The 67,607-nt window shown below is 43.4% G+C and overlaps 2 protein-coding genes across 9 annotated transcripts; one reads left to right on the top strand and one right to left on the bottom strand.

Annotated features, from left to right (window-relative positions):
- The first annotated feature begins 33,484 nt into the window (after positions 1 to 33,484).
- Positions 33,485 to 36,477, top strand: LOC136538606 (uncharacterized). Of its 7 annotated transcripts, XR_010779397.1 has the most exons (5): positions 33,485 to 33,703; positions 33,787 to 33,884; positions 34,891 to 34,959; positions 35,710 to 35,761; positions 36,321 to 36,477. XR_010779397.1 is itself a non-coding variant. In XM_066530559.1 (4 exons), exons 1-3 carry the CDS (start codon positions 33,546 to 33,548, stop codon positions 34,911 to 34,913), a joined length of 279 nt encoding a protein of 92 aa, XP_066386656.1. In that variant the 5' UTR covers positions 33,485 to 33,545; the 3' UTR covers positions 34,914 to 34,959; positions 36,321 to 36,477. The 7 variants fall into 7 exon arrangements, 4 of the variants coding, with proteins under 4 accessions (XP_066386656.1, XP_066386657.1, XP_066386655.1 ...); XR_010779396.1 differs by lacking the exon at positions 35,710 to 35,761 and having other exon boundaries at positions 33,787 to 33,922; XR_010779395.1 differs by lacking the exon at positions 34,891 to 34,959 and having other exon boundaries at positions 33,787 to 33,922.
- Positions 36,478 to 36,797: 320 nt separating this feature from the next.
- LOC136538605 (B3 domain-containing protein Os03g0622200-like) lies at positions 36,798 to 38,833 on the bottom strand. Of its 2 annotated transcripts, XM_066530556.1 has the most exons (5): positions 38,795 to 38,833; positions 38,566 to 38,694; positions 37,766 to 38,267; positions 37,431 to 37,681; positions 36,798 to 37,343 (listed from the first exon to the last, which is right to left on the bottom strand). In XM_066530556.1, the coding sequence occupies exons 2-5, from the start codon at positions 38,689 to 38,691 to the stop codon at positions 37,065 to 37,067; spliced, it is 1,158 nt and encodes a 385-aa protein (XP_066386653.1). In that variant the 5' UTR covers positions 38,692 to 38,694; positions 38,795 to 38,833; the 3' UTR covers positions 36,798 to 37,064. The 2 variants fall into 2 exon arrangements, with proteins under 2 accessions (XP_066386653.1, XP_066386654.1); XM_066530557.1 differs by having other exon boundaries at positions 37,137 to 37,343; positions 37,427 to 37,681; positions 38,566 to 38,830.
- Positions 38,834 to 67,607: the final 28,774 nt, after the last annotated feature.

Genomic DNA, 67,607 nt, shown 5'->3' on the forward strand with positions numbered 1-67,607 from the left:
TCATCCACCACTTCGGTATACCCAACAGCATCATCACTGATCTGGGTACTCAGTTCACCGAGAACGCTTTCTAGGACTTCTGCGATGAAAGGAGCATAGTAGTAAAATACGTCTTGGTGGCGCACCCTAGAGCTAATGGACAGGTCGAGCGGGCAAATGGTATGATCTTGGACGCACTTAAGAAGAGGATGTATAGAGAAAATGACAAAGCTCTCGGAAGATGGCTCAAAGAGTTACTAGCCATGGTCTAGGGCCTCAGAACCCAACCCAGTCGCAATACTGGCATATCACCATACTTCATGGTTTATGGCGCCGAGGCAGTGCTCCCAGCAGATATAGCCTTCAGATCGGCACGGGTAGAGAACTTCGACGAAGACAAGGCCAATGAAGTATGGGAGCTAGAAGTGAATAGTGCAGAAGAGAAGTGGCTCGATTCTTGTGTACGTACAGCCAAATATCTTGCTGTTTTGCATAGGTACTACAACAAGAACGTCAAGGAGTGGTTCTTTGTTGTTGGGGACCTAGTCCTGAAGTGGAAAATGAATCAAGCTGGTGTCCACAAACTCGCAACCCCATGGGAAGGGCCCTTCATGATCAAGGAAGTTACACGACCAACGTCTTATAGGTTAGCACACCTGGACGGTACAGACGTACCCAATTCATGGCACATCGACAAGCTTAGGCGTTTCTATGCTTAACTACTAAGATATGTACTCCTCTTGTATTTTCAATTTAATTCAATAAAGCTATTATGATTTCTCCAACCACTCTAATGTGTCACTTCGAAGTCTATTGTTATTCTAACTCAACCAGTCAAAACCAACCACCATTCCTTTCTGGGTTTTCGGAGTAGGCCCTATCTCCGGTTCCTCCCAACGCGTGCATGGGATCTGCTCTCTACGCTACGAGTGATCGGCAGGTCCACTCTGGTTTGACTTGTGTGCGTCTATGTGTGCACAGGCTATGCACCTCACACTCTGACCAAAGGACAAACCAGGGCCGTACAAACCTTTCAGGATGACATGTCGACTAAACTGGTACAACTAAACAGAACGCTAACATGTTCTCACTTAGTTACACCAACACAAGATCCAAGCTTAAATACGTTTTATACAAAACAAACAAGCTTATGCAGATATACAGTTACGTTATTACAAGCTTGCCTGAAAAGGTCCAAGTTTACAATAACACAACTACATCTTCTTCTATAGCTATAGCCTATACTATTGGCTGGTCGGGGCACGCAGCACCTGCTGCTCACTGGGCCTGACATTGTGCTCGAGTCTCAGGGACTCTTGTACTGGTTGAGCTGAAGAAGATGGCCCCTCCGATGCTTGGCTGGTCGAGACCACAGGCTTCACCGGTTGGCTAAAAAATGATGGTGTTTCCAGCTAACTTGTTGATGGCGTACCCTGTATAGGTGCTGTCCCGCCTCCACACAGGTTAATGTTGCCAATTATTTTAGTTGACAAGTCCAGCTAGGTCATTCGAAGCTCCTCAGCCTTGTCTGGATCTACCTCCTTTGGGTATCCAGCCTCCAGGCGCTTGAGATCGATCAAGGGGTAGTGAGCACGTACCATGCTTAGCACATGTGCGCCTGTGTACTCACCCGCCTCATTCACGAACTCCTAGAACCATCCCCATGCCTTTCGGCATCTATCGACCAGTCCAAGCTGTGGCGTCCTTGGCACGTCCTCTGTAAGCGCTGGGTCGATGAGGTTAAGGACTGGCAAAATGCCCGTCGCCACCTCCTGGCATCGGTTTTTCCATGTGTCCTGATCCTCGGTGATCTCTTGGCACTGCACCTTCCAGCCGTCACGATCTTTTATCACGGCCTCCAGATGCTTCTTGGCATTGACTTTTAAAACTAGAAACCGCACAAGCTATTAAAATGTCATACCACGACAAGATAAGGTGGGCAACAAAAGTGAGCAAAGGGGTTTGGAAAACTTACTTTTCAGTTCCTCTTTCATCTTGGTCGTATGGTCCCGGAGCTGCGACTGGTCGTGCGCTAGTTTTCTATTGTCCTCCTTCAGGCGATCACACTCCACGACCGCACGACTGTTCTCCTCTCGGAGATGGACCACTTCGGCTTCTAAGCCTACACTACAGCTGTTACTACCAACAACGCAACGACACTTGTCATGCACTCATTGTGATAAAGTGACTACTTACTTGTTCTTTCCTGCTCTTTGTTACTGAGCTAGATGACCAGGTTCTGGTTCTGGGACTCTTGCTCCATCCTCTCATGGTTGGCGGCTTCAAGTCAGTGGCGCAAGCATTCCACTTCCGCCATCAACTCTTTATTGCTTGCAGTGATCCCCTCGATCTGGTCGAAGCATTTCTTATGATACCTTGTGGTCTTCATTAAGTCCTATGTGCAAAAAGCTAAGTAAGAAAGTTTGCCTAGACAGCAAGATCAGGTGGTGAAGCAAAGCTTACCTGGACCTCCATCACCGGTCATTTCACCGCCCGTTCAACTTTTTGGGTCTCTTTGACCTCCAGAATTTCCTCGTGAACAACCCATTGGTCGTTCCGCCAACGCGACACATATACGTGTTGTCGCTTGTCCTGTGGATGGCCCAGGACCTCCTCTACTTCGTCCTCTTCGGGCTCATCTTCAGGTGTCGGTGCTGATCTAGCGTTAGCAGCTTCCGCGCTCACCAAAGCCTTCCCACGGTCTTCAGCGTCGGTGAATGTGGGCTGTGCTCTCACCTCTGGTTGTTGCTCCTCGGTTTGCTTCGTCACCCTCAATGTTGAAGTATTGCCCTCAGCAGGTTGAGTGCTCGGAGCACTCATGCCCGGCTCAATCGGTACCTCGACCACCTGCTCGGGGAATGTTGTTTGACTGCTCCCTTGCTGAGGTAACGATGGATCCTCTGATATGGCTTCCTCGGTGACCGGCTGCTGGGTAGTCTGTTCTGAATTTATTGGTGGAGCCACGAAACTTCTGGCCAGCTGGTCCGAACTTTCGGTGGACGCCGAACTAGTACATCCGAGATAAGTTCAGAAGGTAGTCATATTCAATACAAATTGCTATCTTACAGCAAGGTTACAAAAACTTACATGTTGGAGGTGCGGAATGATGTGGCGAAGGCGTGTCTCTTTGGCCGTGCCTGCTCCACGTGCTGTGCAGGTGACACCTGGTCTCCCTCTACATTCAGCACCATCACTGGGCCTTGGTGTTCGACCCTTCCACCACTTGTCCTTCGCACTACAGTGGTCGGTGATGTAGGTTCCACCGGCACGGAGGAGCCACCCTGCTCCATCGACTCCAATTGCCTTCTCCTCTTTCGAGGGACGAGTCGAAAGATGTCTGCATCCTCTCCCTCCTCTATGTCATCATCCAACAAAGTAAAGATCGCCTGACGACATTTGCTGGCCACCGGCCGCTTACCAGCAACTTTGGCCGCTGCCTCCTCTCCAACTCTGAGCATGGCCCAGTCGACGTCCTTGACCCCAACGCTGGTCTGGGTGGTTGGTTTAGCAACTTGCGGCCAATCTACACCAGGGGGTGGCGATACAAACACTGTTGCCCTATCCTGACCATTAATCTGGGAAACAAATAGGAGATAACACAGTAAGTTTCTACTACAATATAAGACCACAGGTACAAGGCAAGATGAGTTACCTTTGGGGGAGGTCGGGCGAGCTTGAAAGCATGCTCGATGTCGCTCAATCTGACATAATTTGGATCAGCTAAGTTAAATAGCTCTCCAATTCTGGCCCTGACTTCATTCTTGTCAAGTGCCTCCTGCCTCATCCTCGTCGGGTCTACGCTACCTTGGTACTTGTAGCCAGGATGTACCCACCTCTGGCAGGGCTGGATCCACCGGCTGATGAAGCTCCCGACCACACTCGGACCATCTAGTTTCTTCCATGGGATCATCCCAAATATTTTTGGAATCCGTTCCAGGTGCTCGGGCTTCTCTGACCAGCTTGTCCTCTTCTCCGGAATGAACCCCACGTCGCACAATGTGATCGTGTTTGGCTCTTTGTGGATGTAGAACCATTTCTTGTACCAGTCATCAAGCGACGTGTTCCATGGGTAGTGCAGGTACTAGGCCTTCATTCTGTCATGAAGGTTGAGGTACACACCTCCGGCTATCTTCGAGCCACCGCTTCCTTTCTTCCACAGACAGAAAAGATGGCAAAAAATCGAAATGGGGTTGGAAGCCACCATATGCTTCACAAAGATGAATGAAGGTGGAGACAAGGAGGATCGAGTTGGGATGCAGATTGCAAATCCCAATCTCGTAGTACAGACAGAGCCCCTGAAGGAAAGGATGTACCGAAACCCCAAATTCCCGCTTAAAGAAGTCTTCGAATACCATTATCTCACCTAGTTGTGGATCGGGGTACCCTTCGCCCTCCGGCACACGCCATCCTACGAGCTCCTTGTTGTGGAGTACTCCCATGGTGATGAGGTCTTCAATGGTCTGCTTGTTGCTTCTCGATTTCCACCACTCCTTCGCCATGACCCCTACTTTCTTATGTGCGTCACTTTTCGCCATGAATCTGGATTTGCTGATGAACGAAGAAACGGTGGAGGATTGATTGGTGGTGATTTCGGAGGTATTAGGGTTGGCAAGAGGAAGAAGGCTGCGGCTGCGAATGGCAATGAGGTTCAGTAAAAAGTAACTTACCAATTCTATACTGTATTTAACCAAGAGTTCTACCGTTTTGTCTGCTCGAGATTCTTGGGAGACGTGCGCATGCGCCGTGGATGGTTGTTTTCATAGCCTCGAGATCTATGCCAATATATGCGCCTCTTCGTTATCAGTGTATATGCCTCTTCGTTACTAGTGTGAGAGGGCCCACGCTGACGCACCTACTTACAGGTGCCACGTAACTGTTTGCTTGAAAGGACAAGAAGGCAGTATGACGTGCTATACCTATCAACTTTTTTGACCAAACGTGTCAGATTGGACTTGACAGAGCAAGTAAATAAATAAATACACAAAATAATAGTACAAGTGGCATTTGGTTTTTTGCCACACCTCTTGTGCTCGGGGACTGTTCCGACCACTATTGTGCTCGGGGACTGTTCCGACCACTATCGTGCTCAGGAACTGTTCAGACCACTACCATGCTTGGGGACTGTTCCGACCACTATCGTGCTTGGGGACTGTTCCGACCACTATTGTGCTCAGGAACTGTTCCGACCACTATCGTGCTCGGGGACTGTTTCGACCACTATCGTGCTCAGGAACTGTTCCGACCACTGCTCGAAGACCGCTCTCTTCGGCTACATGTGATTTGTACTCACATACAGCCGAGAGGCATTTATTTAGACCTTGCTACAAGGCTTATACTTCGCCTTCCAGCAAGCTCGGGGACTACATCGGTACGATGCACCTGCCGGTGCATCTCGTATTGCTTGTACGATGATTGAATTCTTAACTTTAGTGGAAATTATTTTTAGACCCTAGCACCACGTGCCTACGTCACCTACTACCAGGCTCAGGAACTAAGTGGGCACACTTCACCTTGCGGTGAATGTGCTTATTTTATCGACCCCTACGCTCTGACTGTTTGCTAGAACTACTATTGTCCAAGGGTCACTTACATTTCTTTTCAGAAATACAAGTGGGCACACTTGATAAGGAAAGAAATCTTTTTCTTTTTTCTTTAGAGCACCATGCATTCTTCGGACAACCAGAATCTTTGGCTAAAATCATGGTCTACTGCTCTCTGTTCTGACCAGAATGCTGGCACATTCGATTGGTCCATGTTTCAACCAGTTGGAGATGACATGAAGACGGATCACATTAGTCGAAGGAGATCGAACGGCGTGTCGCAGCATAATACATGGTGCTCAGGGACTAGCTGTGGGGGTATTAACCCCTATACCCTTACGGCTAGGCTTGGGCCGGCCCGGATCAGGGGGTCTGGCCCACTAGAAGACGACACGTGGTCCAGCAAATCTGTTCGGAATCCCGCGCAAGGAATCAAGGCAGATTTGGAGGTCAAGCAAGATCTTGGTTGGTTAGAATAGGAATCCTTATCCGGCCACCTATGGCAATTGTAACTAGCTAGGATTAGTTTCTGGATCTATAACCCTATCCCCTAGACTATATAAGGCGGGCAGGGGACCCCTCTAAAAAACATCTCTCATTGACATACAGCAATACAATCAGACGCAGGACATAGGTATTACGCCTTCACGGTCGCCGAACCTGGATAAAACCTCATGTTTGTCTTGCGTCACCATCTTGTTTGTAGCTTGCGCATCTGTCTGCCGACAATCTACTACCTTGGGCATACCCCTAGGTAGATTACCGACCATATTTCGTCGACAGGGACCGAGATCCCTAAGAGGGGGGGTGAATTAGGCAACTTAAAATTCTAACTCTAAACAATGGCCTCTTTTTCTAACCTTAGCAAAACCTATGCAAAAGATAAACTATCTAAATGAGCAATTACAATTTTGCTAGTGTGTTACTATCTCTACCGCAAAAGGAGTAATACAATCAATGTAAATGTGGAAGCTAAAGAGCAAGGTAGAGATATGCAAACTCCCATCGATGACTCTAATATTTTTATCAAGGTATCGAGAAGCTCGCAAGCTTCCCCCTAGTCCTTGTTGGAGCCCCTCGCAAGGAATCCCTCACAAGGGCCAAGCTCCCGATCGGGTAACTCCGTGGATAGCCTCAGGCCTTCCCCACACGCAAGTGGGTCTCCAACGTGCCTTCCGGTAAGCCTCTCCCGAATGCTCCCTGCTGTCTTAACTATCAAGCTTCCGGTCGAAACGTTGTGGGTCTTGTTCCCTCCGGTACATGGTGGCGGCCACACCACAACTATGGTTGGTGTGATCTCACAAGACTACAAGCCCCTCTGATGTACAACAATGGTGCCCACAAGCACCGTGTGGTAAGAGGTATGCAAACCTCACTAAACAATAGGCCTAAACCTAGAACAAGCGCATAAGCGGTGGTCTAATCAACCTAAGGACTTCACAAAACACCTAAGCTAATCACCTAATGAATCACTAAGCACTATGCAAGTGGAGATCACTAAAATGGTGTATCAACACCCTTGATATGTTTCCTCAGCTCCACACACCTCATTTGGCCGGTTAGGGGTGTATTTATAAGCCTCACTAAGAAAGTAGCCATTAGGGACGAAATCCCGCTTTTCTGCTACTGATCGGATGTTGATCACGTCCTGACCGGACGCGTCCGATCGTCCCGACCATTAGAGCCACGATCAACTGATCGGACGCTGCCATCGTCCGATCACATGCCACCAGACGCGTCCAGTCACAATTTCACCGCTCTGGAACCTTTCTGTACTCGATCGGACGCTGTAGTCCTACGTCTGGTGGATTTGCCGCCAGCGTCCGGTCGCTGCTGCTGATGCCTTCTGTTGTCGAGCCTCTTGATCAGAGCATCCGGTCGCTATACGCCAGCGTTCGGTCACCTTTGTGAGCTCGTTTCTTCACGATCTTGCGTCTGGCTTGGTTCCTATCTTCGTGCTTGGACTTTGCTTTGTATCATGGGTCTTCTCTTGTGCTTCTAAGGTCTTGCTTATGATGTTGATCATCAGATCATCACGTCACCTTCGTCCAAGTCACGTCTTGCACCCTATTGAACTACAAAACAATCACTTGCAAATTCATTAGCCAATTTAGTTATGTTGGTCATCAAACACCAAAATCCAAAGTAAATGGGCCAAGGGTCCATTTTCCTTATAATCTCCCCTTTTTTGGTGATTGATGACAGCACGACCAAAGCAAGCAAATAATAGAAATTTGGAATTTAAAAACTATCTACTTGCTAGGATGCAATGCAAGAGGCAAGGTTATATGATGCTAAAAGATACTACTTGTAAGACTAGAAGATACCACTTGAACACTTATCTTGCCCTTGCAAAAATCCCCATGTGGTATTGTGGATTTAAGCCACAAATTCTCCCCATTACATAAGCTAATCCATAATCCACTATCCTCCCTTTCTCGGACCATTACCACTTGTAGATCATTACTACTTGTAAATTATTATGATCTAGCTTTTGTTCCCTGTAAAATAATGCCTGATTTTGGTCCTCTATGATCTAGCTTTTATTCCCTGCAAAATAATGCTTGCTTTTGGTCCTCTAAATTCTCTCCCTTTGGAATCAAACACCGAAAAGGAAGACATTAGTAGCACAAGAGAGGGTCAAACTTTGTGATCCTTTGTATGTGGAGTGGAGTAGGTCACAAAATTTTACTCTCACATTATATAGATTAAGCTCCCCCTAAATATATGTATACATATGGTAGAAGGCAAAGCACATACATAATTGGTAAATTATCGCTCAAAGGAATTTAATCTATATAATGCATGGAGAAAGTATATAAATATCAAAATGAAATCAACATGATAATATCAGTTTAGAAATACCACATGTGGAAATCAATTTGATTTCTACCACTTGCAATTGGTGGTGGATATTTGAAGTATGATGCTTAACTCCGGGGACTCCATTTTCCTTGCAATGAGACTACTACACACATGATAAGCTTGAAAATGTGTTAGTCTCAAAGCAACCAACTTGTAGAGTAACCTCCCCCTAAATTTGTTCACACAAGTATGGAATACTTGTAGGAAACATGCACATTGATTTTAGAATAAAAAATACCACTTGAAGGATGACATCACATGAATGTGAACGTCATTTTCGAAGGCGATATTCGGGAGAAATTATCTACAATTTGGACTTTGGCACATATTAGATGAACAATCGAAAGACAAGCTATGTGCCATGCTCCTAAACAATTTTAAACCATGTAGGTTTGCTCTAAGGGTTAAGAATGAAACCGAGCAAGCCTACCATAAGGTATACCTTGTGTATGCATGACAAAAGATATAAGCATGCAAATGCAAACCTAGGCATGAAGAGTAACTAGATGCTTAAAGATGCCACTTGTAGGAAATTAAATCTAGTACCATTTGAAGCAAATTGAATCTAGTTATCTAACATGGGAAGGGGAATTTGGGTCCAAAGTATTCACTAACCCACTTGGCAATGATTTGTCCATCATGATGCACCCATGAAATGCACCCATACTTTGCTAAGTCTCCAAATTCCCCGAAGTCCATTGGACCTCTCACTTCCCTTTCGGGATCCAAACCTTCTTGGTGCTCTTCATGTTGGAAATGATTTCCTTTAGCACCCAAAAGCATTTGACCCCATTGTTGGCTTGCTTGTTCACCTTGATGGCCACCACCTTGTCATTTTTCTTCTTCTTCAAGAGATAAGGTGTGGAGGCCTTCTTGTCCACCTTGGTGTAGCTGTTGGAGAGCTTGCTTGTTTCCTTTTTCTCTTTCTTCTTCGCTCCTCCCCCATTCTTTACCTTGCACTCATAGGACTTGTGACCTTCCTTGTGACACATGTAGCAAACCACGGTTTGTCCTTTATCAAGCTTCTTCACTCCCTTGACGGTGTTATCTTGATAAAGTTGGGCTTGCTTTGCCTTGCCTTTCTCTTGAGTCAAGTCCTTAGTGAGGCGAGCTACTTCTTGCTTGAGTTGCTCATTCTCCTCTGCAACCTCTTGTGTGCATATATCTACAACAACTTTCTCAACACAAACTTGGTTGCACAAGGGTGAGTCTAAACATAAATCATTACAAGAAGTAGAAGCATCCTTTTTAGGCATGTTAAAGATATAACTTTTCTTTTTAGATGCCTTGGTGGGGGTTGTACTCACGGCTTCAAGATTAGCAACTTTAATAGTTAGATCATCACAATGTTTGCACATGGTTTCCATTTTAGTAAGCAAACTTTTATAAGCATCTTGTGATCTAACTAACTTTTCTTTTAATTTTTCATTTTTCTTTACAAGTTGCTCATCACTGATTGCGCATGCATTCGTTGTTGCACTAGCCTCAAGTTGCTCAATTTTAGTAGATAGTTCAACATTGAGATTAGCAAAGTTCTCATATTGTTCAAGCAAAGTTTTGTATGCTTCTTGTGAACTATCTAGCTTTTCTTTTAATTTTTCGAGCTTCTTTTGTTGACTAGTGCAAACTTTAGCATAATTAAGATTTTGTTGCACAATTTCATCATAAGAAGGCATTCATCATCACTATCACTCTCACTAGAGAATGAACTTTCGTTATCTCGTGCCATAAGGCACATATGAGAAGAGCTTGATGATGAGTGCTTGCGGCCTCGCCTCTTGTGATGGTGTTCTTCTTCACCTGAAGAATCATCCCATGACCTTATTGATGTGAGGACTTGGTTCTTGCATGCCTTCTTCTTTGTCTTAGGTGTGGGCTTGTTTGGATAAACTTACACAAAGTGTCCCAACTTGCCGCATCCATAGAATCCTCTCTTTTTTTCCTCATTTCTTTGATTGGTGAAAATGAGATCTTGAATTTGGATGGGCACACCCTTGACATTGAGCCTTTGGATCATCTTCTCCACCTTGTTGATTAGTTTGATTGATTCTTCATCAAGGTCAGAGGTGGAGGAGGAAGATTGATCATCATCACTTGAATCTTCATCATCATTATCATCCTCATCTTCTTCTTCACCTTCACTTGAGGAGCTTGAGCTTGTCTCAACTTGCTTGCCCTTCATCTTCTTTTTCTCGCTACATGCGAGAGCTTTGCCTTTGCTTGATGAAGAGGCTCCTTCTTGACCCATCTTGCATGACATTTCAAATACCACTATCTTGCTGATGACTATGGCCAGGGTCATAGTGCTCAAGTCCTCCATGTTGTGAAGGATGGTGATGATGCTTGCATATTTCTTTTGTGGAAGCAAGGAGATGATCTTCCTCATGACGTCCGCATCATCTAGCTTTGTTAATCCTATTGAATGGAGCTCATTGACAATTAGATTCAAACGAGAATACAAATCACGAACAAGCTCATCATCACTCATTGTAAAGGAATCGTAATTTTATTTAGCTAGACAATGTTTCTGCTCACGAACATTAGATGTGCTGTCATGGAGCTCTTGAAGTTTAAACTAAATTTCATGTGCCGTATTTAAAGTGAACACTTGGTTAAACACATCCATGCTAAATGATTCAAACAAGCAATTCTTAGCTCTTGCATTAAAATGCATTTTTTTCTTCACTCTTTGTGGGTTTATTGGGATTCTTAATGGGTTTCGTCCTATCACGAGTGACTCTCCAAACACCCAAATCAACTGCCTCAAGGTGACAATCCATTCTAGCTTTATAGTAAGAGAAGTTAGTGCGGTCAAAGTGTGGAGGCCTAGAGGTATCTATCCCAACCACTCTAAATAGCGTCGGCTCAATGGCGGTTAAGCCAAAGGTCCAAATTGAGCCAACCTGACTCTGGTACCACTTGTAGGGGACCGAGATGCCTAAGAGGGGGGTGAATTAGGCAACTTAAAATTCTAACTCTAAACAATGGCCTCTTTTTCTAACCTTAGCAAAACCTATGCAAAAGATAAATTATCTAAATGTGCAACTACGATTTTGCTAGTGTGTTGATATCTCTACCGCAAAAGGAGTAATACAATCAATGTAAATGTGGAAGCTAAAGAGCAAGGTAAAGATATGCAAACTCCCGTCGACGACTCCGATATTTTTACCGAGGTATCGAGAAGCACGCAAGCTTCCCCCTAGTCCTCGTTGGAGCCCCTCGCAAGGGCCAAGCTCCCGATCGGATAACTCCGTGGATATCCTCGGGCCTTTCCCACGCGCAAGTGGGTCTCCGACGTGTCTTCTGGCAAGCCTCTCCCGGATGCTCCCCGCTGTCTCACAAGACTACAAGCCCCTCCTATGTACAACAATGGTGCGTGCAAGCACCAAGTGGTAAGAGGTATGCAAACCTTACTAAACACTAGGCCTAAACCTAGAGCAAGCACATAAGCGGTGGTCTAATCAACCTAAGCACTTCGCAAAGCACCTACGCTAATCATCTAATGAATTGCTAAGCACTATGCAAGTGGAGATCACTAAAATGGTGTATCAACACCCTTGATATGTTTCCTCAGCTCCACACACCTCATTTGGCCGGTTAGGGGGTGTATTTATAAGCCCCACTGAGAAAGTAGCCGTTGGGGACGAAATCCTGCTTTTCTGCTACTAACCGGACGCTGATCACGTCCTGACTAGACGCATCCGGTCATCCCGACCGTTAGAGTCGTGATCAACTGATCGGACGCTGCCAGCGTCCGGTCACATGCCACCGGACGTGTCCAGTCACAATTTTGCCGCTCTGGAACCTTTCTGTACTCGATCGGACGCTGCAGTACAGCGTTCGGTCGATGCTGCTGACGCCTTCTGTTGTCAAGCCTCTTGATCGGAGCGTCCGGTCGCTATACGCCAGCGTCTGATCCAGCGTCCGGTCACCTTTGTGAGCTCATTTCTTCGTGATCTTGTGTCTGGCTTGGTTCCTATCATCGTGGTTGGACTTTGCTAGATATCTTGGGTCTTCTCTTATGCTTCTAAGGTCTTGCTTATGGTGTTGATCATCGGATCATCACGTCGCCTTCGTCCAAGTCACATCTTGCACCCTATTGAACTACAAAACAATCACTTGCAAATTCATTAGTCCAATTTGGTTATGTTGGTCATCAAACACCAAAATCCAAAGTAAATGGGCCTAGGGTCCATTTTTCTTACGAGGTACTCAATGGGTATCTTGTTATACTTCTTATCAAGTATTCTGTCAATGGTGATGCAAGCGTATCCCAATGGAATTGGGCGGCCATTAATTGACATCCAAATTTGTATTTAAATTTTCAACAAAAAATATAAATGACTTTTTGCTTGTTAATTGCATAATTAATTCTCTAGTGCTTCAAAAATCATGAAACTAGTTAATAGCTTTTTTGGATACCATGTGTTAGTCAATTTGGTCTGTCAGGAATGACAAGATTTTCAGAGATATTCGACCAACAATGTCTCGATACAGGAACATCTTCAAGACAGAATTTGCTCACGTTACGCTGAGAGCAAAGAAGAAACCATCAATTAGTCGATGGCTAGAAGCTTATATGTAATCTTTTTAATCTTCTTTGTTTCCTGACCTGTTGTACTCGTTGTACGTCTTTTAATTTAATTAATCTCCCGTAGGAGGCAACCCCTTCTATTTCATAACAAAATATTAGATGTGTAAAATTTGATTTGAACCGAGTTTTAGTCAAACAAGTTTGCGAGTATATTTTCTAACATGACATTATTATAATCTGAAATAATGGTACAGCCAAGTTATGAAAGACCGACAAAGCACTGGAAGCAACAATAAAACCAACATTATGCCGTAGTGGTATGCATCATGATGCCTTGTTTGAACGCTTTTCTCTGGCACGCATGGTCCATAGCAACGCAGCAGCAGGACCAGCAGCACAAATCGGTCTTCCAGACAGGTTAGTTGTCCAGTTCCTCGCTAGCTTTCTGTATGCCAAACCGCAGTGTTCTACTACTACTCCCTGCCTGTGCAGACCTGCTGGTCGTAGGGCCTGCTGTGGCATGCATGCAACATGCTAGCAACCAAAGGAATTGAAGACGGAAACATTATTCTCGTTACAGGGATCAAGGAACAAAATGCACCTTTCCTAGCCCAAACTAACATGCATCCAGGGACATCATATGCATGCTTCGTACAGTAAAAACACAGTAGTAAAAACATTGCATATCGTGCATGCCTCGGTTGATGGACTACTGCATGGACAAATAGATGAGACAACGATGCATTATATTGGTCCCTATAGCTCAAATGCATTCGTATATACACATATATTTTCACCATCAGTAGTTGCAGGCCTGCTAGTTGACTGACTATACATATATGCACATCATATCTTCCATGCACAGATCTAATGTCTAATCTCCCTTTTTTTAAAAAAAATCTTACGCCAGGAATACTTGAATATTTGGAACATTGTGAGTGAAATCCTACATTGCAATGTAGGCTCAGATTTAAATCTCTGTTGCTCAAAACTGGTTATGTGGTAAAAGAGCTCTTACCAAGAACGTACATCTGTTATACTATATATGGAGTTTGTGGAAACTAAGGAACGCTATTTGTTTTCAGGTTTATGCTGGAAACACTGCCCCAGATTTGGACATCACTGCCGGTTCAAAAACCCAATTCACTGTCGGATTTTGAATCGACAGTGGCATACCAGCAGTGATGGGGGGTTGACATCACTGTCGGTCCTTAAAAACCGATACTGATCTACAGAAAACAGTGTCGGTTCCTGGCTCCACCCGGCAGTGTCCTGTTGAACAACACTGTCGGTTTGTAGTGCCAACCGACAGTGATGGTTGCTTCAAGAGTGTCGGTTCTTGGCTCAAGCCAGCAGTGTTGAGCAAGCCTACACTGTCGGTTCATGGATCAAACCGGCAGTGTTGTAGTAAATATCAGTGTCGGTTCATGGATCAAACCGGCAGTGTTCTCGTAACTATCAGTGTCGGTTCATAGTTCAAGCCGGCAGTATTGAGCAAGCCAACACTATCGGTTCATGGATGAAACCGGCAGTGTTGTAGTAAATATCAGTGTCGGTTCATGGATCAAACCGGCAGTGTTCTCGTAACTATCAGTGTCGGTCCATGGTTCAAGCCAGCAGTGTTGAGCAAGCCAACACTGTCGGTTTCCCTCTAACCGGCAGTGATAGTTACGACAACACTGCCGGTTTGTTGCTAACCGGCGGTGATGGTCCGTTCGTATTTTATTGTTTTATAATTTATTTTAATTTATATTTTTTTCGTGGAATCGTGTTTCACTTTATATACGCTACGTAGACGACAGGTCCATCAATATTAAATATTACAAATGTTATGATTACAATTCAAATGTTCTTATCCACATCTCTATCCCTCAAAATAAAAAAGAAATGTTCTTGACTTCACACATGCTTCTCGGACTTCCTACAATAATCTGGCGAGCTGCTCTGGGCCATACCGGTCCTTGTACTTCACGGATTGTGCAATGGAAAATACTCCATCTTTTTTCAATACCTCGGCTAAGATGAATTTTGCCAGCTCTAATTGTAGTGCGACGATCTCCATGTCTAGCAGCCTTTCGTGCTTAAATTTCTTGCGTTGTCGTTCAAAAAAGATGATATCCAAAGAGAAACAGTAAATCATTTTTGTTGAATTATTAATAGACATAAATGAAATGGAGATTATACACACCAACTTATCGGCTTCTTCTGATTTTCGGCCGATGTAGCGAAGCATTGCCCACATTACATAAAACCCGCATTCATTGTTTCCCGCCGGATGTGATAGGTACTTCCCCTCCATTTCGACAACCTTGAATGGGACCGGCGTCCCACCGATATGTCTTCTTCGGACACTGAGCAACATTAAAACGAGAAACATTAGAAAGCGGTACGTGTGATTAGAAAATAATAGTTATTAGGATCGCTTACTAATTCAGCACTGCCACCGGTGCATCCAGATGATGAAATGGTTTTTTCTTCGAGTCCCACACCTCGAGCAGATTTTTGGCAAGATTAACACAAATGAAGACGAAATTGTTGCTGCAATCATAGAATCCTAATTATCAAATAATCTTAACAAAAAAAGAAGCATAAAATGAAAAGCCGAGAACACATACTCGCAGTTGTAGGCTAGAAGTATGTAGGTTTTCTTCTTCATCTTGAATTCATCGAAAACAGCAATCAATCTCTGTTTCAGGTCTTCCACGTCACATCCATAGAGGCCTAGACATGTCCTCTCATTGACTCGCATGGGGTCCAAGAAGCCTATGTAATCCCATTTGCTTTTTAGAATGCAAAATTTTGTTATACACCTACATAAAATCATGGGAAGTGCTCAAAAGTTAACAATTTGTGTCTCGAGAGAGTAGTTAATTGTAATATCGTGCGTGTAGGGTATTTACATAGTCCATAGTGTCAACATTTGAACATCGAGAGAGCATTTTTAGTATAGCTGGAACAAGCACTCCCACTCGACATCGAACTTCTCTTCTTCAGGATATTGGAAAACATGTGGTGAACAGATAATAACCTCAAAACCAAAGTCGTCCGTCTCTGTTGCTTGAGCCATGTAATATTCATGTAACTGGCGCATATATGTTGTCAGATTTTTATACTCATGATCGGGAACCAAAAGATTGCCCCTTTCATACTTCATTGCCGGTGTTCCCATCCCTTGTACATCATAATAGATGTTCGCGACCTCTTCCATGGTTAAATTAGAGTTGTCTTCGACTAACTTCATAATGTTCCTTAAATCTTTATTGTGTATTTCTTCGTCTCTTGTTGTAGCGTATTTATTCTGTGTTTACCTTTCGAATTCAGACTTCAACAAAAACAGAGGCAGTGAGGCACATAGATTGAAGAAACTAAAACATTCTTCCTTCAAGATGTGTGCTGTAAATTTGTCTTTCATCAAGGTGGTAACGCTGCCGCTGAACGGCCTTTTTCTTTTATGTTGGTCCACTTTGGGAGCATTAGCGACCGAATCCAAGGACCTTTTCTGCGACTGCAAGGATGTCCTTGATCTTGTTTTGGGCTGAGGTGGAGGAGGAGGATGACGACAAGAATTCTATTTTCCCGACGCTGATGAAGATGGAGGAGGAGGAGGAGGAGGAGGAATCCCTTTTCTCGAGGCTAATGAAGATGGAGTCGGACGAGTAGGAATAGAAGAAGACCTCTGTCTTCTCGGGGGTGATGGCTCCGGATGAGGAGGGGAGTGATCTCTGTTGGGAGATGGTGAGTGATCATCATGGGTGGGTGAAGACTCGTAGTCGTCCTCATCATCAGAGGACAATTGATGGTCAAGCTTAACGAAGCGCTTGCGCCAGGCGACTTGAGAGCCCATTTTTCTTACGAGGTACTCAATGGGTATCTTGTTATACTTCTTATCAAGTATTCTGTCAATGGTGATGCAAGCGTATCTCAGTGGAATTGGGTGGCCATTAATTGTCCCATCTCCCACAGGCCAGGCCTGGCCGAGCACCACCTTGTCCTTTGTCCATTCCTGACGGATGTACAACCTGACATTGACGGGTTTAGTGATGTCGTCCACCGAATGAGGCACATTCACCTCTTCTTCATTGAGCGGGGTCGATCCGCAGCTGCTGCGACCCCTAAACTATGGGCTAAAGGCACTAGGAGTAGGGTTTTATAGTACTACTGACCCCTTGGATAGCAAAATTTGCTCGACTCACGCTTCAACGGTCGCCTCAATCCGTGCTTCCATTCTGTCTTCCATCTCTTTTAGTCTCCTCAAATACTCTGCCTCATGTTTCGCTCTACCCCTCGAGCGGCTCTGGTAAGTGTTAGATTCTTGGGAGAATGCTAGTTTCTAAGGAACGACATTGGTTCCTCTAGTGCGACCAGGGTGCTCCTTGGTTCCAAGTGCTTGTGTGAGCACGTCTTTCTCCCTATTAGAAGTGCGAGTCCCTTGCCTCACCTCCTCAGTTACCTAGGAGATCCTCTAGATGAGTTCTCTCATGGGTTGATTTGAGGAGCTAAAGCTCCCGTCCTCGGCGTGCCTTACATTTCTCCCCATACAGTATAATACCGATCTGGGCTCCCAATCGGCAGTCTCAACCTTAACGCCTTCCTCAGCAAGGTGATCCATCTTTTGAAGTTCTGCTTCAAATTCTGGCATCTTTTTAGCATAGCCACAAGAGCCGAGATGATGAGGATTCATTGCTTTATGTGAATTATCCTTATTCTTCCTGCTCAGTTCTAAGTACTCCTCGGATAACCTGTATTCCTTGAAAGCCTGCCAGAAGTCCTTCTGCTTGCTAAACTATCCACCATCGAAATTTGGCTCTTTATTTTTTAGGACAAAATTCTTGTACAATGTCCCCTTGAAATTCTTGAAGCATGTCCCCATGATTTCTTTTGCTTTTTTCTTGACTAACTCCCTGTCATACTCGGTTGGGAAAGTGAAATACTCTGGGATCTTGACATCCCATATGTAATCCTTCTCGCTTTCGGGAACCCTCCACCGGTCATCATCTTTCCCAATCTACTTCCTGTACTTAATCAGGATGAAGTCCCTAACAAGTAACCCGAGGATAGTTTTGTATTTGGTCAAAGCTATAGGCAGTGAGAGTGGATCCCCGAATTCATCGAACTCAGTAATGTGCCAGTGTGCATTCCTACCAATACGAATCTTTGACACACCTCGCTTGGATCTGGCCTTCCTGCTACCCGAACCCTCTGGCTCCTTGGTCATCGGAGGCTCCTGCTAGAGACACCAAGTAAGCTATGACCCTCTCAATTGATTAGCATGTGTGGCTACATAGTGACATGATACCAAAGTTACCTAGCCATCTTGGTCATTTTGACCCAGATCGAGCAGGCCAGACGGGGTCCATGGCTGCTCGTTCTCACCGACCTGATTGACACTATCACCATTTGTCGGATCATGCGGCTCTCCTGTCCCGGCGATATCAGTCGCTTCTTGTTGCCGATCAGTTCTTCGGCGACGAGGTAACAGGCGACGATGAGTCATGGCTGTGACATGATCGTGGTTAGTTTTGGCCATGGACAACTACTAATAACATATGTTCATATATCTATAATATGTTTAATGCAAAGTCTAATAATAAGTCCACATATAACAAAGTCAAATAATAGCATATGTTCACCTAGAACAAATTCATTGTTTGATTGACCACATACAACAAAGTCCACCTACTATTCTATGAAACTAAGCCTACATCAACTTCCAAATAAGAAAAGCGATGACCATAGCCATAAATAAAAGCATGACATTTTTCCAAGACTAAGGAGCAATTCTCCTAATCTTCACATCTCCGGCGGGTGGCTTCTCTTCGATCTCCAGTGCTAGTGGATGGCCATGGTTTGCATTCATTGGACCATAGTAGGCCGGTTGCCCATGGTTTGCAAGGTAGGTCAGATGACTATAGTAGGCCCTCAAAGCTTCAGCTTCTGTGTTGTATTTTTTATGCAAATTACCAGGGTAGCGATTAACTTGAGCATAGCAATCTTCCCAGGTTCGATAAATCCAGGCATGTGACCAACATGCACTACATATCATGCCATGGTTGCCTATACATTTAAGTAAATTAGGCATGTGGTAAGTGGTAATGGTAACTCACTAAACAAGAGTTATTATTCAAGTTATATGGCCAAACTAAATCTATTTAATGTTCTTTATCCTTGACATTCCAAACTAAATCTATTTAAGCAAGAGCAGAAATTCTTATCTAACTCTTACACAAACAGAACACTCCCTACCATCACAAATAAGACATCCACAGTCATTAACGTGTACCTTTAACTGCTAGTTTCCATTGCTTGCAATAATTACAAAGTACAGAGATATCATAACATTATGCAACTACTATTTGAGACAGATATGCTCATATCATTGTCATATATTCAATCTAACTATGTCAAGAGGTGTTGATGATCAATGTTTAAATACTTAGACTGCACACAGTGCAAAAGGTCACTTAGCTGTGACTCGAGGGAATAACTTGTTGCTACAACATGCAAATAACACCAATGGTTCTTAAACAGTTTAGGGCCATGATTACTAGGTCCTCTCTAAATCAGTAGGTAGCATAATCTCTTCAGGGGAAAACTAACTGGTTTATGTAATAGCATGTACATATAAGGATAGCTAAACCAAGGAGTAACAGCATGTAACTCAATCGAATAGGAATCGGCTGCTATTGGGAAGACAACAACCGTGGGGCATTTCATCTAACACTTAATGGGTAGTGAGCCATGCACTCACCGTGGGGGTGGGAAAGCAGCTGTCCACGTGCGCTCCTAAAGGCCTCGGCGGTGCTCCGGCATCGGGTAGTGGACGGCGTGGGGAGTGCTCCGGCGTGGGGCGGTGCACGAGCGTCGGCGTCGAAGAAGAGGAGCACGGGGCTAGGAACGGCGGCACGAGGGGCGGTGGATGGTTGCTCCGGCGTGGGGCGGTGCACGGGCCTCGGCGTCGAAGAAGAGGAGTGCAAGGCTGGGAACGGTGGTGCGGGGGGCGATGGACGGGTGCTTCGGTGTGGGGCGGTGCATAGGCGTCAGCGTCGAAGAAGAGGAGCACGGGGAACGGTTGGCGCGGGGTTGAAATTTGGATAATTTCAACCCGCGGTGGCCTTTTATACCAGACCTCATCAATGGCGGTTCTAATTAGAAACCGACAGTGATGGTGGTACATCACTGCCGGTTGTAAGTAGGAACCGACAGTGATGGTGGTACATCACTGCTGGGCCATTATTTAAACCGGTAGTGATTTCCATGTAGCGGTTAAAGCATAAGTAACTTATCTTTTCCACTTCTTTCGAATACCTCCTGCTGGCTCAACGGTTAAGACCCCGCAACTTAGCCCTCGATACCCGTGTTCGAATCCCGGGCAGCCCAATTTTTTTGGTTTAATTTTATAATTTATTAAGCGATCTAAAGGTCAAAAAGATAAAATAAATGTGTTGCATTCCTGAATCGAACCGAAGCCTACAAGTTCCAGAGCAGCGCACAAACCATTGAGCTATCACCTAATTTTGAAAAGTTTGAAGGAATTTATTCCTTTGAGTGATTATCTATCCCTGCTTTGTGCATAGGCCCTTCAACTCCCCGGCCACGCTGGTCGCACGATTCCCATGAAGAGCTGCTGTTTTACCCGGTCCTTGGACTGGTCGCGGCCCTTTAGTTCCCCATGAAGAGACGTCATGTTTACCCAGGAGTCCATTGGCTACTCACGTCGGTTCCTAATGCAGGCGCGCTCCGTCTTCTAAGGGGTGCGAGTTATTGCACCGTGATCAGTTCCACGCCTATATATAAGCCAGGCCCCCATGCACAGTCAGCCACCATTACACCACCGCGCATCAAGAAAGCGAAGCACCCTTCCCACGCACACCTCGCCTCGGCCCTCGACCCGCCGCCACAATGCCTCGCCGCTTGAAGACAACATGGGCGATGCTGAACTCGTCGTCCTCACATCACCCCCCGATGCCAGCTCCACCAACGCCGTTGTCTGAATCGAACCTCGAGGTGAACCTCGAGGACGATCTGGACCATGAGACCGCATCGGAGGAGGAACCGGAACCTCTTCCGGTGGAGGAGGTCGTCTTCAACTCGCTGGAGATGGCTCGGAAGGAGGTGGAGGACCGGCACCTCCGCACCATCACACAGAAGGAGACCGACGACTGCATCCTGAAGTGCGTCATTGAGATCTCCAAGGAGGAGGAGCGCCACCGTGAGGAGGAGGAGGAGCGCCGTCGCCAGGAGGAGAAGACCGAGCGGCATCTCGCAATGGACGCGGAACGGCACCGACGCAGGGCTGAACGATGAAAGAAGCACGAAGAGGAGCACCGGCAGTAGGGGGACGACGCATGCGGTAGCACCGGCAGTAATTAGTAGCACTAGTGATTAATCGATGTCTTAGGTCGATGTAATAATTTACTGGTGCTGAAAAAAACCATGTCGTCGAATCCTTTGTTTGATCATCATCACATTGGGTTGATACTTGATTTGCATGACCTCGTTTTATTTGCTTACATATTGGATGTTGCATTGTATGACCTCGTTTTGCTTACATCGTCCCTTGGATTGTATGTGGCGATGCATCTTGGTCATTGTCTCGTTGTCACAAAGACCGTAGTATATGATATGCTACGTACCGGAGATCGAGGGGGCCAATAGGATTGTTGCTCTTCTAGACATCACTGCCGGGCCATTCTTTAAACCGGCAGTGATTTCCGTGTAGGGGTTATAGAATAAGTAACTTATCTTTTCCACTTCTTTTGAATACCTCCTACTGGCTCAACGGTTAACACCCCGAAACTTAGCCCCCGATACCCGTGTTCGAATCCCGAGCAGCCCAATTTTTTTGGTTTAATTTTATAATTTATTAAGCGGTCTAAAGGTCAAAATGATAAAATAAATAAACCTTGGTACACATCCTATACTAGCGTAGTGGTTAAGTATCTGAACTCTATAGCCCGAGACCCGAGCTCAAACCCGAGGGCTGGCACAATTATTTTTAATTTTTTATATATCACTGTCGGTTTTCAAAATAAACCGACAGTGATAACAAGCATCACTGTCGGTTTTTTCTCTCACTGCCAGTTTTTTTAAAACTGACAGTGATGTTTATATATATTAAAAAATTCTTTTATATACTGAATAAATAGAAGCATATGTATTCCTATGTTGAAATGGCTTGAAATTTTTTTGGCAAGCTTGTACACCCAAATTAAGATCCCACACAGGATCTTAGGTTTTTCTAATCATTTTTTTATTAATTATATTTTCTGTGTGCTGAATGAGACAAAAGAGGGAGAATTTCATCTTGGACCCAATAGATTTTTTCATCCACCTCCACAAAATTCTTATCCCTAGGCCACATTAGATTCTGTGTAAAAGTTTGGCATCATTCCGGATCTTTTCGTGGGTAGACTCAGTTCAACCTATAATTAAACGGTCTCGTCGCGCGGAAATTCAATTAAACCTCAGAAAGTAGCAAACCATCTTCGGAAAATCTCAAACTTGGTATTTCCTTCACACGTGGCACGTGCAAGCCTGAGAATAATTTTGAGACCAATACAACACCGGAATGTATATTTCTAATTACTAAACAAATGTTACACGAATTACATGCATGACAATAATTAAACACACAAAGCCGTGCATATTAAAATTAGAACTCAATTAAACTACGACCTTGAAAACCTAGCTAAATAAACATTAATTACTATCGGAATCACTATCAGGATCGATCGGGCCAGGCACACTAACATGCCTTTGTAACCATATATGGTAATTGATGTCACAGATTATGTATCCGCTTGTATCGATGAAGTCCAATGTCTGTATGAGTGCACTCTCTCGTGCCTCACAATACCGAAAGATGGCCGAGGTTTCCATTACAGGAGTCCCAATCGTACCCAAATTGCTCCGTATCTTGGTCTAGAATGGCCCACAAGCCACATGCAGCATAGGTAAGGTCCTGTAGCGCAATCTGCATGCAGAGAAAAAAATTTAGAGAATGTTATTACAATAATAAACAACAAATAACCATGACTCAGGTATAAGTGACCATTTTACCACATCCGCATGGTTGTAGCTTGCAAACCATTCGCTTGCTTGCGGGACGGGGATATCACCAGCATTCAAAGCAAGTGCCTTGAAGTGCGAGAAATCAGGCACATCATAGCAAATACGTCGAAGTGCCTCTAAATAGATGCGCACAACACTTAATTGGGCGCTTATCATGTCCGGGCTCTGTATTCCCATCCCATGGATATGGTTCCAATGATTGGAACCCCTCACAGGGATGAAAAAACTGAGTTCACACGTCCATAGCCAACCACTTGCATTAGATACCGTGTTCTCGACAATGTCCGAGATAAAGAACCAGCTAAGTGCTATTCGCAGCCAATCTATTAGGGATATAGTCTGCGACATATATGCATGCAACAATGATATTAAACTAATTACACTTATTTGTTAGCATAAAAAACAAAAGATGTTGGAAAAATATTTCATACACTAGCTGGAATAGGGAACCGTGGAATGGCCACATTAGGAGCGAATGGCTCATCGCCAGGGTGGAAACCTAGTTCTTGTGGTGGGGGAGGTCCGTTGTTCATACCACCTGATCGATAAAATACAAAAAAAAATATGAACATAAAATATATGCACAAAAAAATTCTTCAAGTAAAATGTGGCAACATAATTAAATATAGATCGAATGCAAGGAATAAGAATATATATAAATGTAGAATGCAAAGAAACATGAATATAAATATAGATCAAATGAATATAGATACAATATTGGAGAAGACAGCATATCAATACCATTGAAAAATGCAGGAGCCATGACCAAATCACGTAGAGAGAGTGGATGTCTTGAGAAGTGAGAGTGAAATATGAGAAATGAGACTGAGAGAGTTCGTGGGTGGGTGGGTGGGATCGATGTATGTGGCCGACAGTTTGTTTTATATAGGGAGCATGGACATCACTGTCGGTTTTTAAATAGAATCAACAGTGAAGGTGGCTATCACTGCCGGTTTCTAAATAGAACCGACAGTGAAGGTGGCTATCACTGCCGATTTCTAAATAGAACCGACAGTGAAGATGCATATATATAAAGGATATATCTATTTAGATACTACAGTGGGAAAGTTTTAACAAGAATGATATATTTATTTAGATAGTAATGAAATACATCAAAAAATTTCAAAAAATTAGAAATAAGTTACATATACGATAACAAAGACCTTACACTAAAATTCCATATACGATAACACAGACCTATTTGTCTACTAGTCAATGTTACCATCAATGTGTATTAGCACATTATAATTTAACCACCTCAGTAGCATTCTTCTAGCACTAACTAGGGTCAAACAACAACACTGAGGTGGTCTACGAGCTATACCGGTTGGAGATGATAAGGTGGCATCGATGAATCCATGCCTCTGCTGTACATGGCCTTTTTCTCGGTACAGTCCAGAGCACATCGGATTCAACTCGGCACCGCACCGATGAACCAATGCTGCTCCAGGATAGGAAATTGTCGAGAGCACACCAGGTCTCTCTGGACATATAGTCCAGAGCGCACAACAGCGGATGGCTCTGTGAACCTCGTGGTATCTCTAATCTTCGGCGTTGCTCTATCTTCAATAGCATTCTTCCAGTACCTCATGTGTGCACCATTTTGGTGGACTATGATGCACAATGATATATGTGGTTTGTTGTGAGAGAAAAACATTATATCATGGCTGATAAGGCCTGGCTGAAACCAACATGCATGGAGAGGCTAGCTCCTGGCCGAGGGTCATTTTATAGGGGCTAGCAGTCGTGGTATATTTTTATTTCTGAACTAAAGTTCTCGGGGTAGGTGGGAGCAGTGTTTCAATTGTTGTGGTCATGGAAGCACTGTTGACATGTGAGGAGCATCTACACATCACTGTCGGTTTTAGTTTAAAACCCGACAGTGATAGAAGCTATCAGTGTCAGTTTTAAAACCGACTGTGATAGAAGCTATCACTGCCGGTTTTTAAACCAAAACCGGCAGTGAATGGCCCTACCGCCATCTTTTAGTAAAAAAAATATAAAAAAACACTATCGGTTTGGAGCCTGCCATCGCAGCCTTTTATAAAAAAATATAAAAGTTTGGCCCGCCTGAGATTCGAGCGCGGGTCACGGGGTCGAGAGTGCGCGGCCTGCCATCGCAGCCTTTTTGTAAAAAATATAAAAAGTTTGAACCGCTGGGTTAGGACAGGGAGTTCGGTTACAATGGTTTTATTTTTTTTTCTTTTATCCCATCGTAATGCACTACTAAATAATAAATGCAAAATCAAAAAAGTTTGGTCCACCTGGGATTCGAGCGAGGGTCTCAGAATACAGAGTACGCGGCCTTAACCGCTGAGCTAGGATAGGGAGTTCGGTTAGTTTGCTTTTCTTTATTTATTTATTAATAGAAATAATGCAGTTAGTTTATATTCTAAAATAACACAAAAAATTGTGTCTTGATTATTTAATTCTATGATAATTAATTAATGGTCTATAATTATCAAATAATAGTGTTTGTGAACATCATCTTAATATTTGATTACATAGTCAATAATTAAATTGTAGAAATGTGCATAAAATATAAATTAAATATTCAGTGCGAATTACTGATACAACGTCTACATAATGATTACATAGTTAACAATAATCTAACTATCTTTATGTGCATCAACAATGAGGGCCTCATTGTGATCAATTCGTACGTAAATAGGTTCGTCACCCTCTTGAAGGATAGGTAGGGGTACGTTCGCCCCGAATGGATGCATTTCCTGATAGCCCCTGTAGTCTTCTTCGTCCATTACTCCATCGACACCGATAATCTTTCTTTTCCCTTCTAGGACTACTTTTAGCCTTCCTTTTGTCTTGTTGTCCCTTGCATAGAAGACTTGCATAACATCTCTTGCAAGGACAAAGGGGTAGTCTCTGTATGCGGTCTTAGTGAGATCAACGGTAGTGAACCCTTCGCTGTCAGTGTTGATTTCCTCGAGCCGGACCCACTGGCAGCGAAAAAGAGCTACCTTCAACAGACTATAGGCTAGCTCCCATATATCCTCTATGAAACCATAGTATGTCGCCTGCACGTTGTCGTTCTCATCGTGAGCATCAAAACGAACACCACAATTTTGGTATGTGCTCTTTCCATCTTGCTTTTTTGTGTAAAATATGAATCCATTGATCTCATACCCTTGGTACTTAAGATATGTACTTGAAGCCCCTTGGCTAAGGCATCCAGTTGATTACCCAACTTTATTCCAAGTAAGCGACGTCGCAACCAGCTGACAAATTCCTCCTTATGTTTTTTATCCAGTCAAGCCTGTGACCTGCTCGGATATAGAGTTTGCAGCTATTGCCTGTGCTCGTCAATGTATGGCATCACACCCTCAGCTTGCTAGAGAACAGCGAACTGTGCCTGTCTAAAAGAAACGGGGTCGTCTACTATAACAGATTTCTCCCCGATCGTTCCTTTGCCACGTAGTCTTCCCTCATGATGAGATTCTAGAACTCCGACCCTTTTGATGTCCAGATAATATGTGCAGAACTCAATGGCCTCCTCCATTGACCAGCCTTCAACCATGCCCCCTTCTGGCCTGAATCTGTTCCAAACATACCTCCTGAAAACTTTCATCAATCTTTCGAAAGGAAACATCTGATGCAGGTACATTAGGCCAAGGGCTCTAATTTAGTCAACAACATGAATGAGCAGATGCAATGAGATATCAAAGTAAGTCGGCGGGAAATACATCTCAAGCCTAACGAGAGTTTCGACTATGTCCCCGCTATAGCTGCTCTAGCGTGGACACATCAATGACCTTTTTTGAGATTGCGTTGAAGAACGAGCAAAGCTTTATGATTGGGGCGCGGACCTTTGGGGGGGAGGATACCACGTAGGGCAATAGGGAGCAACTGAGTCATAATGACATGATAGTCATGGGCCTTCATAGGGCCATAGTTGAACTTGAGTTCTCTTATGTTCACTAGCCTCTTCGGGTTCGCACAGTAGCCCGTCGGGACTTTGAGTTCATTGAAGAAAGAAATAAGCGCACGCTTTTCTTCCTTCTTCAATGTTCATGACGCAACTGGAAGTTCGAACTGGCCATTCTCTAGCTCCACGGGATGCAGCTCCTTTCGGATTCCCAAGTGTTGCATGTCCAGGTGTGTTTCTAGTGAATCCTTCGATGTCCCCCTGGTGTCCATCAAGGTGTTAAGAGTGTTAGCGCACACGTTTTTAGTGATGTGCATGGGATCAAGACAGTGGCGTACACTTAGAAATGGCCAGTAAGGTAGTTTTCAGAAAACCGATTTTTTCTTCCAAACGCTCTCATCAGGCGCTGCTACTTCATTGTCCCCCTTCCTAAGGACAACCTCCAGTTTGTTGAGTTCTCAAAGTATCGCAGGCCCGTCTCAATATTTTGGAGCTAAGCGTTTCTCAATAGCACCATTGAAATCTTTTCTGTTCCTACGGTAAGGGTGATCCTTAGGTAGGAACCTACGGTGTCCCATATAAACTATCTTTGAGTTATTTGGCAGCCGCATCGGTGTCGTCCAAGCACTCGACACATCCAGTATAGCCTTTTGTCTTCTCTCCGGACAACGAACCTCGACCTGGCAGGTCGGTGATTGTAGCGATAAGTACTCCCTTGATCATGACATGTTCCTTTTTGTACTCATCCCAAACATCCGGCACACCCTTTTCAAACATCTCCACTAGTTCATCGATCACTGATTCCAGAAACACATTGATGTCATTCCCAAGCTGTCTTGGCCCTTGGATCGGTAGTGGCATCTGGATGTATGACCGCTTCATACAGACCCAAGGTGGAAGGTTGTATACATAGAGCATCACTGGCCAGGTGCTATGATTGCTTCTAACCTGATTGAAAAGATTCATCCCATCTGTGCTCAAAGCAAACAAAAGGTGCCTTACCTCTCAACCGATGTCCTTTAGAACATAGTATTGACAGTCCTCCAGTCATGCCCATTGGAGGGGTGCCTCATCATTGTATCTTTCTTACGCTCTTCGCCATGCCAGCGCAACAGCTTGGCTGACTTTGCACATGCAAACAGCCTATGCACCCGGGGAGCTATAGGGAAATACCAAACAACCTTTAAGGGACCTCCTCTGGTCTTGGTACCCTCATCTGACGGCCCTTCCTTGTACCGTGGAGCTTCACACTTGGGGCACTTGTCCAAGTCTTTATATTTTTCTCCATGGTTCAATATGCAATCATTGGAACATGCATGGATTTTTTCAACCTCGACGCCGATGGGGCAGATCATTTGCTTGGCCAAGTATGTCTTTTCTGGCAACTCATTTTTTTTCTAAGAGCATTTTCCTTATTATACCTAATAACTGATCGAAGCCTTTATCGCTCAATCCGTTTGTCGATTTGAACTCTAACAGCATGATGTTGGCTTCCAGTTTGCTCATTGGACAATTCCTATACAATGGTGTTTTGCCATCTTGTCTTATTTTCTCTAGCTTTCTCAGCTGTCTTTCACTAAGACATCCGATCTCTACATTACATAGCAGCTGAGAAATGCCATCGTTATCCTCGGTGTCGTCAGCTAGCATGTTTCTAAACACATTATTAACTGTGGCCATAGGTTCCGTGTTGACACCAGGTTCCTCGTCAGCATCGTGGATGGCTATGTCAGACATGTCCACATCATCATCATTTTCCTGCAGAACATTCACACCAACCTCGCCATGCATAGTCCATATCATATAGTTTGGCATGAACCCCCTGGTAATCAAGTGCGATCGTATAGACTCAATTTGACGAAAGTTCCTATGATTCTTGCAATCTTTGCATGGGCAGAAAACAGGGTTCCCATTCCCAGCATGGGCTTTGGCATCGGTGATAAACTGGCTGACGCCATGCATGTACCGCTTATCCGTTCAGGACAGATGCATCCACTCTCGATCCATCTCTGCACAAAAAAATACTGAGATAGTAATTACAAAGAATTAATAAGAAATTGAGCTTCATGAACAACAATTGTAGGTCAAAAGTACCATTTTTGGAAAACATTATTGTACACTAATTATTGAAAAATTGAAATTGGTAGCCCCGACCCTGTAAATTGAAAATCATAGTAAAAAACAATTATTGCACAATATTAAAGAATAACTATTCTACTCTACTTCTAAGAACTAATTATAGCATCACATACTAACAATGATGATCTTGACCACCATGGAATAATTAGCTAGGAATTTAAATGTGTTCGTAGACACCAACCTTTTGGATGATGGATTCACCATAATTTGAGCCTTGCACAAATGTCCAATTGGAAAAGTGCTCTCTAGAATGGAGAAAGAACTAGAATGAGAATCAAGCAATGTAGCCATCAAAACAAAGCTAATTAAGCAACAAAATCAACAAAGTGGATGTTTGTTACTAACCTTAAAGCAAAAAGATCAAGCCATTCTTCAAAATCCAAACACTAGCTTCATGGTGAAGAGCAGCGGCAGCAATGGAGGGAAGGGTCCAAACGCGCGCCTCTGTTCTCGGGAGGGAAGAGAGGAGAAAGGAGAGGACGGCTGCAGCTTTTTTGTGTTGTAGGCTTATCACCGTCGGTTCTTGGCTAGAACCGACAGTGATAGACCACAATCACTGTCGGCTCTTGGCTTAAACCGGCAGTGATGAGTGGCCGCCAAAACACTGCCAGTTCAAGCCACAAACCGGCAGTGATGTGGTCCTTCACTGCCGGTTTTAGCCCAGCCCCAATCATTTTTTTATTTTCAAGCTCATAACCGGCAGTGAAGGTACATCACTGCCGGTTCTCATAAATCCGGCAGTGATGTGCAAATCTGGCGTAGTGAAAGATGTGAGAATGATACTAAATATGGCGTCAAAGACGATGCAACAAGATGGCGCCCTTTATACAAACAACAGGACTGGGGGCCTCTGGAACACAAGATTATGCAGCTAGAAGAAAAGGCAAAGTGAACCTTCAAGACTTTCATGGCTGGAGACAAGAGGGTCAAGTCTATCGAGAGTCAAAGTGGCAACACAGAATTTCGCCTCAGTAGATGCAATATAGCTTTTGAGAATTCTGAGGGCCTCTATTCCAATCACATTGCTTTCAAGTAGTGAACAACTTGGCTTGGACAATTTTGGTGGGCGCGCCTAGAATACGTTGTAGTGAATTGACGCTTTTTGCGCTTTATTATTTCGTTTGAAAACAACGGGGAAAACATTTTTTTCTCTAAAGAAAATTATTTACACGTGCAATGTTTCGCGAGCAGAAGCTATACATTGTAAAAGTTATATATAGTTCTTTTTTAAAACTAGTTCATTCTCACTTTAGTTTTGTACTATAAGTCAAAATTTTCAAATTTAATGAAGCTAATTTGATGTTGTAGATGTTTACATGTTAGTTAGAGAACTTTACATGTTAGTTAGAGAAGTTTACATGTTAGACTTAGTCAGAGTTAGTTAGAGAAGTTTGAGTTAGGATAAAAGCAAAATTGAACTATAATTTAGAATGGGAGGGATGCATTTCTCTCTTTTCACACCAATGATCCCTTAATAATAATTCTCCTAATATTCACTGTATGACTATCAACGCAGGTGTCAGATAGATCTCAGAAGACAAAACATGCTAAGCAATTATATCATCAGTGACACAAGATAGAGGGAGAGAGCCCTACTTATATTAGAGCAAGCTAGCAGCCGCGTGCAGGCGTGCATCTGCGAAATGTCCCTACATACGTACGGAGTGAAATCGAAATTAAGGGTTTTTGGATGCACTCATATTCATTTGGATTCACGTAGTAGATTACGGTGGAAAATTAACTAATTTTCATTATAACATATATATACGGATTAAGATGGATACGAGTACGTTCAAACCCGTTCTTGCCCATATGCATCATGCAGAGAGACATTGCGTCAGACGTGCACAGCGCAAACACGCGCCACGCCTGCGATTCATTCGCAACAGAGATGAGCTAGCTCGAAGTTTAAGGCATGCATGCTGCACACACAGGAGCTGCTTCCCCGCCAGGCCGCCACGCCAGATCGATCGTGGATGGACAATTGGACATGGATCCAAGAAACACAAAGCACGCACGCGCGTGCCTGCATGCAGGGTCCGTGCAGCTGGCGTTCACGTCAATCGTCCCGCCGGCCCCATCCACAAAGGCCGGCCGATCCATGCATGCATGAGCATGCTCATGCATCCGTATCCTCTAGCTCGCCACGGATATTCTTTGCATAATTGCGTGTCCATTTCACAATTTTGCACATGCCATCGCACTGAAACATGATAATTGAGCCATTAAGTTGTTTTTTGACACCGGCACGCATTAAGTCATCATGAGGCTTGCAACCCACCGAGCCGTAGTACTTTGTCTAAAAAAATAATGCAATTCTAGCATTGCACCGAATGAAATCATTTTGAGTTTAATCAGATTTATAAAAAATATATATATTAATATTTATGACACTAGATAGTACTCCCTCCATTTCAAATTATAAAGATGTTTGGCATTTCTAGATGTATATATTTTTGTTGTGCATCTAGCTAGATATGCACTTATATATGTCTAGATACATAGCACAATTAATGCATTTAGAAAAGCCAAAACGTTTTATATATAATTATTTGGAATAGATGAAGTAAGTCTCTTCATATTTGTCATGAGATATATTTCATGGTGCACCTATTTTATGTTATAAATATTGATACTCTTTTCTATACGTTTAATTCGGTCTAATTTTAAAAGATTTAACTAGGGATAGAGTTAGAATTGCTTAAGGCAATTGTTTCTGAAAATAATTTCTACTAATGGTTGGATTAGGCGGACCAAATAAAGGCGCTTGCTTATATATCTCAGCCATTGCTGAAATTAACTTCCATGAAAGATTCAAAGAGATGGTTTTCTTGCTACCGACAACAAGTATATATTGTGGAGGGATGTTAAGGAATGCTCGTGCGAGAAGAAAGGATGTGGGTTCGAATCATACAAAACTCGCACGAATACTTTTGTGCAACATAACTTATATATGAAGGGCACACAAGAGGAGTCTTGCCGAATAGAGGAAGAATGAGTTTGGGCTCCGTCTGCATGGTGTGCCCTCAAGATGGGACCAATTGACAATTTTTCTATAATAGATTTCTTTTGATATCTTACATTTGCATATAAAAATCACATAATTTATTAGAATTCAGACAAAAGATATACTCCCTCCGTCCCACAAATATCGTTCTAGCCTTCAAACCTTGTCCCATAAAGAGTGTCGCTGGCCTACCATGTGGGTCACATAGCTAGGTCCCTTGCACCTCGGTCCTCATGATGGGTCGTCCTCATCCACCGCCCTTACCCACTTCACGATCATCTGCATCCACTCTTATCCTCCCCCTCCTAGATCTCTTCACCGCTCCCTCCCTCTCATCCTATGGCAGGCAGGAGAAGCGGTCCCCGCGCCCGTGGCCGGCATGGGGCAGCCATAATGACATATAGTTACAGGGACCTAATTCATACTCAAATTAAGAAGAAATTAAAACTATGATAGTGGCAACACGAACATCCTAGTATGAGCATGTACAACATGACCAAGGTAGCATGCATATATTTCAAAGATAGATAAGAACTATTATTAAATATTGCAATCCTGATATATATATTTTTTAAATGTAAAAGTGGTAAATCACCAGATATATAGGAATGGAAAAAAAATGGAAGAGACAAGAAAGATGACAATAGCTCAAAGCTAGGGTTAGAGTTCATGCTGATGGATACAGTAGACATGCATGGAGAGAAGAAAATTACAATCAAACAAATAAAGAAAACTATTTGGAAATGATTTTCAAATAAAAAACCAAATGCTGCAATAAGGAAAGTAGCTACGTGAGCTATTTGCAGGCCAACTTGATAGTTACTTATTGTTTAACTCGACTTCGTCAGTTTTAGGTGAATGTATGTAGGAAACTTTAATGAAGAAAACTTAAAGGAGTGCCTCATATATATATTTGTAAAGGAAAACTGATATGGTACAAAAGTCAAATAACTCAACTGAAAACAACCTTTAAAAACAAAGATTACAATACAGGACTTTTGGTTATGTTCTTCCTAAGATCGCTTGTGCCACTGGCTGAAAACCTAGGAAATACATCTAAGGGCTTATTTGGAAGATGTGGTTTTAAATTACAATATTATAAAACTGTGGTTTTATAAACCAAAGAGATACACAATCGGGGTTTAGAAAAAAGAAGGTCATGTGTGGAATTTCTAAAAGTCCATAAAAACTACAGTTTTGATAAAATCATGGTTTTAGAAACTACATAGTATATTATTTCCAAACACTGAAACACCCAAAGCATTTTAGAAAATCATAATTATTTATTCAATATACTCTGAAAATACTTTGGAACCAAATATAGCCTAAACTAAATGTTGGCAATTGGCATTCCTCAGAATAGTTATGGCCCGACCTAATGGAAACGGACCTTCACCAGACAATGGGCTGATTTCATGGGCCATGGCCCAGTACTGTATCTTTTTCCTAAAACCCTAAACCGCCCAAATCCGCCTCCGCAATTCCGCAGTCCGCAATCCACTCCCTCCTCCGACGAAACCCTAGGCCATGGCTTGGCGCGGCGCCGCCTCCCGCTCTCTCTTCGCCGCCGTCCGTGCCCGCGCCGCATCCTCTTCCTCCTCCGCCGCCTCACGCCTCCGCTCGGCAGCTCCACTCCCCGCCTCCCAGCGCCGCTCCGTCCCCGTCTTCGCCTTCGCGACCGCGAGGTAAATTGAAATGGTGCCCGACTCCTAGGTCGTGGGGGGATTCGGTCTTATGGGGAGTGACTGGTTGGTTATGATCCTTGTAGGCCGTTGGCGGCGATGGCGGGGTCCCCGGCGGCGGTCGTGGTGAGGCTCACCGGGCACTCGGCGACGAGCGTGCGGGCGTGCTGTGAGCTCTCCCAGGGTACCCTCTTCTGCCGCACTTGTCAGGATCGCTAGCAAGTTAGTGATCATGCATCATGATATGTCGATTTCATCATCTTATGATACTGTGTATCCGTGTACCTATGATCATTTCGTCCAAGATTTGTAATCCTTATATTTGTTCAATTCGTGTTATGCAATGGTTATTTGCATGTGCCTTGGGAGGATTGCTCCTATGTCATGGGCAGCAGCCAAATCATACTCCCTAGTCCCTTCATTCCAATTTGGAATGGAGGGAATACTAGTTTGGGAATATGTCTAGTAACAATGTATTTTCTTGCATGGTTATGTCATGGTTCTGATTCAGACTGATTGTTGAAATGTTGTACATGTCTCCATGATAATAATTAGAACTAGACCGTTGAGTGTTTGAGTACCTTTCCTGGTGGGTTTTGGGTGGAAATGGGTTGCTGTAGCACCTGTGTGCCAAAAATGTGCATTATCACCTACCAGCACTAGGAGCCAGTTGATTGGAAGTGAATTTCAGCATCATGACAAATTGGGGAAATGGAAAATCTTTCTACAAGAAATATATAGGGATTTTGCTTTTGCTCCCACACCCAAATACAGCCATGAAAAAAATCTTCTCTTTTTTAATTTTCTGATCAGGACGGAGGATGGTTAAGCACACAATGTCTCTGTTATAGTGATTTAGATAGTGCTTATTGGTTCTTTACTTGTTTTAATTAATATCTTGCCCTTCTAGAGCTGTTAACCTTTTGATCAATTTTAATTATGTAACTGGTCAAGTTGGTTGCTCTTGCTCATGTTCGGTTTCAACTCTAGCGTACCCCAAGTTTCTAGGGAATAAAAGCTGTGTTGTTGTTAATTGTTTAACTAACATCGTGAGCTATGTTGACTTCCCTACCCGTTGTTTGTTCATTGACTGTATTGATCATAGCAGTTTGTTGTTTGTCCTTTGTTCCTTTGTTCTTTGTAAAGTTGTTTGACAACTAATACAAGAACTCAAAATTGGGATTTGATAGGCCAAAATGGGAAAGACGGTTGATGAAGAGATGAGACAGAATGATTCGTATCCTATTGCATAAGATGATGTAGGTCCTTTTATTTTCCTGTGTGTTATCTGTGTTAAGAAATTAGAAGAATATAGTATGCATTATTTGTGAGTTTGAGAGATTGTTGTTTCATTGGATTAGTGTATTCTGAGGTTGTGTCCTACTCGTATGTTGGTTTTACTGCTTGAAGTGGGTCTGAGCAGTATTCAAACTTCTAGATAAACCTGTTCAATCGTTTTCTAAATGATATTAGAGAAAATATGCTTTTTTTTTTACAAAACTGCTTACATCTGTGCTGCACTGCTGGTTTTGATGATGTTTGAAGTTTTCCCAAATGTGCTATTATTTTTAACAAATATGTATGCAACTATAACTATAAGTGAACTTCATAGTCTTGGTGCACTATAGATGTTGGTGATTTTGCCCATTGTTATGTTTATCGATCTCTAAGGTTCGGTGCTAGTACTACTGCACATCCATTATTTATAGAATATTGGGAATCCCTTTGTACTTATGCACATATTTGCATAAATGGTTCACTACTTATTTTATGTGTCCAGGTATTTGCCCTTGCAATACGATTTTGCTGATCTTCTGTTACCAAACTGCATACTCATATGGTCTGCAAGTGTGAAATACAGTTTTGGTTGTCCCAATACTATTGTGCTGCGTTGCTGGTCAAATTTTAAGACTAAAATGTGCAAGCGATTATTGTATCAAAGGTCTCCACATGCATTAGCTCATAATAATAAGATTGATATGAAGATTTTTGTGGTCTGGATCTATTAGGAAATGGCGATGATGCATGATGCTTGGGAAGCAGTTTTAAACCATGGAAAAGGTGCTTCTGTGAAAAGCAAGATATTTTTGTTGTTACTTTGTTAATGTATCTAATCTAATGAAGAAACCATTCATCGAATGCAAACAACTAAAATAAATTGATTGTCTGGGACAACTTGGGAGGCTAAAAGAAACAGTTATATCTTGTTGAAAGTAAAATCACAGAACTTGAAGAGCCTATATCCTGCCATGTCTGTCAAGGTCAATACTGTTAAGTACAGGTTTTTGTACCATGAAGTCTGTAGTGTCCTGCATGTCATACTGCATCTAGTCTAAGAACTTCTATCTTCTTTTTCCTTTTTTCCATTATATTTATGTTCTGAGACATCTGCTTGTCCACCCTCCCCACAGTAGCACTACAGATTGACAGTATACCTGGATTATATTGAATGAGATACAACTCCTTTTGTTTTTCTTAGCATGCCCTTCAATGAGTTTGATTTTTTTTTTTAAAAAGAACCAGTATGTGAACGGTTGTTATATTATTATTATTTTTGCATTCTGATATAATTTTTGTATGAATTTAGTGTTTGGCTTACCGTGTCCGATTTATTTTGCAGGGACTTAATGCAAGGATAGGATTATTTGGAGGTTGCATCATTTGGAAACTCGTCGGGCTTGCGTCCTTTTTCCTGCATTTTGCAGAGTTCTTAGTACCTCGTATGTCGGCAAACGGACAGTATACTTGCTGCAACTTATATAAATAATCTTATGTTACCCTGCTATTCACTGTTTCGCATCGATTGGAATTAAGGTTTCATTTTACCTTGTTCCCATGATGCCTCGACGTGTTATCAGATTCCACTGCGTGCCGTGCTTCTTACCATGTCTGGTGTGTGTTCCTTTGTACGAGCTCATGAAACCAGTGTACACAAGCAACGGATTTTTATCAGGCAGAAAGATAGTGGTCCTTTGTACTGCGAACTCATGAAACCAGTCGTGAACAATTCAACATTTTCTTTATCAGCCAGAAAGATAAAGTGTTCCTTGAACGAGCGCGTGAAACCAGTTGTGCACAACGCAAGAGATTTTTTATGAGCCAGAAAGTTAAGCGTTCCTTTGTACGGGCCTCATGAAACCAGTTGTGCAGAATGCAATAGATTTCTATCTAGATCAAACACTCCACCAGAAGTTACTGACAAATCAAAGCAACATACGAAAATTTACTGACAAGTCAAAGGAGCAGAAGAAGATAGGAGCAGCCCAACACAGTAACCAAACTACAAAGACAACATCAACACAACGCAGAGACAGAAAGAGACTTCATAGGCTGCAAGCATGAGCCGGATGCAGGAGCAAGGGCTTCAGCGCAGCAGGACAAAGGCGCCGCGCACCTTGCGCAGCACGTGCACGGTCACCGTCGGCGGCCGCTTGCCATTCATCATGAGCTCGAAGAGGCAGACGTCGTGGCAGAGGAGGCCATTGTAGGCGACGAACTCGCTCCATCCGCGGCCGGTGAGGCCACGGCTGAACCTGTTGCGGTTGAAGCGGACGTGCCACTTCCCCTTGCTGCCGGCTCTCTCAAGGATGACATCCCTTGAGGTTGTTCCCAGGTACTTGTCCGCGAATTCTGAAGAAATGCCCTGAAAGGCCAACAGAATAAGCAGCAGGTCGAGTTTTTGCCTGGTAGTAGTAATGTCTTTCAGAAGGGAGCCAGGGAGGTTACTTACTACCACACCGGGCTTGGTGCTGCGGAGATGGGTCGGGTGCATCACCTGCACGAACACCGGGTTCCTCGTCTCCACAGGCACACGGATGCTTGAGATCTCCTCCCTCGCCTGCTCCGTCAGATGGTATTCGCTGACCGGCCCGTTCTTGCAGAAGTAGTACCCGGTCTTGGCAGTCCTTTCACTTTCACCACCGTCATGGTGGAGCTCAGCATCATCTTCGTCATCATCTTTTACTTCACCATGAACTTGCTCTGCAGGTACATTACATCATATCGTTTCACAGTGATACTGCAAAGTTCTACACAATCAGATACTGTACTCTATCTGTCACTTACCAATATCACGGTAAAGCTTGCGTTTGCAGCGTTTGGGGATGCTCCTGCTGGTACTCTTGTGAATCTCCAGCTCCAGATGAGTATCCTCATCCTCACCGTCACCGTCATCGGCATCGCTTGGCAGCGACTGCGGTGTGCAGGTGCAGTCTTGGCCTCCCTTGAATCTACGGCAGCCAAGCCGCGGTCCTTCAAGCCCTGCAGAGCTCTCGATTCTCTCGTAGCTATGGCTGCCGTTGTGGGTAAAATGGGGCCATGTTTTCTCGCAGCCGCTCGAATCGAACACGAGGACATCGAAGGAGGACACTCCGGTGTACTTGAAGAGCATGCAGTCTCCTTCGTCGATGCTGTGAGCGCTGACGAACTCCTTCCAGCCAGACTGGAGGACTACTCCATCGGTGTCACTGCCTACTCCGATGCTCCATGTCTTGCCACTTGGGGACTTCAGACTGATGACCTCAGAGATGTGGCCGTTGAAGTTATTTGCAAATCTTGCAGGTATGCTCTGCAACAAAAGAAGTTTTATTTTTTGGTTTGTGACACATTTCTTCATTTGTTTACCCAGTAATCATGCTTAAGCTAAGATTACAATGGAAATGCATGAAGCTAGAAATCCTATTGAGATGCGAATGCTGAAATTTTCTGTACAGCAATACAGCACAAATGAAGAAGACAGCAATATTCCTTTGCATATACCAACATGCACGCCCAAAATAACCCAGAGAAGTCGATTCCTGTAACACATTCAATCACAGATGGGGAGAAGCTAGCGCATGCAAGGGAAGCTTGAGATGCTTTCTCACCATGGTTTCAGTGAAGTCCCCGACCATAGGCTTGAAGAAATGCTTCTTGTCGTCGGCCATGTGGTTCCAGTAGTAATGCTCTTGCCACTCCACGCAAATCCTGCAGTTCTTGTCCAGGTTCTTCATACTCTATAGATCCGGAAGAACAGAGAGAGATTAGCTAGGGAAAAATGTGAGATCACAAAAGCAGAGAGGGAAGTGCTGAATGGAAGCAGGGGAGCTCAGAGACTTCAGGTTCTGCAGTTTTCCTTGGCGTTGAGATAATAGCATTGAGATACTTCCTGTGGGGACTTCTGAGGCTAATAAATAGATGAAAGCTGGCCGACCAAAATACTAGTTCTTTTATATTTGTTTACATCTATCGAGTTGAGTTATTTGAAAATACTTTTCTTCGAAAAACGCATGATGATTGTGGTCATGTTCGTTTATCTTATAATTCGTATTTTTCAACTTGTTTTTTCAACCAGAACAGTGTTTTTTTCTTACACCAAATCAGTCGGAACAGTGTTTCAGTTTGTTTTTTTTCAGCGAAGCGAACGGGTCCTGTATGGTTTGAGATGATTTTCCATATATGACCGTAAACTTTCCTAATTATGAAGTTGCCATGTCCCAGTGAAACCCAATTTTGAGTTTCCTTTAACGTAAATATGCTCACGTACTCGTGCATAAAACTCATCTTTAGTAATACACACAAGAACACCCTGCCTATATAAACGCCTCCAAAACACTAGACTAGAAGATCTTGAAATTGACGAAGTGACTCTCAGTTGATAGCCTCTTTGGAACAGAGAAATTCATAGAGATCCTACAAGAATTTGACAATAATTAATTAGTTAATTTTTCACAAGAAAAATGTATCCCGTATTCTAAAGGGACCTGAAACTGCAAGTACGTATCATGACTGAAGACTTAACACGAGTATGCAAGATTCACTTGCACGAGTCTACAATTAATCTAGCCAACTGAACAATACTCACTTCTCAAATAAATTAAACTTGATCACTGGTTCACATAGAAGTAGTCTTATCAAAGTGCATTAAACTTGATCAAAGTGCTATTATTTGAGGCACTGGAATCCATTCAATAAGTTTTATAAAAAGTTTGAAAAAGCATATTTCGATTCCATCAAATTATAAAGTTTGAGAGTTTGTTTTATTTGCAGAGGTTATTTCTGCATTGTGTTTAAATCTTACTATATAGATATGCCTTAACATTCAAGTTATTTGCGAAACAATAATTGGTAACTATATCATACTGTCTACTTCTTCCGTCCCTAAATAACTACCGTCGTTGGTGTGCGTATTCCAAGTTTGACTCGATTTGTAGAAAATCCATACAACATTTATATCTCGAAATAAATTTATTAAAAAATAGATTTAAAGATCATTCTAATGATATTAATTATGTACCATAAATATTAATATTTTTAATATATATTTAATCAAAGTTGTTTCTCGAGAAGCGAAAATTATCGATATTTAGGGACAGATGAGTATGTTCTAATTCTCAACTTTGTGTATGGGTGGGGCCGGGGTTCAGAAATTTTCATGAGAAGATCTTCTTCTTAATAAAAAAACCGAGGGCCCGTCATACCGTCGCAGATCGAGTTTTTATTTCGTTCTCACCTTTTGATGAGCTAATAAATTTAAAGTTTAACTAATTTAAATAAAATGATATTATATAAAAATATATTACATAATGAATCTAATATTTATTCGATGTCATCATAAATATTAATATTTTTATATATATTTAACAAGTGGAGATAATTCGACTTTTTGAAAAATAAGATGCATTTTTATTTTTGGACCGAGGGAGAGTACGCGTTTGTATCAATGCTTGACATGACATTTGCAGTAAAGTAGCAAGCGGCAGCAACGACATGTGTGGTAGTAGTGGTTAGGTACTGTTTTCCTTTCCCAGGCCCCAAGAGACTACGCATTGAAACTACAAAAAGGTGCGTGGTATCCGACGAGCACACTGCAAAGCAAAATGGTCTATGCGTTCCTCACACTATTCTCGCGAGGGCGTGTTCGACGGGTAGAGTTTCAGCTTTTTTTAAGCTTATTTTCTTTCGCAGGATATTATTAAATTATCTAAAATTATCCGAAATTTACTGTGCATCTTACCGGTCGGAACACTATTGTATCTTTTTGTTTTGTGATTTTCTTTTTCGGTTGCCTTCGTTAGTCAATTTTCCAAGAATTTCTTTATGGAAAAAAATGAACATGATAATGGTACGATCGTTGGGCCTTGTTTAGATGTAAAAAATTTTGCAAAATGGCTACTGTAGCGTTTTCGTTATTATTTGGCAAATAGTGTCCAATCATAGTCTAATTAGGCTTAAAAGATTCGTCTCGTGGATTTCGTCTAAACTGTGTAATTAGTTTTATTTTTTATTTATATTTAATACTTCATGCATGTGTCCAAAGATTCGATGTGACGAGGAATGTGAAAAATTTTGTAAATTTTTTTGCAAACTAAACTGGACCTTGGTAGAAATGAGAAGTTAGGGCACCTTCAATGATTAAAGTAAGTTGCTAACGGTGCTAGCTCTAAGTCAATTTATAAGTACATAGCTACATGAATAGTCCTATATGACAAATGACATCCTCATATAATTTTTAAAATATATGTATCACAATAGCTCTGGTTCAAAGGCTAATATTTCTCTCTTTTATTAAATAATATGAAACAAAGTGCTTTGAGCAACCTCATAATTTACTATTGGAGCTAACCTAAAGATCTTAAGGACGTCTTCAACAGTACCAGAAGCACTAGCTCTAAGCTAATTAATATGAAGAAGAGAGACTGCAACAAGCAACCTTGAATATCATGCTGTGAGAGAGGGATGCATCATTAAAAATACGAGACTATCTTTTGAGTCACGGTCTCTTGTCTTTTCCACTATTCAAAATAATTAAAAAATGATTAAGCTAGCTCTAAACTAGACCATTGGAAATGCTCTAAGATCTATAACATAGAATCTCATGTGCGCTCATGAGGTCTATCCTTTTGTCTTTTTTCTCTATATTTCTTCTGTTAATTCTCTAGTACATGTATTTTTCCTATGATATAACTCCTCATCGCCTATACATCCTCACGTGAAGTCACCTACTGTTGGGGTTATCGTACCCGGGGTATCTCAGAACACCAATTAGTTGGCTGCTCGGGCGGCCCACGATGGCCCAACTAACAGAGGCCCAGCAATCGCAGCTCGCCTAAGCTACAAAGGCCCTGGGCCACGCACTAAGACAGGAGGTCGACCACGACCGCTCCCTCCTCCTTCCACAGTACGCTATGCAGCACCGTGCGGCCACTCCTCGGTCCCGGCCAACCCCTGGAAGAGACAAGTGTGGCAAAACCGTCCAATTTAACCTAATCCCAAGTATACTTGCCAGCCATTTGACACTAAGTACACCAGAGATCAAGTTAAATTCGATAGTCTGTCGAGTACACCCCACGGGAGGACTTAAAAATCCACGTTTTCATTAGGATCATAAACGAGACAATAAAGCTTATAATATTCTTAACCATTTCATACATCACTAGTTTACATAAAAATCAGAGTTATCACAAACAGATTTCGTAAAAGCAGCGGAAGAAGGTCATTTTACACAAAAGCAGCGGAAGTTAATAATTTTGAATATTGCAGCAGAAGTAGAAATAGAAGAGTAAAACTTCTATAATCGTGGTGACAAAGGAAGCCTTACTGAGCCCACCAGGAGGTATCCACACACAACATTCAGCTCCAGCATCCACCTGTTACCTACAACATGGGGAATAAAACCCTGAGTACGCAATGTACTCTGCAAGACTTACCCGACTAGGTTGAAGTAGTCTCCCGATTCTCAAGGATATGCAGGGGCTATTTGGCTAGCTGTTTAGTTATTTTTGCAGAGAAGCATTACTAATAGTGCATCCTGGTATTCAAGGTTTTAGCAGTCACATCAAGTTTATTACTTAACTATTCTAGGTAAGCACTTTACTACTTTCAAACATGTGGTAAGCAATCAGAATATATTTCATCATCCGACATAAGCCTCATCACCTCCATATTCTAGTTGTATTAACTACGATGATAGTGAAATGACAAGTGGTATCCATAACCGAGGAGGATGATGATTGCAATCGATGTACATCCAGCTGGGCAATTCCAAACACATGCCCATACTTCTCTCAAAAGAGCATGTACAAGGCAACCATTCCAACCGTATGACCAAGACCCAAAATGACCTGACCACCCTAGGGAACCCACCCTATGAGGCCCATCCCGTGCACCAGCGATGGGTTTCCCCCTCATAAGTTTGGTCCATGGATATTCCCCTCCAAAAATAGCCGCTAGAATGGCCAGAGAAACACTCCAGTGAACGTTTTGCGCACCTTGGTCATAAGGAAGTACTAAGCTTCATGGTCAACTATAACTCAGGCCCCTGTTATGTGTTCGGTACCTTCAAACTTGTCAAATGGCCACCAACGAACGGTCCTTAATCAACACAGGTAGGAAAATGGACGCCCAGAGCCTGGCTCTGCGGCACCCACCAACCATTTAGAAAAAACATTTTCCACTTTTCGCCCGGTCTACAATTATTATTGAGCATCTCAAGCCCATGTGATAGTAGTAACAATATGACCATCACCTATTTCTCGTGAGTGACTGCCCACCACTCGACTTCTATCGTAAGCCCTATAGCATGGCATGCTACACTATTCTTATCATACTATAACACCCTAAAAATTCTATTCTTAAAATAGTGTTTAATTTGAGTATTTATATAATTTTCTATGCATTTTAATCTAGACCAAAATAATAAATCTTGATTAGTTAAAATTAACTATAAGGTCTAGAAACATGTTTGTTGCATTTATGCCGAAGCATATGATTTTGGTTGAGTGTAGGGATAGATTGGTTGGGTTTAAATTAAATTTTGATTTAAATTTGATCAAGTTTTCAAGCTTCGTAAATGAAAAAGGCTTCTCTTTTAAACTTTTCTCTCTTTCTCCTTTCTAGCCCAGCACTAGAACCAGCCCAGGCCTGTTTTTCTTTTTTTCCCAGACCTAGATTCTGGCCTTGGGCCGTTGGCGGTCATCCGGACCGCTCTCCCCTTTCCTTCTCCTTTACACGCACACGGCGCAGCTCGTTTCGCTTGGCCCAGCAGTGCCGGCCTACTTGGTGGCCCGAGTGGTGCCTGGCATGGCCCGCTCCACCCCGCGCTCTCTCTCCCTCACTACGCGACTAGGCCCGCCCGTCAGCCGCACGACGCCATGCTCGCTCTCCCTTCTCCTTCTCTGGCGCCTAGGTCCCGCCTGTCTGCGCCCACCATTCTCCTTCCTCACGCCAGGAATCACGCGACAGACTTCATCGTTGTCTTCGTTTCCTTCTTTGAAGGCTGAGTGATGGCGACATTAAAGGGGAGGCCTTCATGCCTAGCCTTGAAGCCCCGAGCAGTAACGCTCACGCATCTACCACCCCTTTCACCCTATAAATCCCTTCGACGAGCCCTCCATCTCTCGTTTTCACTCTCTGCTCACACGCCCTCGCTGCCACACTCAAATTCACTGTTTTAGAGCCCAATCACTGCCATGAATGTGCCCGGGAGTTCATGGTGCTTCACCACGACCGTAGGTGCTCTCCTTTCTTGTTTTTATCATGGCTTGGTCCAAATCCGAGCTCACCGGTGACCTTTTCTCTCTCCAGCTATCGTCGCACGTTGTCGGACCCTGTGGTGCCCTCCTGAACGTCAAGAACACCTCTATCAGGACCCGTGGTATAACCCTCATCGTCCTCATGCCTTCACTTTCATTTCTAGCATACGGAATCGCCGTATTAGCGAGCTCCACATCGGCCATTCATGGCGCTACCGTGGGGGCCGTCGTCTCAATGTGCTGCCCGCCTTTGTTTCGGTCCAGTCGAGTTCATGAGGTCTCACTCATGTATTGTAGCAGGCGGCGAATCCATGATGAAACAGTCGAGTGCAGGCGGCAGGATCACAGAAATGCCATTGAATCTTATTTTATGCATAAGTTTTGCGTTTTAAATCCGATTAGAGTGATTCTTTCGCTCATGTGTTCGTAGCAGTACATAGATTAGTTTTATAAGCTTTTCATTCTCTGTTTATATTGTTTGATGTACTATTCTAATAGAAGTACATTTGTTTGCATGTGATGATTGTTATGGATGCTTGAATGGTGATGTGGAATGTGTTTTGAAGGTGAACATGAGTTTGTTGAGGAACCAGTTGGTGATCAGCAGTAGTACTAGGAGGAAACCTTTGAGGAAGGCAAGTGTAACAGAGGCCCCTTATACCCATGAACTTTATAATTCATACATATGCATGTGTCTAAATTGAATCACCTTTAAGGACTTTACCTAGATTATTTCTTGTACTACATATCCTTGTTACCTATGATTTGGGATGCATTTTGGATAGATGCCGCAGCACATAACCAAATAAATGATAAACATGACTAATGATGTATGCAATTTGTTAAAATTGTGCTTTTTAGCAACTGTTTAAGGGGCTAGAGTACTGGGTTTTGAGTGCTCTAGTGCCTCTCTATAAGGACTCAATCCTGAAGCGGCCACCCAGGAGGTTCCGTACAACCCCGAGTATCAAATGGCTTTGACTTTAGCCTTGTAACTAGATTGTATTAGCTCATCTGTAGCTTTCTGTAAGGGCAAGAGGAGGGCACTAGTTGGTATGTTTCTTTTTCTACCAGGGTGTGTACCATGCCGCAACCATGAGTGCCACTCCTAGAGGAGGGCCACATACGGCTAGACAGCTGAAACCTTAGCAGCTATGACTTATTAGTGCAACCCTGCCACGCTTCCTTGGTAGAGGCGATGTGGGCTTTGCAAACCCCTGCATTGGGAATCACAGCTCAGTGGGTAAAGTTATACAATTTCTGTAGAAATATTTAACCTGTTATAACAGCTGGGCTCACGAATACGAGCGGCCTAGATCCTTCATGATTAGTGGATTACTTGGATGGTTGGGAATGATATAATCTTGATCATTTATTATTACAACTGGGGTTGGTTTATTCACTAAAGTAGTGACACAGGTTTAATAAAAATTGACCAACTAAAATTTGCTTACCGTAGTCAAACCGTGTCAAGCCTTTGAGCCTCATAGATCCCTTTGTTATACTTGCTAAGCATGGTGCGCTTACACTTGTTTTATATTCAATGAAAACCCTAGATGGGTAACAGATGTCATATATGAGGAGTTTCCTGAAGATGTCCTGGACTACTAGTTGAAGTCCACCTGTTGGAGTCCCTGTGTTGCCATGGGCTTAGTTTTTCCGCTTTATGTAATAATGTTGCCGATGAGCAAGACTATGTGATAAATTTGTGATGAGATATGCTATGTAATAAAGTATTTTACTTTGATATTATTGCAATTTGAGATTATATGTGTGTTTGGACATCCTGGGCGCACATATATGAGTACTTGGTTTTGCTATGCAAAATTGGGTGCGACACATACTAGTAGGACTCATAGGATAGAATATTATGTAGGTGGGTTTCAAGCAACTCCTGCAACTTAATGCACAAATAGCATAATAATAATAAGTGCTAGAAAAATAGGGCTTATGCACCGAAGCTTGCTTGAGTAAAATTTGTATTATACAAAGTTAGTATTCCTCCATCTTCGGGACACGATCCATCATCATCTTAGTATTGGTCCCACTACACCATCTTTCCGCGTGACACCAACATCCTCTAGTTGATCCATCTATCCATTATCATTACTAAATGATATGCATAATGCAATACATGTTTAAGTCAAACAAGCATATAATGTCATTTACAAATATTAATAGACAAGCAACATGTCGTAGGGCGACTAATGGTATGCAACATTTTAGGTCGAACTCTCGTCTTCTCCACAACACTTATTTACGAGTTCACTAATATCAACCTAACACAAGTGAGCAAGACAACCATTTGCATTTAAACATACAAACGCAAGACAGAGCAAACACGCTAACCATAACATTACTACCAAACAGAGTTATGTAACACTTAGCTTAGTCAACATGTAGCACAATCAACATAGAGAAACATACATTAACCCTAATCTAAATAGCTATCATATATATAATCTTAAATAATTACAACCAAGGAATAAAAAGGTGTTACGCCAAACATCTATTTTGGAGATAAAAATTTTATGGGAGACACATCTTAACTAAACAAAGCTATTGTATGAATTTCATAATTTCTGGATAAGCAGATTATTTACTAACAGTTAATTAAGATTTAATGGTAATAAAAGGATGTGACACATGATAAATCAATAACTCAGTAAATAGACATACATTGGACATGAAATTTTTACTAGAGCACACACACATCAATACTAGTTTGCCATAAAAATTTCACTACATTTGGAGCAATACAACAATAGATATGAATTTATTTCTAGGAAACCCTAAAAAGCATAAATATAAATCTACAGCGAAAACTTTGTACTAAACCATACCATATTATAGTTCTACTGCATAGATCTACTCTCAGGGACTTCAAAACATATTTATTTTCCTTTTTATATTTTTCTACTATTTTCTGTGCATTTTAGAAGTTTCAGTCAATTTACGCTTAAAAGAGAAATATAACATAAAAAGAAAAACACATTTTGCATCAACAACCCTGTACTTTCTACTAATCTAACCGCATGAAAAAGTTACTGTACGCAACAATTCATATGAGTCTAGTCATTCGCATCTGGACCCAAAAAATAGTTTATATTTTAGTTTCCACCCTTCTCTTCCTCTTCCACGGAGCAAAGGACGACGACGGAGTCGATTCCGGCCGACACAGACCCTTGCCAACAACGAAAGGTGGCGCTAGGGAAAGCTTGTTCATATGCGCACCCACAAAAAGATGCAGCTTTGGAAGAGGCGGGCGAGCCATGCTAGCCACGCGTGCCACTGGACGCGGCGATGGCTGCTTCGCCGGTTATAGGCAGCTGGCGGTGGCGGCACTATGGGGCGCGGCGGCTAGCGAGGGTGGGCTCCTTGGCATCCGGAGGACATGGTGCGCCCGTGGCTGGGTCTCGCTTGTGCCAGGATAGGGCGCAGCGACCTGGCCACATGTGTGTAGCGCGGTGGTGACCCGAGCAGGAGCGCGAGGCGAGAGGTGGGCGCGAGCTCAACTCAGCCTGTGACCGAGTGCAGCGGCGAGGATGGTGGCGCTCGAGCTTGGCTCTAAGCTCGCGGCCATGGTGGTGCATGCTCTACTGTGGAAAGAAAGTGAGCGAGAGCGAGCACGACGCCCTTATAGGCGCAGGCGAGGGGAGAGAAGCAGCACGTGGAGCAGGTCGCGGTCAGCGGCAGCGTGGCATGGGTAGGGGCATGCATGCGGTAGGGAGTGGGCGGCCATGGGCACGCCCTGTGCACGACGTGGGTAGGTAGAGCACCGGGGGCAGGGCATAGGCACAGCAGAGCCATGTTCCTGCATTTGAATCCCTAGATCGACATATTCCAAAATGATTCCGAGCCAATGCCTATAAGGAAATATCTTACCTGCTCATCACTCTCCAACTTTGATTAAGGGGATAAGGTCATTAGCACAACGAGTTAGGAGATAAATAGTATCAAACTTTGGTTTGCCAGGCTGATTCTAGAGATGGAAAATTTTCTAAGTTCTTCTAAAAACTGAATTTGATTCAAACTTTGGAGCCTTAACTAATATATCAAACATGCAAACTAAGCACCAACAAGCACTCCACCACAAAGTTCATAACTTGTACTAAGTTTTTCACAACAACATATGTTATAGTTTCTATATAAATTAATTATTTATTTATCCTTCAAAAAGCTATTGAGCAATTAACACCAATTAGTGTTTTTGACATTTTTAAGCATTTTCTCCATTTTTTTCCAACATGAACCCTACACAACTTTTGTTCCCAAACTCATTTAGAGATGCTTAAGTACAAAAAAAAAGTTGGTAGACTTCACACAAGTTGACTATATTCACAAAGGTGATTTAAACAAACATGTATCGTATCATTTCATGCAAGAATTTATCATCAAGCATAGAAAACTTATTTATTAGGTTTTATTAAGCCTTAAACTATTGTAAAACAGGTACATAACACAGGGGTGTTACAACAAGGAGGGGTCGAGCACCATCGGGTATGCCAGCCCTGACAGGAGCAGGCATGCCCCAAGGACTGAGGGGACAACAGTCCCCTTAGTCAGGACATATGCCAGCATTGTGCCATGCTACGTGGACAAGACAACACCATCGGACGGTGACAACCAGTACAAAAGCCCACCGTCCAAATATGGCCCAATGAGATGGGCGTATGACCCCACCCACTATGGGATGGGGTGCACAACCACGACCTTGATTTCTTAAGATCAACCAAGACAACGATGGCCTTGACCCTGTTGCTTGGGATCGAGGCCACTAGCTCCACGACCAGCAAGGCGACCAATGACCAAGGGATGGCTACCTACTCCCTCACTATCGCCACAATGCCCTAGGGAGAACATGATACAATGATGAAGGCCACGACAAGCTCATGTCGCACAGGACAGCCGACGAACCCCACCATGCCAACAGTGCCATCATGACTGGCATTGTAGCATCACGCCATGCCATGCTACGATGTGGGCACAAGACCATGACGACAACCATACCCAGACATACGTTGTTGCCAAGACAAGATGGCCTTCCTTGCAAGCCAAGTTTACTAGTTTTCCCTCCCTCGGGCTCAACGCCACTCGGTCGGGAGAACCCATCTTCATCTATAACCTAGCCCCCGGACTCTATATAAGGGTGTCCAGGGCTCCCATCCAGGGGATGGACTCTCAAGACTTTATTCGGGCAGTCCCTCACCTCACTTCTCCTACATCATTCGCACTTCTCACACCCCCATTGTAAGAACTTCAGAGCATTCAATTGAAGAACACGCACTCGATCTTCTCTAAGACTAGGCGAAGGGCTCTGGCCTGAACTAGTATAATTCCTTGTGTCTTTGATGCTACCATCATCTTCCTAGAGCAGCACGACACGCGTATAAATTCACTCGTCGGGTGATAAAACACCGACACCTACTGACCCAAAATCTGTATTCAATGCGAGTGTGTTGCTATTGCATGTGATACGTGTATTCTTCCTAAGATTAGGGAAGGGTGGAGGTAGCCCAGTGCGGGGGAGCGGTGGGTCGTGCGGCTGGTGACGCTATAGGGTAGTGGCGATGGATGAGGCGGCAATAGAGGGGGGTTTGGTGTTGGAATTTTCTGATTTTCATGGAAGAATCTCCATGCCCTATGGCCTTAGAAGGGAGAGGAGCCGAACGGTGGTGGTGGGTTGGGTGCGGCATGCGAGGCGGTTGGGGCGTTGTCGAGTGGGTGGTGTGAGACATCCGGATGGGCGGAGCTAGTGGTGGGGGGCAAAGAAAGCGATGTTTCATCATCTGATTAGGATTAAGGGAGGACGGGGAAGCGGGGGTGAGGGTTTGGTAGTGGGTGGTGCCCCTCGCAGAAGGGCGCCTCAGGCCGAGATAGTGGGCAAGGTGTAACATCCCAAAAATTCAAATCTTAAAATTACTCGCTCAAAAATATTTTCAAAATCTATTTTGAAAACTAAAGTCATTTGAGCTCTATTTAAATTCCCTTCCTACTTATTCCATCTCAAGTATATCCCTTTGTTCCCTGTCTAAATATATATCCCTCGCATCGCACCAATAATATCTCCAGCCATCCCCCCACCGCTCTCGCGTGCGCTCCGCTCACCCTTGCCCGACAGCACCCGCGTGCGTCATCCCCGCCACTACCGCCGTGGCGCACCCATTGAAAGGTCCTTGTTTGATTTTGGTAATTGAGTGACAACCTTAGGTGGACTAATTGTGTTTATGTGAGATACATAGGTGATTAGTCCATAGGTACATATGTGTGAGCAACATATGCCATGGAGGTGGAAATTGCTCGAAGATGTTGCAAAGATCACACATGTGATGATGAAGGAGCTCATTGCACATGAGACATGACATTGAGTCATGTGATCAAGGTGGAGAAGATCAAGACATGACTTGGCTTGATGGACCGGTTGCAAGTGTGAAGGGCAAGTTGGAGGCTTTGGAGCGATGGACCGCATGGCAGTGAAGCTTGAGCAAGATTTGGCACCGATGGACGAAGGCAACGGTAAAAAGCAAGTGAGGTCAAGATCGATGAACCAACAAGATCACATGATGATATGAAGTAGATCATATCATTGTTGATTGTGTTGGTGCATGTGTTGCATCGACATTGGAGGAGATGGAATGAAATGCGTAAGGCAAAGGTATAACCTAGGGCATTTCATTTCACCAATCATAGGTTGTTTAGAGAAGTGCTTGACCGGGTTTAGGATAGATGGTTGTACTATCAAGAGGGGCAAACTTGTTTGCATATCGGTCATCCTGTGCCATTCGAGTGATCTAACTTTACATCGTTGCTAGGATCGAGTGGCGTGGCAAGTTGAGTGGTTAACTCCTTAAAAATATTTGTGAAAAGCTAACACACATGCACAAGGTGTTGTACACTTGGTGGTGTTGGCACATTTACAAAGGATAAGAAGTTGAAGTTGATGTGGATCAACTCGGTGAAGAAATGGAGGCGAAAGGAGGTCACTATGAGTGATCGAACGCTGGCCTCAACTAGACAGGCGCGTTCGGTCAGTGGCAGCAATGAAGGCGTAGGCATCGGTCTTTGACCATATGCTGGGTCACTTTGTGACTAGACACATTGTGGGTGCATCCGGTCCCACTAACATGGCAATGCAGAGAAGAGAAGGACCAGATCCTGATGCTGCGTCCGATCGTGACCTACCAGATGCGTCCAGTCGCAGTTGAGTAGCTTTGGGAGCTCTCTGGACTCGACCGGACACTACCCCTCCTATGTCCGGTCGTGATCAAACTAACACATCTGGTCATTGTTTGCTCTCTTGGGACCTCTCGGGAAATGACCGGACTCGACAGAGGTGCGTCCGGTCATCACTTGACCGTTGGCACGTGGTAGCCGACCATTGAGATCAAGCGACTGAGGTTGAATGGAGGTGATACATGGCATGCATCCATTGACCAGACACTGGATCGGGTGCGCCCGATCAATACGACCGGCGTGTTCGATCGCCCCGAGCAGTGCCTAGTGAAGGGGTACAACAGCTCTATTTTCATGGGGGCTATAAATAGAAGTGGTGGTCGGCCTTGGGCTAGGAAGGGGAGCACACTAGAGCCTTGGTGGCTTGTGTGATAGTGCTTGGGAGCCCTCTAACTCACTTGAGCTTGATAGTGTTCATTCGATCGAGTGAGTGAGCGATTCTAGTGCGATTGCATCGTGAGGTTGCATCGAGTGGCACTAGGTGGTCGTCTTGCAAGCTGATGGTGCTTGTTACTCTTGGAGGTTGCCACCTCCTAGATGGCTTGATGGTGGTCTTCGTCAAAGCTCGCAAGAAGCTTGTGCGGTGCTCCGAAGAAGAGCTTTGTGAGAGGCATTATGCTCGCCCTGCGGGAGCCACAAAGAGCAACTCTAGTAGAGCGAGACATGAAGGGCGACAAGTGGTCCGGTCAGGTCAAGTGCTAGAGCTTGTGGTAAGCACTCTACATGGGAGAATGTGACTTGTAGGTCACCACTAGCAAGAGGACCGGTGGCAACCTTGGATCTTGTCTCAACGAAGACGTAACGTGCTGGCAAGCACGTGAACCTCGGGAGAAAAATCACCGTGTCAACATTGTTCTTCCCATTGGTTTGCAATCCCCTTACACAAGCTTGTAATTACTTTCATATACATTATGCTTGTGTAGTTACTCTTGTAATTAGTTAGCTTGTGTAGCTCATTAGTTACCTTCTTGCTTGTGTAGCATAGAAGTAGCTCACTTGCGTGGCTAATTTGGTTTGTGTAACCTTGTTAGTCACATTGCTTAGTTTGTGTAGCTAAGTATTTGTGCTCTCTAATTTGGCATTGGTTGCCTTGTTATTGAGCATTGCTAGTGAGCTTAGGTGGCCTTGTGCTTTTGCTTACTAGCATGTGTAGGAGCTCCCTTGTTGCTTGAAGTACTAGTGGCATAGGTTTGTGTGACCTTGCTCCTAGAATTAGTTAGGTGAGCTCTAGCTAGCCCAGCACCTTTGTTATCTAATTAGGATCCTTATAAGGTGTTTGTGAACTTCGATAGAGAGGTGTAGTCTTGGCTAGACCGATTGTTTTAATTCTGCAATTGTTTTAGTTAGCCGACGCGGTTAAATTTAGAAAGGACTATTCACCCCCCTCTAATCCGTCATCTCGACCTTTCAATTGGTATTAGAGCTAGGTCTCTCATTTGTGGTCTTTACCGACCCAAGAGGATGGTGGCTTATGGGCTAGATGTTGAGTGTCCAAACACTTTTGATGGCACACACTTTGCACGGTGGAAAAATTGGATGACATGCAATTTTAAGTTCATTTCCTCCCAAATGTGGTGGATCATAGATGTGGGCTTTTCTCATGCGTTGGATGAAAAGAATGCAACTAAAGCGCAAAAGAAATGTCTACATCTCGATTGTCAAGCTACTAACATTTTCTTTCAATCCATGAAAGATAACATATTTGGAGAGATCATGTACATGAAGACCGCACATGATATTTGGTTGTACCTCAACCTAATATATGGGAGTGTCTCCAATGATGATGATAAGGGCACCAAGGAGGAGGCGCATGAGTGTGTCGAGCATGACCACAATTTTGTGATTGTGAAAGATTGCTCCACCTCATGGTCAAGTGATGATAATGATCGATTCACTACAAGTTCACTTGACAAGATTGACGATGATGCCACAAGTGATGCAAATGATAATGCTACCTCGTGCACACTTGATGGTGATAATGATGGATCATGCCCGGATGACGTTGCTACTACAAGCTCATCCACTACATCACATTGCTTCATGTCATAAGGTGACACTAAGGTATCTAATGCAAATGTGATTGATCTGGATTCATATGAGGAGCTTCTAGATAGATATGGTTGCATGATCAAAGCTTTAGAAAAAGAGATGGCTAAAACCGAGAAATTGAAAAATGAAACTCTTTTCTAAAGAACACATGTGAACAACAAAAGCATCTACTTTATGTTACTACTTGTTCACATGAGGAGCTAAAATTGGCTCATGAGGAACCAAGTGTTGCTCATGATAACTTGGTACAAGACCATGCTTTTCTCACTAAGGAGCTTTCCAATAGAAAAACTAAAACTAGTGAAAGCTCATCACATGGGTCAATTGATCAATCACATATTGTTGCTAACCCTTGTAATGTAGACAAGAAGCATGTATCCACCTCTTGTGATGATTTATTAGAAATACCATGTTCTTTACATATAGATGTTTGTTCTACTTCTATGTCTTGTGAGACTAACCTTTTGAAGGACTTCAATGAGCTCAAAAATGAAGTGAAGAATTTGAGCAATAAGTTAGAGAGGTGCTACAACTCAAAAGTCATCTTTGAGTACATGTTAAAGACTTAAAGAAACTATGGTGACAAGTGTGGCCTTGGCTTCAAGAAGAAGATGACAAAGGGTAAAATAAAGAGAAAGAAAGATGAAGAAGTTAAAACAAAGAAAGCTCTCTCATACCATGTACTACCGGTGTCATGAAGTGGGACACCTTACAAATGGTTGCCCTAACATTGAGAAGCTCAAGAAGATAAAAAAAGATGAGAGGCTCAAGCATATGAAGTGCTTCAAGTGCCGCACTTGGGTCATCTTACCTCAATGTGCTCGACCAAGCAATTGGTGAAGCAACAAGTGAAGCCTCAACCAAAGCCACAAGTTGAGCAAGATAAGACACTCCAAGAGCAAGTCAAGATCTATCATAAAGATGGTGGTGACTTGATGATGAAGAAGAAAACAAGAAGGGGTGGAAAGATAAGGCATCCAATGCAAACTCAAGATGTCAAGATGATGAGCAAGAATGAAGATGAGAAGAAAGATTATAACACATCAAATGCTTCAAGTGTGGAAATATGGGACACTTTGCCTCTAAGTGTCCTACCAAGCTTGAGAAGAAGGCTCAAGCAATCCATGAGAGGCAAGGCAATGGGAAGCACCACATGAGCAAGGAAGAGAAGGTTCAATCAAAGAGAAAGTGCTACTCATGCTAGGAAAGGGGACACATGGCACATTCATGTCCCCTAGGTAAAACTCCTAAGCCTATTTCAATTGATGATAATTCTATGCTTAGGAAGGATGGTAATGGTACCTCTATGGTTGCTATTGCAAAATGACCCGCTACTCCTACCAAGGCTTTGCCTAAGTATGTTGCTCCTAACTTGAGAGGACCCAAACTTGTTTGGGTACCATCAAAAAGTGGATGAATGATTATAGGTACCATGGCATTGGTGGCATGATTCAATTGATCTCACATTGTTCATCACATATTGAGTCAAGTTATGAAGCTTAGTGCACATCCTATCCCAATGCCAAGCCAAGAATTAATGAAGTCCAAAAGTGCTACAATATACAAGTGTCATATTCAAGTTGTGGATGATTTATTGGATATATATATTTGATGGCTTGCAAAATTATTTGAGTTGAAGCTTACTAGTAGGATGATCATGAGCTAACCAAGGTATATCTCTTGTTGATCATTTCATTTGGGTGCATATGAGTTGATTGAATTAGAAAAATATGCAATGTTGCTTGCTATGAGATGTTTTAATGGATTAAATGTTTAGTGATCAAATTTGAGTTGGTTTGAATGGATAAATTTACAAGATGACATTTAGTAAGTGGATTGAATGGATTTATGTCTTGTGAAAGTATTCATGTAAGTTGGTTTCAAGTTTGATTCACATTTGACGAAGAATAACTCAAGTAACTGAAATCTGTCCTATATTGCAAAAATCTGAGCTAGCTATGATCTTAGTCATGTTTGAGTGATCAAATCTATTTGGATTGGCATAAAAATTTATACACATGCTCTAGACTTATGGTTTAAGATGATTTATAAATTGCATAAGAATTGGATAAGAGATGCTTCAGTTTTGGAGTGGATCTTGTTTGCTATAGTACAACAGTTTTCAGCATGTAACAGTGGTGGAAGAATTGAAATTTGGTAGCAACCTAGAAGTCAAATGAAGCTCAAATCTTTATAGCTACTAGATAACTTAGTGAAGCGCATTTCCACCAAATTTTGTGATATTTGGATTTAAACTTTGGGAGATATGCGTTTTTCTTTAAAGAGTACAGAATCTGCCAGAAAAGAATTATTGGATTTATTTGGTGTCACTTTGATTGAAAGGTCCTCAAGTTGGAAACATGTTGATAAGTGGTTGAGGTACCTAAGTTTGGTTTTGAGATGATCTAGAAGCATGACAAGCAAAGAGTATAATGTCATTTGATTGTGGAGTGTACTTTGCACATATTCGGTACTCAAATTGGAAGATCAAGATCAAACTTAAGATAAAGATGAAGTTTAAGTTCTAGTGACCATTGGAAATTATTTGGTAGAAAGAAAATGACTTAAACAAGTAGAAAGAAAAGGACTAAAAGAAGGAATCAAGGTTACTCATCAAGTTAAGTTCATCACTTGGATCAATCAATCAAGTCATTTCAAGTGAGTATCAAGGATGGTTCTTTGGAGAGAGGTCACTTCTCCCTAGTGTAGGAGCTTACCGCCTATATGTAGGTAAACCAAGTGTGGTGCTTGGAAGACTAACATAGAAGTGGTGATCCGAGGAACATTTGAGATGCTTAGTTGAAGCAATCAAAAGGGTTGATAAAAAAAAGCAAGCTACACCCATAAGAGAGCTAGTCATGGCAATTCAAGTGGTATTCCAAATAGTTCTCTCATGCAAGCATTGATCAAAAGATGAAGCAAGCTAACCACAACAAGATAGTGCACTTGATCATATTAGTGGTTCTTATTTCATATGGGTGAAGAATGGACTCTATCTATAATGATTGGTCTTCATCCAGCTATTAATTGGACTTCACATTGCTATTAGAGTAATGAATTAGAATATATGTGACTATCCTCTACTCCAACATAGCAAAGGTATCATTGTAATGTGCATGATCATTTCATCTCTTACTAGTATGCAATTAGTGCATATAGTACATGCTTCATAGGATCATGCATAACAAATAAAATATTTAAATTCATCGCCTACCACTGTTGCTTGAAAGATTAGTTGATCTAGTGGTTAGTATATGAATTTATTCATAAGCTAGTGAACCCAAGTACTTGATTTAATTTATATTGCCTACGAGTGACAAGCACAATATTGGCAAGATAACCCTTGTAAGAGGTGTGAAGAAGCTTGTCATTGGTTCAAACAGGACTTAGAAGCTTAGACAAATCAATTTAGTTCAAGTCAACCATAGAAGCTCATGATAATGATAAGAGTACAAGTACAAGACAACAATACAAATGGATATCTAGTTTGTTTCTTTCAAGTGGTATCTAGACTCAAGTATTTCATCAAGAATTCACAAGTGATGTCTAGATCAACTCACAAATGATATCCTATAAGTGATACTCATGAAGATAGCAAAAGTTCAAGAAATACTTTTATTGATAAATCCAACAAGTGGTTTCATACTAGAAAATTCTTTTAAGTGGTATCACATCTACATGTGGTATCAATCATGCAAGACGATGGTTCCACAAGTGATCCTCAAGTTTAAGTGATCATCAAATGAAGAATGTATCCCTCATCTACAAGAGCTCAAGTGTATCAAATGGATGACCCATACTATCACATAGGGGGAGGTGTCCTACAAATTGGTATCAAGGTCAAAGATCCTATGCGTGGTATCTCAAGGGCTACAAGTGGTGTCATTCCAACAATCAAGTGATGTCCATCAAAAATGTAAGATTCAAGCTTCAACCATCTAACCCAAATGCAAACCTTTACATCAATGAGAAGCACACTTTTTATGAAAATTGATGACAAAGGGGGAGAGATTGTACAAAGATATGAAAGCTTTGGGAGAGATTGAGATAAAGAAGTAGAGGTTGTAAATGGACATGGACAAAGAGGGAGCAACATTGAGGAATTAAGAAGGATAAAAATTCTTGGACAAGAGAAGCACACAAGTAGGAGGAGCAAGCTCATGAACTTTGATTGATTGCATTTGTTATGTGCATAGTCATGTGCTTGCTTGCATTGCATAAGCTTTTAAATTCAATATGCATGCTTGTGTGGTGTATGCTAGTTGAAGAATTTGATTGATGAAATGAAAACTATCATGCATAGGATGATAGCTAGACACTTGGTATGATTTTCAAGTAATGCTAGTACCTTATTTTTAATGTTGATCTCACAAGGTATCTAGTGATTTTATTTCCAAGTGATATCTAGCTAACCATGGTGCTAAGGATGAACTTAAAGGTGCAACTCCGATTGGTATCACGCTTCAAAGGTTTACTCTATACACCTTAGCATCATTTGGTAGTAATTACTCTCCCACAAGTCCAATCTATGCATATACACGAGCTTCAAACCAAACACTCTAACACATATGTAGGGGAGCTAATACTACCATTTCGGGTTTGTGGTACTTGTCCAAAATTATTTACACATGGTCAAATTGCTTGGGCAAGCAACATGAATCCAAAAGAGCTTAATTTCCATATCTTTGTAGAGTTGTCATAAATTACCAAAAAGGGGAAGATTGAAAGGTCCTTGTTTGGTTTTGGTAATTGAGTGACAACCCTAGGTGGACTAATTGTATTTATATAAGATACATAGGTGATTAGTCCATAGGTACATGTGTGTGAGCAACATATACCATGGAGGTAGAAATGGCTCAGAGATGTTGCAAAGATCACATATGTGATGATGAAGGAGCTCACTACACATGAGATATGACATTGAGTCATGTGATCAAGGTGGAGAAGATCAAGACATGACTTGGCTTGATAGATCGATTGCAAGCGTGAAGGGCAAGTTGGAGGCTTTAGGGCGATGAATCGTGTGGCAGTGAAGCTTAAGCAAGACTTGGCGTCGATGAACGAAGGCAATGGTGAAAAACAAGTGAGGTCAAGATCAATGAACCAACAAGATCACGTGATGATATGAAGTGGATCATATTATTATTGATCGTGTTGGTGCATGTGTTGCATCGACATTAGAGGAGATGGAATGAAATGCGCAAGGTAAAGGTATAACCTAGGGCATTTCATTTCATCGGTCATAGGTTGTGTAGAGAAGTGCTTGACCAGGTTTAGGATAGATGGTCGTACTATCAAGAGGGGCAAACTTGTTTGCGTATCGGTCATCCAGTGCCATTCGAGTGATCTACCTTTACATCGTTGCTAGGATCGAGTGGCGTGGCAAGTTGAGTGGTTAACTTCTTAAAAATATTTGTGAAAAGTTAACACACGTGCACAAGGTGTTGTACACTTGGTGGTGTTAGCATATTTACAAAGGAAAAGAAATTGGAGTTAATGTGGATCAACTCGGTGAAGAAATGGAGGCGAAATGAGGTCACTGTGAGTGATCGGACGCTGGCCTCAACTAGACCGGTGCGTCCGGTCAGTGGCAGCAGTGAAGGCGTAGGCGTCGGTCTTTGACCGAATGCTGGGTCACTTCATGACCAGACGCATGGTGGGTGCGTCCGGTCCCGCTGACGTGGCGGCGCAGAGAAGAGGGGAAGGACCGGACGCTGATGCTGCGTCCGGTCATAGTTGAGCGGCTCTGGGAGCTCTCTGGACTCGATCGGACGCTGCCCTTCCTACATCCGGTCGTGATCGAACTGACGCGTCCGATCGTTGTTTGCTCTCTCAGGACCTCTCTGGAAATGACCGGACTCGGCAGAGGTGCGTCTGGTCTTGGCGTTGTGCTGTGTTCGGTCATCACTTGACCGTTGGCGTGTGGCAGCCGACCGTTGAGATCAAGCGACTGAGGTTGAACGGAGGCGACACGTGGCGTGCATCCGTTGACTGGACGCTGACCATGTGCGCCCGGTCGATACGATCGATGCGTCTGGTCGCCCCGAGCAGTGCCCAGTGAAGGATACAACGGCTCTATTTTCGTGGGGGCTATAAATAGAAGTGGTGGTCGGCCTTGGGCTGGGAAGGGGAGCACACTAGAGCCTTGGTGGCTTGTGTGGTAGTGCTTGGGAGCTCTCTAACTCACTTGAGCTTGATAGTGTTCTTTCGATCGAGTGAGTGAACGATTCTAGTGCGAGTGTATCTTGAGGTTGCGTCGAGTGGCACTTGGTGGTCGTCTTACAAGCTGGTGGTGCTTGTTACTCTTGGAGGTTGTCACCTCCTAGACGACTTGGTGGTGGTCTCCGTCGAAGCCCGCAAGAAGCTTGTGCGGTGCTCCAGAGAAGAGCTTTGTGATGGGCATTGTGCTCGCTCCACGGGAGTCCTGAAGAGCAACTTTAGTAGAGCAAGACGCGAAGGGCGACAACTGGTCTGGCCGGGTCAAGTGCTAGAGCTTGTTGTAAGCACTCCACGTGGGAGAGTGTGACTTGCGGGTCACCACTAGCAAGAGGATCGACGGCAACCTTAGAGCTTGTCTCAATGAGAACGTAGCGTGTTGGCAAGCACGTGAATCTCGGGAGAAAAATCACCGTGTCAACATTGTTCTTTCTGTTGGTTTGCAATCTCCTTACACAAGCTTGTAATTACTTTCATATTCATTGTGCTTGTGTAGTTGCTCTTGTAATTAGTTAGCTTGTGTAGCTCACTAGTTACCTTCTTGTGCTTGTGTAGTTGCTCTTGTAATTAGTTAGCTTGTGTAGCTCACTAGTTACCTTCTTGCTTGTGTAGCATAGAAGTAGCTCACTTGCATGGCTAATTTGGTTTGTATAACCTTGTTAGTCACATTGCTTAGTTGTGCTCTCTAATTTGACATTGATTGTCTTGTTATTGAGCATTGCTAGTGAGGTTAGGTGGCCTTGTGCTTTTACTTACTAGCATATGTAGGAGCTCTCTCGTTGATTGAAGTACCAGTGTCATAGGTTTGTGTGACCTTGCTCCTAGAATTAGTTAGGTGAGCTCTAACTAGCCCGGTATCTTTGTTGTCTAATTATGATCCTTATAAGGTGTTTATGAACTTCGACAGAGAGGTGTAGTCTTAGCTAAACCGATTATTTTAATTCCGTAATTGTTTCGGTTAGCCGACGTGATTAAATTTAAAAATGACTATTCATCTCCTATAGTCCGCCGTCTCGATCTTTCACCCATGCCAAACCCCCCTGCCGACCGTGGCCGTCCTCGCGCCACCACGCCATGTGGGCCCCACCCTTCTATCACGTCGTGCGCGTTGTGGGCCCCACCACCCATTTTCCTCTCCCTCCTCTCCTTCTACGGAGCACACAGCGCAGCACACACTCGTACACGAAAACGCAGCCCACAGCAGAGCAAGCTACCCACTCCCGTCGCCCTGCTCCACCCACGTCGCTGCGGCCGTCCTCGACCGGCCTTGTCCGCCTCGTCTCGCGCGCCGTCAACGCGGCCGTCGCCTCAGCGCCACCGCTCCGCTACACGCCGCACTACCCATCGTCCTTCGCTCTGCAGGTAGCAGCACCGTTCATGGGGAGCAGGTGAGCCGGTGGCACAGCTCGCTTCTTCGGCCTTTAAAAAGCGACACTGGTGCCCTTCCACCACCACATCAAGCGGCCGAGCTTGCCTTGCTCCTCCTTGCGCTGCTCCAATTTCTCTCTCTCTGCTCTGTTCTTCAGTAAAGTTGGTCGCCCCGTCGATCTCCGCGTCCGAACTACAATAAACCGAGGTGGCAGCCACCATGCATCCCCTACCTCTCCTCCCCCTCCCCGTGTTCTCGGATTCGAGAACGGTGGCCGAGCCTCCGCAGCTAGCAATGGCGGACGAGCACGAACGCCTGAACGTGGTCGCTGCTCTCTCTGTCCTATCTCCAGTACCCCCTCTCCCTCTGTTGTCTCTTTACTGTCCAAAATGCTAGCGCCAGCAAGCAGCAGCCCAATGGGCATGTCGTGAAGTCCAAATACCACTCCCAGCCACGTGCACTGTTCCTTTTTGACCAAACGAACAGCCACCTTCTAAGCTTGTTCTCCTTGTGTATTCTCGCTTATTTTTTCTCACATAATACTATTGAATTAACCGAAATAAGCCAAAATAAGTTTGAAACGTGACCAGCCTCCTTCCTGTATTTATCTAAAATCGATATCTATCTCTCATACAAATTTCATCATTTTTGAGCTCATTTGAATTTATGTAATTATTTAATTATATTTGTTTGCATGTACAGTTGTTTCTACGCTTCTAGCTGACGGAGTGAACGAGGAGAAGAACGAGGACGTCGGAGCCAAGTACCACGAGTTCAATGTCGAGGACCCAAACTACCAGCAAGAGTTTCTCGAGGACGTCGACGGAGACAAGTCCAATCTAATTCCCTTCGATACATGTTATTCTATTTTTAAACGTAACCCGTAGAAGCCGTTTTAAATATTGCATGTATGTTTATACGTACGATGTATTTTCGTTGCTTAGCTAAAACCCGCTTGAATAGTCATTCTTAGATTGATATTACCTGATAAATGTCTTGTTCAAACCTAGAAATAAATATTATGCTACGACAAAATAAATACTATGATTTCTCAAATGCAATGATTTTAAAACGAAAATTATGTGAGTGGTGAGGATAAGTTGTGGGTTTTGTGAAAGGGTTAATGAACAAGTTATAGATGATGATTGTCCTAGAGATAGGGCGGATCGGATCTCTTTTGTGGGATGTCGTGGTGTTGTGGCTTGTAACTTTTGTGGTTAAGTATGAAGATATCCGTCTTGTCTCGATTAAGGACTGAGTTGATGATTCATCTCACCTAACTCATTTTATCATACAACCACTCAACCTTGTATGTGGTAAGGCTTAGTTTAAATCCCCCTAGTTAGTATAGCAATCATTTGAAGGTAGGTGTGCAACGGGACACTAAGAGATGTATATAAAAACTGAGAAATTGTATGAAATGTAATGAGCTCTGTAAATTGTTGTATTATGATATTGTTGCCTTAGTGTGCCTGTGGTGAGTGCCAGTATTCAGCTATGGAGGGTAATGGCTCTGATGGATCTGTACTTGCACGACGGTGTCAAGTTACGGTATCCTACTTGTGGTGAAAGTGTACAACCTCCGCAGAGTGTAAAATTTATTCAGATAGCCGTGTTCGCGGTCTCGGACGGGTTATAATTTGGTTTCAACAACTATGTGTGTTGGGATAAGTGCAAACATGAGTGTGTGTGATTTTGGAAATGAATGGTTACCAGTCATGTGTTGTGGGAACAGAGTGTTCAGCAGCACTTAAAATCGTGACAAACCCTCTTTTTAGAATTACTCTTATATATACGAAAAATAGATGACTTTTGCAAATGTATTTTTGAAATGAAACCCTGCATGTGTCTAAAGATAGCTTTATGCAAATAAAATCAAGCCTTATCTTTGATATATCCATATGCATGTACTGTTATCCCCTTTCGTAGGGTAAGGTTGGACTTGCTGAGTATTTTGTACCGACCCTTGCTTTGTTGAATAGAGAAAGATCCGGACTTCAATCCTAAAGCTGCGTTAGAGTAAGGTCGTATCTGCACCCAACTAAGCCTGTGGCATTGGGACCCGTCAGATGTTTGACTGTGATTCCTTTTGTTTTTGGGTCTGTTGGACCTATATTATGTTCTGGTTACTTCTAATCGTGGTATGTTTTCATTGTCCACGTTTGTCGAGACTACTACATTGAGACTTATATGATGTAATAAATATGTTACTAGCCTCCTAGGACTAGTATTTGTATCACATTTGGTTTTCTGAATTACCAGGGGCGCTACACAAGGCTGGCGGTGGTGGGGCGGTAGGGACGAAGAGCTTTGATTCGGATTAGAGAATGGCGTGGTTAGGGGTGGATGGTGGGCGGTGCGATTGGCGACGGAGACAACGCGAGCGGGGCAGTGCTAGAGGCGGCGGGGTGGACAGGAGGTAGAAGACGAGTGGGAAGAGAAGGTAGAAGATGAACATTATAAATGAGTGACCCCCACCCTCACCCTTGGGCCATGGGCTGCCACTTTGTTGTAGTCTAATGGTGGTCGCACATCTCCTCTCCCCTCTAGCGTCGGCGATGACTCTTTTTCTCCTAGGCTCACACTTACGGCTACTCTCTCCAAGTGTGTTTAGCACTTAAAATACAGGATAGGGTCCGGATAGGGCCCCTCGTGGAGAGATACTGTAGATAATTTAAAGTGTTTTTTTAGAAATGTCCTCACAAAATATATATGAGGCCCTGGCCTACTTATCAAATAGCCCTCAAAATATGTTTAATTAAGTTTTACTAAAAGTATATATGCAAAATACTTAGGTGGGAGGTCTAACTTGCAAAAGTTCCATGTGCATGAAATGTAAGATATTAGCTTATTGGTTTACGGCCGCTTAACTGTTTATTTATTTTTCCTATTCAATTACCAAAATTTAGTAATCAAGGTTGCAGTGCTATAACCAAACTTTGTTTTGGCTTAGGTCACCAAATAGTTGAACTGGGAATGATGCACTATGTTCTCGTCGAAATGTAAACAAGTTTGCCCATTCTAATATGAGTTCAAACTCGGGCAAAGTTGAAAAACTGGGACCTCTGAACCCCACTGAGGCCCTGTTCGCTTGGAGGAATTTTGAATGAATCTGGAGAAATTTGTGAAAGAAAACACTGTTTCGGATTGAAAGGATCAAGATGCCCAAGAGAGGGGGTGAATTGGGCTAATTCTAAATTTCCTTCAATAATTAAGTCCTATGGTTAGCCCAATTAACCCCTTGTGCCTAGAAAGTGTTCCTAATTGTTCTACCGCATAAAAGACTTGCAACCTAAGTTTCAATCTAACTCTAGCATGGCAATTCTAAGAATGTAAAGACATGAATTGAATTGCTCAAAGTAAATAGAGAGGAAGAAACGCGGCGATGTTTTGCCGAGGTATCGGAGAGTCGCCACTCCCCACTAGTCCTCGTTGGAGTACCCGCACAAGGGTGTAGCTCTCCCTTGATCCGCGCAAGGATTAAGTGCTCTCTACGGGTTGATTCTTTGATACACCATTGCGGTGAATCACCCACAACCGCTCACAACTTGAGTTGGGTCACCCACAAGCTCCGTCGGGTGATCACCAAACTCTCAATCACCACCAAGCCATCTAGGTGATGGCGATCACCAAGAGTAACAAGCATGAACTCTCACTTGACCACGACAAGTCTAATGAGAAGGTGGATGCACACTATGCTACTCTTGATCTTCACTAATGAGGGTTCTCTTTTGGATTCTCAAATTTCAATCACCTCACTAGGACCTTGCTCTTCTTGGCACTCTCTAAGGTGTTTCTCAGCTGTTGGAATGAGCAAAAAGTACCCCCCACATGAGTGGAGGTTGTATTTATAACACCGGCTGAAAAATGAACCGTTATGTGCCTCTACGAGGTGACTGGACGCTCCGGTCATGTTGACCGGATGCTTCGGTCATGTTGACCGGACGCTCCGGTCAGTATACCCCGAACTCCAGTGTTTATAGTGTGACCGGATGCGTCCGGTCGTTATTTTCCCTCTCTGGAACCTTACTGGAGTCGACCGGACGCTGGCCCTCAGCGTCCGGTACCATGACCTAGCAGCGTCTGATCAAACCAGACGCAATCACCTTGGTCAAATGAGCTGACCAGACCCTGAGCCAGCGTCCGGTCACACCAGAGCCAGCGTCCGGTCAGTATTTGACCCTCCATTTACTTCCAACTCTCGAACATATGTGAATGAAGTTTGCTCCATTGGATAAAAGGGCTGTTGTGGAGCTACCTAGTGCTAGTTTCAATAAGTGTGCACCACACCTAACTCACTATACTCACCTAGGTCAAGCTACCCATTCATACCCCCCTTAATAGTATGGCCAAAGGAAAAACAAAGTCATAAACTACTCTAAGTGTCTCTACAACTCCAATCGACACTTAGAACTAGTCCATCCTTAACCTTGTCGTCCATCCTTTGAAAATCGAAATGATTTTCATCGTAGGGGCATGACAACCATGATTGTCCAATCGATCTCCATTACCGTGACCTAACTCAATTGTTTCTGTAAAACACACGTTAGTCACAGTAATCACATATTGTTATTAATCACCGAAACCCAATTAGGGGCCTAGATGCTTTTAATCTCTCCTTTTTTGGTGATTGATGACAATACTACCTCGAGTATGTGAAAGAGATGAGGTTTTTAACATGCTTGGATCATATAAGCTTTTGGCAATAAGAACAAAAGTGTTAGACAAGCTTATATGACCCAAGCCATCATGATGTACTAAAAAGATATGAAATAAGCATGAGTACAAGTAATAAAGCTCATTTGCATCGGAGTAAAACACGGAAGCAAAGGCAAATGAGCAAAACACAAGTGAAATGACATATAACGAATTCAAAGTAAAGAGCACACATGTCATATATCATGATCATGTAGATATCACTGTCACATAAATATAGTAAACATGAATGCATAATGTATCTCACACATAAAAACTCCAAATGTAAATAGATAAGCTAATATAATAACTAAGATCCCCCTAGATAAGTAGCTCCCCCTAAGCCTAATATACTCGAACCCTCTCCCCCTTTGGCGTCAAACACCAAAACCTACGGGTCGGTCAGCGGGGCTGCAGCGGACGAGCCAGGCGCTGAGGTATGAGGAGCAAGGTGGAACTAGGTGCCATCATCGTCTGATCCTGAGCTCTGGGCTGCCTAACCCTCTGAAGCTGGAAATGATGCTGAAGCAATCTGTGTTGGATCAGGAACTGGTGCTGCTGTAAGCTGAGCTGGTATAACTGAAGCAGCTGGCTCTGATGATGCCACTAATGAGGGGAGCATCTCTGTCGTTGTTGTGATAGGTGCAGCCATAGAAGGACCTGGAACATGCAGGTATGGAGGAGTGGGCTACCCTATCAACTCACTGAAGGAGGCTCCAAGACTCCTGGAGACTGAAGTGTCTGGCTCAAGAAGCGACGACGTCTGTGCTAGTGTGAAGCCTGTCTGGAGTGGTGTGAACTGTGGGGCTACCACTAGCGAAGCGAACCACTAGGACACCTACTCTATAGAAGAAGCATATTGTGCTGGTGGCTGTCCCTGATTCTGAAGCCCACTAGGCTATAATGCTGGAGTCATCGAAGTGGTAGCAGGCTGACCAAGCTGGGGCATAGGCTGTGGCAGTGGGGCCCTAATCACCTGCACTACATGCTGCATGAACCCAAGAAGCTGCTGCTGCATGAATATCTGCTGCTGATGCATAGCCTGCTACTGCTGCTGTAGTGCCTAGGTCTGTTGCTGAATAACCAGCTGCTGGCGCTGGAACTCGTCCTGCCGAGTCTGGAACTGTGCAAGTGTAGCAGCTGTCTCCTGAGCCTATCTGGCCTGGTCCTGCCTCATCCACTTAAGTATAGCCAGAAGAGTAGGGTCAGTCTATGGGGCAGGTGGCGCTGAACTGGAGCTACCGACCTCAGCATCATGTCGTCGTGGAGGCATCTGTGGAATGGGCTGGTAATCATCATCAGAACTGTCACTGAGCTCGCTAGTGACCAACCCCTCCTGCTAAGCAAGCTCCTCCTCCTCTGTAGCTGCAATACCCCTGATGATATCATCCTGCTGGGCTGTAGTCTCTAGCACCTCTGAACGACGGCGCGGCTGACTCGGTGCCTGTGGTGTACTATGGTGGATCATCTAAGACAGGTTATAAGCAGAGAACTCTGTCGTGGCACCACTATACTCAGCAATCATCTCAGGCGACTTAAACAACTCTGTGGATAAGAAAAGTGACCCAGTGAGCATAGGGGAGCTGCATGTGACCTCTGAAGCCCTCAGCTATAGTGTCCTCCATCTCTGACAGAAGGAGATCCCAGATGTTGAAGATTGTCTGCTATATGAGAGAGTTGAGAAGCCATAGCTAAATCTGAGTTAATCCCTCTCTGTATCCCATCCTCGGGAGTAAAGTCTTCCTCATAACAGCCTCAAGCACGCGAGCAGTAGGCGTGAGATCACTAGGGTTCCTCCTCGACCCCTCGCCAAAGGGCTCTGTGAAGCAATGAC

This window comes from Miscanthus floridulus, chromosome 2 (genome assembly GCF_019320115.1).
Source record: "Miscanthus floridulus cultivar M001 chromosome 2, ASM1932011v1, whole genome shotgun sequence".
In the NCBI taxonomy this organism is placed as follows: Eukaryota; Viridiplantae; Streptophyta; class Magnoliopsida; order Poales; family Poaceae; genus Miscanthus; species Miscanthus floridulus.

What these genes read in the sequence shown, in the direction of transcription:
- LOC136538606 (XM_066530558.1), top strand. Translation starts at nt 33,546, where the DNA reads ATGGCTTGGCGCGGCGCCGCCTCCCGCTCTCTCTTCGCCGCCGTCCGT. An exon ending in TTCGCCTTCGCGACCGCGAG is followed by an intron (nt 33,704 to 33,786) that starts GTAAATTGAAAT and finishes TGATCCTTGTAG; the next exon opens with GCCGTTGGCGGCGATGGCGG.
- LOC136538605 (XM_066530556.1), bottom strand. Translation starts at nt 38,691, where the DNA reads ATGAAGAACCTGGACAAGAACTGCAGGATTTGCGTGGAGTGGCAAGAG. An exon ending in GGGACTTCACTGAAACCATG is followed by an intron (nt 38,268 to 38,565) that starts GTGAGAAAGCAT and finishes CTTTTGTTGCAG; the next exon opens with AGCATACCTGCAAGATTTGC. An exon ending in GCACCAAGCCCGGTGTGGTA is followed by an intron (nt 37,344 to 37,430) that starts GTAAGTAACCTC and finishes TTGGCCTTTCAG; the next exon opens with GGCATTTCTTCAGAATTCGC.